Here is a 72,089-nt window from a genome sequence, read left to right as displayed (position 1 = left end):
CTAGAGTCTCCCATTCCCACCCATGCAACTACTAAGCTGTCTTTTCACCTTTCTAGCTGCATTTCTGAAGCTACACCTCTCTTCTGTTCTACAGCCCTGTTTTACACCCGTTTTCAACTTCATCTCACATCCATGCCTCTGATCTGCCTTCTTTTCTGCAGCACCCCTCACACACAGATCACCCCATGGTGATCTCCTAAATCTTCCTCCTTCCCAGACGTTGAAGCTACTAAACATCCAAAGCTGGAACTCACTGGAACTCATTTCTGGCACCTCTAAAGTGGGCACCATTGCCATTGTAAGAGAATAAGGGAGGCATTCGTGGTGAGTTCCAGCACCTCTTTTTCTATAAAAATAAAACTGTAGACACTCCTTTTAGCTGCCCAGCTATGAAGCCATCATAGCCTCCTATTCTGCAGCACCTTTCATACCACCACTTTCATCTTCAGCCATTACTGATTGGAGCCAGCCATGTTCCAACATTATTTGCTTCATTTAAAATACCTTTAGCTTTCAGAAGTGATGTTATTATAATAAACTGTGTGCTTTTGGAAAGGTATTTTAGATTACTGAGTTATCAGAGTGCACAATATAGATTTACTGTATGTACTCTTTAATTTAAGGTATGCAGCAGTGTGTGGGTGGGTTTATCTATATACAATTCTGGCTGCTATCCAAAGCATCCACTGTTTTGATAATTTAGTCCAAAATCCTGAAATTGCTGTATGCAAAACAAAACAAACCATCTATTAGTAACAGAGAAGGAAATTGCTCCTCAAACTTTCAGAACTAGTTTTGTAATAGCTATGGACGGGGATTTTGCACACAGGTCACAACGGAATGGTGCTGGTTTGTGATATTCTAGATGCAGAGGTACCACTGTATGGCCCTGCAGGATTTGACATCTTTCTGCAGGGCCTGCAAGATGGAGCTGTTCCCCCTGGCCTTCGGCTTAGACTCACTGTGACCCCTTTTATGGGATTTGGTATATAAATTTTCCCTTGGCTTTTTTGCTGGCCCATGTAGGACCAGCATTGGATAGCTGGCTTGGGTGATTATCTGATGTTTCCTCCCTTTATGGTCTTGATTTATGGGCTACAGTGGTGCCCTGCAAGACGAATGCCTCGCAAGACGTAAAACCCGCTAGACGAAAGGGTTTTCCGTTTTGGAGGTGCTTCGCGAAACGAATTTCCAATGGGCTTGCTTCGCAAGACGAAAATGTCTTGCGAGTTCCTGTGGGGTTTTTTTTTCCTCCCCCCCTTTTTCCCAAGCTGCTAAGCCGCTTATCAGCTGATCCGCTAAGCCGCTAAGCCGCTTAACAGCTGATCCGCTAAGCCGCTTATCAGCTGATGCGCTAAGCTGCTTATCAGCTGATCCGCTAAGCCGCCAAGCCGCTTATCAGCTGATCCGCTAAGCCGCTTATCAGCTGATCCGCTAAGCCGCTAATGGGCTTGCTTCGCAAGACGAAGAGACTCGCGGAATGGATTCTTTTCGTCTTGCGAGGCACCACTGTACTACTAAAATGAGGCTGTATTTTAAGCTGTATTTTAAGCCGTATTTTAATTAACTGTTTGTTGTTGTTTTATTGTACGTTTTATTGTAATTGATATTTTCTGCTAGCCGCCCTGAGCCCGGCCCTGGTCGGGGAGGGTGGGGTATAAATAAAAAATTATTATTATTATTATTAAATGTTAGATACCACACCATGCTTTTTTTTTTTGGTCTCTATTTCTATTCACTGTCTTGAGCAGTTGTGGGAAACTTTCCACCCTCCTGATGTTGCTAAACTGCAACTCCCATCAGTTCCAGTAAGCATGGCCAATGACCAGGGATGATGGGAGTTGCATTTCAGCAACACCTGGAGAGCCAAAGGTTCTCCACTCCTAGTCTACATCCTGTCTCAGGAACAGGACCTGAGCCCCTCCTTCGTTCAGTGGAGGCTTTAAGTTAGGATTTAGATGGTGACAGCAGTCACAAAATTAAAAGATGCCTGCTTCTTGGGAGAAAAGCAATGACAAACCTAGACAGCATCTTAAAAAGCAGAGACATCACCTTGCCGACAAAGGTCCGTATAGTTAAAGTTATGGTTAACCCAGTAGTGATGTATGGAAGTGAGAGCTGGACCATAAAGAAGGCTGATCGCCAAAGAATTGATGCTTTTGAATTATGGTGCTGGAGGAGACTGTCAAGAGTCCCATGGACTGCAAGAAGATCAAACCTATCCATAAGGAAATCAGCCCTGAGTGTTCACTGGAAGGACAGATCCTGAAGCTGAGGCTCCAATACTTTGGCCACCTCATGAGAAGAGATGACTCCCTGGAAAAGACCCTGATGTTGGGAAAGATAGAGGGCACAAGGAGAAGGGGACGATAAAGGACAAGATGGTTGGACAGTGTTCTTGAAGCTACCAGCATGAGTTTGACCAAACTGCGGGAGGCAGTGGAAGACAGGAGTGCCTGGCGTGCTCTGGTCCACGGGGTCATGAAGAGTTGGACACGACTAAACAACAACAACAACAAGCTACAATAGGATTGTAATAAATTGCCTTCGTTGGATAAACAACTTTTTACTTTCTTTTATGTAACTACCATGTCTTTATTTGTTTACATTTTAACATTGAATGCAATTACCTGAATGAGAAGCCTTGAGTTGATGAATCTGCCTAGCTTGGATTGATTTCACTCAATGCTTGAGCTACTCGACCATGCTGAAAGGAAACACAGGAGGAAAGGTATGGATTGGGTTCTCACCTAAGCATACCAGAGAGCTTGCTAAAAGTACTCTCTCCCCCCCCCCCCCCAGATAAATTATCATAGCTTTTAAGTCCCTTCTGCCTGGGAAGTAATGGAAATCAAAGGAGCAGGTGGTAGCTGCTTTTATTAGGGGGGTGCACTGCATCTCTGCTGGGAGTGCCTCTCAGTTCATTACACTGCTAGATTATCAAAGTAAGCATGCAGAAAGCCTAGATATGGTCCCACTTTGTGAAATTGGCATATCTACAAATATTCTGGCGTACCTTACTATATTGGACAAAGTGGAAGAAAGCCCGCTCCGTGAATGCTGGAATAGCAGAAAGCACTATTGATTTGTATCAAGTTAGTACTATATTCTGAATCTTGACTAATGATAATGCTGAGAGATTTTAGCTTACAGAGAAGGTTTTTATGTTACGAATGAAGGTCTTTAGTATACCTAATTTCTTTCCTTTACAACTCAGTCAAAGATAAGGATGGTGTCATTGTTTGGATGTATTTCATGCCTAGATAGACTTTATCGTTCTTGGTAACATTCAGCAGTTCTTTCTCTCTTTTCCAAAGGTTGTTTTTCCCACTCCCCACCCCATTTTTGCTTGGGAACCAAACTTCTGATGTTTAATTGGCTGCAGTAAAAGGGAAAGATGAATGCTTGCCAAGGAATATATAGACTGTTCGGGCTCCCTCAGATTGCTCACTTTGTTGTTGTCCATTGTGCAGCTTTCTCCGACTACTTCTATATTTGCATGCACATGCAGCATTGCAGGCCTCAGGGACAATAGGGCTGTTCAAGGCTTGATAAAGTTTTTGTTTTCTGTAAAAACAAAACATATACCAAGCCTGTAGTGGTCCCCTCAGATTTGCAGAGTGTGCAACAGGCAGCAGATGCTTTTGTAAAACCAAAACCTAATTAAGCCCAGAGCAGTCCCTCAGGCACGGAAAACACAGATTTCTGGATTGCTGTGATAACCTGTGTTGGATTTTAAGTGGTGGAACATATTTGTTTTGTTTTCCTTCAGTACAGCCCTAAGATGTAAATGTTGACCCTCCTTGACCAGAGGGACACAGACAAAGATCTTTCTGTGTATCAGAGTGTTCCTTAATCGGTACTAACTGAGCATGTAGTATTTCCTTACATCATGGCATTGGCTGTTCTTCATCACTTTCCAGCTGAAAATGTTGGCATTTGTTGCAGGCATGGAATTCTGAGTTGTTTCGTTTAGCAAACATGAAGCATGTAGACTTTAAAGAGCTAGATTTAGCAAATGCCAGAAGAAGATAAACTGGCTTTTGAGGCAGTTTTGTAGAAAATGTATCAGGCTGACTTTTAACAGGGGCTTGATGCACTTGATGCTTTTGTAATAGCATACTATATACTTAGCAACACCATTTTGTTGCACATTCTGGATAGGGTGGGGAATCTGAAATAGAGGTATGACGTGACATTGTCACCCCATTTGTCACTTTTCCCCAGTGTTATCAAAGAACCATTAGTGAGCACTCTTTGGGTTTGGTCAGTCAACCAGCTACAAATCCACTGAATAGTTACCTCATACAGCCCATCTTTTGCTGAGGAACAGAGCTACCATGATTACCTCCAAATCACATCTCAACAAGGTTCCACAGCATAATCCTCTGTCTAGATTCTGGCACAGTTGTCCACAAAGGACTGGAAAGGACCAAATAACTTTGGGCTTCTGCAGTCATAGTGGTCAGGGCATTTTTTCTTCCTGTCTGAAGTAGAGAGAAAGTAAGCATAGTGATAAATTTCACTAGATTTGTTTCCTAGATACAGATTTTTGAGAGCTGCAAGGATCTTCTTGTTGGGGGAAAAACAAATTAATTTACTTGTTTTTCGCTGGTATAGTATAGCTATAACATTTAGCTGCCAGTCCTGTTTTTGAAATGTGTTGCATAGGTTAGCTTTTTAAAGTCATGGATTCAGAAAGAAATCAATGTAGGGGACATGAAGTGTTTACTAATGGCTAGATGTCTTTCATAGAAACTTTGTGTGGCTTTTCAGAGCTCCATCTGAGTGCATAGAAGGCATGATTGTATGCACTCAGCAGAACTGTGATAAATCCATCCATAGTTAACTGAAGCTGTGTAGAATATTCGAGGTCAATCTTTTTGACAGAGTTCAAAAAGCAAAAGTAATTGGTAGTTTGGGGCAGAGCTGAAACTTTTATGTTTCCAAAGGCTCCTGATGTCATTTCAGAAAATTCTTATGATCCGGTCTACAATATTTTCCTAGTCATTATGAAATTGATCTCACACTAATGGTGGTTTATGATACTATACTGTATGAAGATGAATTTACACAGTAACTTGTGTGACTCTGATTTTCTGAACCCAGATTCCACTGGGCGTGTGACAGGTTACCTGGTGTTTTTCATGAATACAAACTATAATTTGGTTAATGATTACAAACCTACTTATGCTTCCTCTCAGCCTGGCTAAGTTTTGGAATTCTTCTTCCCTTCCCATGGCTAAAGAACTGTAAGATGCATTTTCTAATTGTGAGTGCTCCTTTGTTTCAGCCCAGTTGACCTAGTTATAGGGATGGCCAATTTGGCAGGCAGGCTTGGATTCAACTTCCTGGCTGGAGAGGAGGCTACTGTTTCACAAATCAAGGAATTAAATAGATTTTTATATGTTTTGCTGGGCCTTTACTCAGATTCTGCATGCAACCAAATCCAAGTGTTCCAAGATATTTTAAAAGGTTTTAATATTTTGGGACTCAACTCTGGGTATACAGTGAATAAATTGATGTTTCTCAATATAAGACCATGGTGCAGTGAAAATATTTTAAAATCACCTTTTAATTTATAAGTATTGTAGAAGTCCTGGCATTAGAAGGGAATAACTTTTTAGAACTGCAGTTCCACCAAGTAAAAATACAGAAAAACAGCCTCAATTGCTTAGTGTTTTAACCAAAAAGGCATGCCAATTAATGGAAAAGTTAAGGACAACCCATTTAATAAAAAATAAACCCAAGGGGAACCTGTGAAAGATGAAATGTTATACAGGTTCACGTTTCTGCATGTTGTTTTTAATGGAACAATTAATTTTGGTTTAATTCTATCCTCCTGAGAAAAGTAGGTAAGAAATAGGGACTAGCAGGTCAATTTTGTTAATGAACCAATTTATATGTAGCTTTACAAGTGTCAGTTTGTAAGACAAGGTATCACCAAAAGAGAAACAAGAATTATTTTGTTGGAACATATAAAGAAGAGGAAATAATCATATGTGATCCTTGATGCCCCACTCCTGCCAATAGGTCCACCATTCTACATTCCAAGCATGCCAGGTCTATGCATGTAATCTGAAGTGTTCACAAATAATTTATATAGTCTGGCTTTATGTCTTGCAAAAGTGTTATGGTTCCCAGTGTAGAAGTCAGGATTCCATAAGATATTGTAAATGCCAGCCTCAGAAAGCCTGCCCCAGCATTTACTTTATTGTACTTCAAGGTATTCACAAGCTTTGCCTGTGTAGTTTCATTTAAACCATCTCTTCTTAGCTGTAAATGTGATTTGAGATGGCCAGTACCTTCAGCAGGGCTCAGTTATCTGTTAGCTCTGAGCAGTAATCTACAATACACACATTAATCTTAAATGGCAGCATGCACAGAGGCAGGAATAAACAGCTATTGATACCTGTGAGGTGATGCTTGTGCTACAGTCATTATTCATTATTAAGAAGAAAGATGTCATGCTCTGTAAGTAACACATATGGCCTTGCACTGTAGGGAGTTGAGACTCCACTGGTAAATGAAGATTACATTCTGAAAGCATAGACACATATTCCTGGGAGCATCCTCTCCTCCCAAATCCAGCCCTGAAGGGGCAGCAACTTTCTATACGCATTTCACTTGCCCAGAGTAGGAATATTGGCCCTGTTATGAGCTAAACAATATCCATAGTTTTAACAGTAAAGTGTAACGTGCAATTTTCAGACTTTTCAGGTAATCAGTGCTAAATGTCAGTTTCCTAAGTGATCTGGAAGTAACTCAACCACTTGGGAATATACTATCCGTCCCTGTTTCTATTCCTTTGTCTCTGAGACTCCTGGCTTCCTCTGTAGATGAGATGGATGAGTCTGTCAATGTTAGTTTCTCTGTTTTCCAATCTCAAGTTCAGCTTTCCATATTTTTGCATTTAAAACAAATTCTCATGAAAATTCAGCAGCATTTTAGAGCGAATTTCTCCTACTACACAATGTTTGGTATGTAATTTTGCCTAATATCCACATTCCTGAAAGCATGTTGCCTTAATACAGTGCATTATAAAATTTTATTTTCACTAATACAAGCATTTTTATGCACACTTTTGCCTTATATGCACTTTTTGGGTACACTATTTTGTTGGTGATCATGCGAAAGGCATGAAATTATTATTATTATTTTATAAATATTTTATTAAGATTTTTGAATAAAAATGCAAAGATAAAAAACAGTATAACATATATCATAACATACTTTCTTAACATCTTTGGACTCCCTCACACCTCCCGCTCCCATTTGCATCATTGTCAATTCTTGCCCGCAATTTATCATCTTGTTTACACTCTTGTGTCAGGTTCATTTAAATATAATCTGTTAGTTCTCCAATAGGTTTATAATTTTTCCTCAAACTTACTTATCATCTTAATTCCATCTAGTTTAGTGGTGCACAATTATTTATGATCTAGCATCCTTTCTTAACATTCAACCAAATTACAGTATTTTTTAAAATAAGTCTTGAATTTCTTCCAATTTTCTTCGACCCTCTCCTCTCCCAGGTCTCGGATTCTGCCAGTCATCTCGGCTAGTTCCATATAGTCCATCAGTTGCATCTGCCACTCTTCCAGCGTGGGTAAATCTTGAGTTTTCCAATTCTTAGCGATGAGTATCCTTGCTGCCGTTGTTGCGTACATGAAAAATGTTCGGTCCTTCTTTAACACCTTCTGACCGACAATGCCCAAAAGGAAGGCCTCTGGTTTCTTAGTGAAGGTATACTTAAATACCTTTTTCAGCTTTAAATTAAACAAACAGAAAACCAAGGTGTTGGGAAAAAATTTGACAGATACAGAGTCAGAACGGTTTCAGAGAGAGACAGAACTAACTGTGGTTAAAAAAGTAAAGTACCTAGGGGTAAACATAACAGCAAAAAATCTGAGTCTATTTAAGGATAGACTCATTTATATTTAAGGATAACTATGAAAAATGTTGGTCTGAAATTAAGAGAGACTTGGACAGTTGCTATTAAGATGAATGTATTGCCAAAAATGTTGTTTTTGTTTCAAACACTACAGATTGTGGCCAAGACGGAGTGCTTCCGGAAGTGGCAGAGAGATATCTCTAAATTTGTCTGGCAGGGCAAAAAGCCCAGAATTAAGTTTAAGATATTAACTGATGCGAAAGAAAGAGGGGGCTTTGCCCTGCCAGACCTAAAGTTGTACTATGAAGCCGCAGCTTTCTGCTGGCTAAAAGACTGGCTACTTCTCGAAGACACTGATGTACTGGACCTGGAAGGTTTTAACAATGCTTTTGGTTGGCATGCATACTTATGGTATGATAAGGTTAAGATCAATAAGGCCTTTAAGAACCATATTGTCAGGAAAGCAGTGTTTAATGTCTGGACAAAATACAAAGACTTATTGGAAAACAAAACTCCAAGATGGCTTTCACCTCTGGAAGCTAAGGCCCGAAAAAGACCCAATATGGAGGCCAAATGGCCAAAATATTGGGAAATATTAGAAAAAGATGGAGACAATTGGAAATTGCAGAGTTTGGAGAAAATGAAGGACAAAGTGCGAGACTGGTTACATTATGCTCAGATTAAAGAAGTCTTTAAAAACGACAAAAAGTTAGGGTTCCAGGTGGAGAAATCGAAGTTGGAAACAGAATTGTTAGAACCAAAGACTAAGGTACTCTCAAGAATGTATAACTTGCTGTTAAAATGGAACAAACAAGATGAAATGGTTAAATCAGCTATGATAAAGTGGGCACAGGACATTGGGTATAATATCATGTTTGAGGACTGGGAAAGGTTGTGGACCACTGGGTTGAACTTCACTGCATGTAACGCTTTGAAGGAAAATGTAATGAAAATGATATATAGATGGTACATGACCCCAGTTAAACTTGCCAAGATATACCATTTGTCTGATAATAAATGTTGGAAATGTAAAGAAAATGAAGGAACATTCTTTCACCTCTGGTGGACCTGCCCTAGGGTGAAGGCCTTCTGGGAAATGATATATAATGAGCCGAAAGGCATGAAATTAAAAGATGCCTGCTTCTTGGGGGAAGAGCGATGACAAAATGGACAGCATCTTAGAAAGCAGAGACCTCACCTTGCCGACGAAGGTCCGTATAGTTAAAGCTATGGTTTCCCCAGTAGTGATGTATGGAAGTGAGAGCTGAACCATAAAGAAGGCTGATCGCCAAAGAATTGATGCTTTTGAATTATGGTGCTGGAGGAGACTCTCGAGAGTCCCATGGACTATTCCTTTGTCATTTATACAGTGGTGCCTCGCAAGACGAAATTAATTCGTTCCGCAAGTCTTTTCGTCTTGCGAGTTTTTCGTCTTGCGAAGCACGGTTTCCCATAGGAATGCATTAAAAATCAATTAATGCGTTCCTATGGAAACCGCCTTCAGACCAGGTCCGGGGACAGTCTGTCCCCCGACCTCTTCTGAAGGCCGGTGGGGGGCGAAAGTCTTTGCTCCCCCCCCGCCTGCCTTCCCGGGACAGCGGAGACTTCTCCGCTGTCCCGGGGCGGTCTTAAAATGCTGGCGGGCGGCAGCGAACGCTTCGCTGCCGTCCCCCAGCATTTTAAAAGCCCCTGGGACAGCGGAGACTTCCCGGGGCGATTTTAAAATGCTGGCGGGCAGCAGCGCTGCCGCCCGCCAGCATTTTAAGATCACCCCAGACAGCGGAGAAGTCCTCCGCTGTCCCGGGGTTTTTAAAATGCTGGTGGGCGGCAGCGAAGGCTTCGCGGGCAGCAGCGCTGCCGCCCGCCAGCATTTTAAGATCACCCCAGACAGCGGAGACTTCTCCGCTCCCGGGGCGATTTTAAAATGCTGGTGGGCGGCAGCGAAGGCTTCAGCATTTTAAAATCGCCCCGGGACAGTGGAGGAATTATCCGCTGTCCCGGGGCGATTTAAAAGCCCCTGGGAAGGCAGGCAGGGGGGACAAAGACTTTCGCCCCCCACCGGCCTTCAGAAGAGGTCCTGGACCTCTTCTGAAGGCGGGCGGGGGGCAAAAGTCTCTGTCCCCCCTGCCTGCCTTCCCGGGAGAGCGGAGAAACGCAGCGCTGCATTTCTCCGCTCTCCCGGAAGGCAGGCAGGGGGGAGCAAAGACTTTCGCCCCCCGCCCGCCTTCAGAAGAGGTCCAGGACCTCTTCTGAAGGCCGGTGGGGGGCGAAAGTCTTTGCTCCCCCCCCCCGCCGCCTGCCTTCAAAAGCCATCCGGGATAGCGGGAAGCGCTTCCCTACTATCCCGGACTGCTTTTAAAATGCTGGCGGTGGGGAGCAAAGCCTTTCGGCCCCCGCCGGCCTTCCTGGACCTCTTCTGAAGGCCGGAGGGGGGGGGGAAAGGCTTTGCTCCCCACCGCTAGCATTTAAAAAAGGTCCCCGGAGATTTCCCTATGGGCTTTCTTCTTGCGAAGCAAGCCCATAGGGAAATTCGTTTTGCGAAGCGCCTCCAAAACGGAAAACCCTTTCGTCTAGCGGGTTTTTCGTCTTGCGAGGCCTTCGTCTTGCGGGGCACCACTGTACATGGCTCTTCATTCAAGCCCATTTCCTAGCTTCCCTGCCTTGCTGGTGAGCAGGCCTTTATTCACAAAGTAACCTTGCTTCAGTTCAACAGAACTGTTTGGGCTATCATAGCGTCAGTGCTTTACTCCTCCCTTCCTGTACTTTCTGATAATGTACTTTCTGATAATGCTTCCCCTACGAGTCCCCTCTCTCTCAAATAACCTGCTCTTACATCTAAGAACAGTGTAAAGGTAGGGGTGTCCCCTTCTCCCCCACAAATAGCTCTGTAGCTGCACTGGAAACAAAATTGTTATGATAATATCAAATCCCTTCCATGGTGGCTGTGCTCATGTGGAAAGAAATTGCTATGGACCTTCAAAGCTTCTCTCCCTCTCCCCCCTTTATATACAGCCACATTTCTTATTGAATATTTGAGGGAAGGACTGTGCCTGCTTTTGAATGCTACATCTTCTGTGCATCTCCTACAATACCCTTTTAACATTGTGGGTAGACCAGCATTTCTCTTCAGTGCTGATAATTCCCAGCATTAACATCAAAATATCTGCAAATGCAGTCTTGAAATGTTTGCTGTGTTTGAAGAATTTATGTGTAGCGGATGTCTATTCATAATTTTCTAATTTCTACTCAGGCTGATTCCAAAGCTTTTCAGCTGCTGCTGGCAAGTTGATTTCTATTTTGTATTTGGTTAGTTAAAGCATTTTGGGTGTTCCAGGGTGACCTGTAAACAGATGTAATGCTTTGTGACTCCAAGATGATGCTACTTTTTTACCTAATCTTGTAAAGGACTGTTTTGCGGCGTGAACTAGGAATTCAGATTCTGCTCATGTGACTGTGAATTTTATTTACTTGGATTTGTTTTTAAAAGCTGTGTTCTCTTGGCAGGAACACAAACTATTAAAACATAACAATGCTAAAAATCAATATCATTGTACTTAAATGTATGCATCCTCCTTAAACAAAACCACTCTTGTTTCCCCTCAATAAACCTACTATCATAAACTAATAAGTGAAATAATATGATTTCATCTTCTATAGGCAGATGTGTTAGATGGACTAGATGTTTCCTCTGCTACAGTATCTTTTCTACAGGGGGCTTCATAGAAATCTCTGGCTATTTGTTTATGGGATCAAGATTAATGTGATGTGCATGAGAAAGTGTGTTTATTTATAGGACTGTGGCTAATGTAGTGTGCACATTCTACATGAATAAACATTGATGAATATTCCTCTATGAGATTTAGTTTAAGTGAGTGGACTGGTGCATTAGTTCCATGAGGGAAACTGAAGATGCAGCAATGAGGTAGGTTAATTTTGTCATCCTAGAATCACCCAGCATTTAGTCTGATCCAGCATAAACTCAGAATAATTATAATAATAATTATTTTATTATTTATACACCATCCATCTGGCTGGGTTTCCACAGCCACTCTGGGTGGCTTCCAGCAGAATAGAAAAACATAACAAAACATCAAATGTTAAAGACTTCCAGATACAGGGCTGCCTTCAGATGTCTTCTAAAATTTATGTAGTTATTTATCACCTTGACATCTGATGGGAGGGCGTTCCACAGGGAGGTAGTGACCACCTCTGCCTCGTTCCCTGTAACTTTACTTCTTGCAGTGCGGGAACCTCCAGAAAACCCTTGGAGGTGAACCTCAGTGTCCAGGCTAAATGATGGGGGTGGAGACACTCCTTCAGGTATACTGGACCGAGGCCACAATTAAAGGCCAGTGAATAGCAGTTGTAGGCAAACCATATGCTTTTTGTGTGTTTCTTTTTTAAAAAAAAAACACACTTCCTGTTTCTACTTAATGAGACAATTGAAGACTGTTTATGCTGGAAAATATAGCACTATAAAATATGTACGTTGACATTAATAAAGCCAATTTCAGCAACAACATGAACAAAGTCAATCAGCTCTGTCCATAATATTGGCAGAACAAAATACTTTGTAGTCTCAAGGAACTGACCTGGATCAGGGTGGGGAGGGGGACAGTGTCCCTAACTCAGAAATGATTTTATAATCAAGGTACTGAAAAGGTCCTGTCCAGTGAAATAACCATCCTTAATTCGGACAGTGGAAGCTCAGGAAGTAAGGTCTCATTATTCTCAATAGACAAGGTGGTATGTGCATGCATGCTCATTGAGGAGAATGTGCACTAATACATTAATTCATCTCATTCAGTATTTTATTCATGTAGTAGCTTCAGAGCCTGGAGAGCAGGGAAGCTCCTGTTGCTTGAGGTCAGAAGAGAGATAAAGGAGATTTTATCTCTCTCCTTGCTTAAAATCCTTTGCTATTTAGCAGGGTTAAGGAACAAAACACATTTAAGTTTCAAAATCTGAAGTGGATTTTGAATTGAATGTTGAAGACCACAGCTTTCCTTCAGAAAGGAACAAAGTGGACAAGCCCATCTGTAGAGCTCTGTATGAAATATTTTGCTTTCTTTCCATTTGGCACCTGCCTACCCCCACCCCACTTGCCCTAGTGATAGACTGATATCTAAATGCTTGTGTGTGTTTGAAACCTACAATCTTTATAGCCCAGAGGCAAGAATGCTACCCTCTGAACTGATCTGATGTGTTCTTTGGCCTGACAATTCCCCACATGCCTTTCATCTGCAGAAGCATTTGGAATTCTGCAGGTAGTTTTTGAACAGGTACTGTAACTTCATTTAAACGCTGGAACAACTCAGTGAATGGCTGTTCTGTTCCATCAGTCATATTTAGGATCTGCTACATTTCAAAGGAGGATGGGGATTATATGTGCACATGTAAGTGTCTGGCTCACTTGAGATGCAGCGTACGTTCACAGGCTTCGTTGTTCCAGGCAAAACTATTCAAAATGGAATAGGCATGTGGGGAGTGAGGTTTGCTCGTGTAATAGGAGTTTCGACCCTCTCCTGTCCTATGCACCCCTAAACTTGTTCTGGGGGTTCCCCAACCCCCCAAAGCAGATTTAGGGGTGCAAGTGAGGGGGGCACAAAATCTCACTGTGCAAACAGACCTTGTTCTGCACGCGCAACAACTTAGTTGAATCACACCCATCGTCTGGCCACTTGGGAAAACAACTTGATAATATCACCACACCTTTCCTAAGGCACACACTACACTGCAGAGCATTGTGTGGTGCTGTGTTGCAATTGCAGAGGCGGAGGGTGCAGGTTATTTTTATATTTCATTTTATTAACAAATGAACAAACGAAAAACAACCCAGGAATTCATAACATACACAAAGGTGCACAAACAATTCAGAAAATGAGCAATTGTCCATAAAATACCTGCAACAAAAGAACAACCTCTCTCTATACTTTGTAAGCAGAAGGCTCAGAACAGTTTAATATAAGCCTGACCTTCTTCCAGAGGTTTACCAAATAATAGTCTGCCCTTAATAAGAGAAACAACACTTTACTCAGCTGCACTTTGCTGCTCCTAGTTAGGGCTGTATGAATTGTTCTCCTGGTCACAGCAGTGTTTTTTCGAAAGAACAGGGCAGTGCAGTCACATGAATTTTTGCATGCCTCAGGCTTGCCAAAGCTGTAATGTCTGTGGATATCAGTGCTACACCTTATAATGTTATGTGAGTCAGAGGGCACTAGTGGGGGATCTATGGCCCTGTAGACTGGTGGACTCAAGTTCCCAGCAGCCACAGCCAACATGACCAATGGTTAGGAATGCTGGGTGTTGTAGTTCAGCAATGTCTGGAGGATCAAAGGCGGTCTGTCCCCCCTCCGCAATAGTAGATCCTGTGCTTTCCCTTCTATTAGTGGATAATGAAAAGGATGGACAGATATGTAATCTTCACGCTGCTTCCACTGTTTTGCAAGAGGGTGATATGGAGGAAACATATTACATTATGTTACATTACATAAATTTTTTTGTAGTTGAAACCATGCTCAAAGTGGCTTACGCCATGAAAAGAATTACATAATTAGAAATATATCAAAAGTATTCCTAAACAAACAATAATACACATCAAAAAGTACACAATGAAAGTGAACAATTTCCACATAAATATATGCTTTCTACCAGGGGTATTTCCTCTTGTTAATCCTTCATAATATATTTAAACGAGACGAACATTTAGAAAGAATATGCAAAGGTTTGGACTAGTTACATCTTATATAATTATAAAAAGGGATAAGGTTTACAATCTATTGTAATTTTGTTTATTTTTAATAATAATACCAATAATTTAAGAAATACAACATATAAGGCTATTAAAAAAAAATCAGTATTACGTGGAGCTATTGGCTCATAGAGCAAGATGTTTATAATGCAATTTGAAAGCATAGTGATGATTGTGGGTGATGATCATGTGGGGGTGGAAATAGCACATTGTGCTTAGTGAAGACTTTGAGGTGCAATGTGACCTTCCTGTGCCTCTCTCTGAGGGTCCTGACACTTTTCTCAGCAGAGGTGCTACTGGTGTTCTTAAGACATGTTTCTTACACTACAGGCAAGGAACATTTGGGGACTAACTCATGTCACTGTCCTATTTTCGCATTCCTTCTTTCCGTCTCCAAGGCTCAGAGATAAAAGCCTTGAATGTCTTAATATTTTATTCTTTTAAAAATAACTTGACCATCAGTCACATAGGGGAAAAAATACCATTGGCCTTCAGCAGTGACTATTTAGATGGCTACAGTTCCATCTATATTCCGAAGCCTACAATACTGTGTACCTTTCACTCTTGCGACTGAAAATGATCAGATCTTACTGGAGTAATTGCTTCCTCTTAATATTTGTGAGAATAATGTCCTCAAAGCTCTTTGAAATATTTCCAGGTGCCTGATGGAGCTTATGCTTCTATCTACATGGCTTGCAAAGCACACCTTCATTGCTTTCATTTGCACAATCCTCTTTCAGGTAGCTCATAGTACTAGATCAATCAGTCTCTATAAGACAGGATATAGATGGGATAAACAATTTGTTGCAAAGCACACACACACACACACACACACACACGTGCATATATGGGGTAGGGAAATGTAGAATGTCCCATCATTGCACCAGGTAATGGTCTATTTGATATTAATGGAAGGGGAGAATGGAGCCAGACAACTACTTTGAACAGCATCCTGTAATGCTGTTCTTTTCATCAGGACAGACATGTACATAAGAACAGGTGACGGGTATGTACAGCCTTCAAAAATCAAGAGATAACAGGAAACAATGCAGTAAATGTGACAGGCATATTTATGTGCAGTGAGTGAGTAAATAGTTTTGCTAAAGCTAAGGCCTTTAAAAGGGCTATAATTAAAGGTCTAAAGGAATGCCCTCAGATGTGAGTAATATACAACAAGAACAATAAGCCATTGAAGATTTTTTTAAAAAATTGTATGGTTGAAGACTCTGTGCTGTTTGATGTTAGTTTCGTCCTGGGCACTATCCAGAATGTGTGTTTGATATTTATGCAGGCACCATTCACATAGCACCTGTTATTGAAACAGAAACCCTAGTACTGAGTACTGAGGAAAATAACATTTTCCAAGCAGCATTATGTAGTTTATTGCTGGGAAAATGCAATTTCACCACAACAGAATACCTTGGAGGAATGTTATCTCGATTCCATGCTTCTTTATAGATCGTTACAGAAGAAAATGAGAAAATTCAAAGTAGACCACACAGGTGTGCAAACTTGTAATTCACAGAGACAGAAGTTGCGTCATTAAAGAAAGTGTGTGTATTGCACTAAAGCCAAAAAATGAATTACTTATACTTGCTTTCTAGAGCAGTAGTTGCTGTATTGGCTGATTATACTAAATAATCATAATTTTAAAAATCCTTTGTTATACCTCTTTGAGAGAAGTCCCATGAAGCCCAGTGAAGCCTATTTCTGAATTTGACCTACATAGGATTTGGAGTTTCAATCTGGGTTCGCCATGGTAGCCTTTATTCTAACTAGATAATATATTTAAATTGATACCTCGCCCCTCCTCCCAGAGGAGCCCAGGGGGCATCCACTTTTGTGCAGCCCCCCCCAATCTGAGAGATTGCAAAACCCTTGAAAGAGAACAGGTATCCAGCCTCTAATTTCGCAGGAAGAAGTGTTACAGTTTTATTTGTGTGTTTACAACCAGGTTCACTGTAAAAGCAACTTTTTCATGGCATAGGTAGGTGACAGCAGAAAGATTAAAAAGATATGTCATCAGGCTGAGTTCAAAGCGGCTTTTCCGCTTTTCCATCCTCCCAAATTATTTGAGCAGCATTCACTCATTCTCCTAGCTTTTCCCTGTACATTTCACAAGTGCCCTGCAGTGCAAAAAACACATAAACATCAAAGCATGGAAAATAATTTGACTTTCTTAGTTCTGTATCATTTTTATATAATTCCCTCAGTAGTCTGTGAAGGCACATTAGAGTTCAGGCCTTTGAAATAAGGTGGCAGAAGTTTATTTTTTTGGAGGAACTGACTGCTTTTATGTTTGCACAGTTCCATTCCAGACTTCCTTATTCAACAGTCAGCTGCTGCCTCCTGTTGAAACATAATGGTTATGGGAAAAGAATAGCTTTTGAGATCTTCCAGGCTCTGCCTAGAGTGGGTGGGAGATTTTATATATAGATAGATATAGATATAGTTTGCATTAGCAATGCCATTCTTACTTGAAAATAGCATTGAAACTGAACTAACCTAAACCATTCAGGAGAAGAAGAAATAAAAACATTGGTTACTGAGACCCTAATACTTTGTTGTTGACGTCTGTCTGTCTCAAGAGACCATGGAGTGTGCCTCCAGGGGTAAAGTCAAACCACTGGAGAATCACAGTGCCTGCTGTGACCTCGGAGACCGATAACTTGCAACTGCTGCCTCCTGCATTGTTTTTGGTGCATTAGCAGCAGCAAAGTGGCCACTCTGGGGCACAAGCCTGGGTAGTGTGGCATGCATTCCATACAAAACACTGAATCATCACAGTACGCATGAGACCTTACTCGCTAACACCAGATATTATTTGTGATTTGTTAAGAGTAGCTTCACAGTAATCCTGTAGGACTACACAATAGTTTGGTTACTTCAGCATTGCTTAAAAAGAGAAAATATATCACCAAAAAGGGACATTGATTTGTTTAAAATGTGCTCACGCAAATTTATATGTATACTGTAGAAGCAAATTTAGAAACTGGAAATACAGTATATGTCACCATATTGGGGAAGACAGACCAAGGAATTTGTAAACCTGCAGAGTATGGTGTCCACATACTAGCAGTTGATGGGCAACTTCAAGAGATCCCTGCTTTTTTTAAATGGTAGCCCTTCAAATAGAGGACACTCTGTAACATAGGACACATGGCCACTCTTCTGCACAACTTGGGACTCACAAAGCTGAATAAAGCTATTTTTTTTTATTTTCCCCTAAAGGTACTTGACAACCCCTCTGTTTTTCAGAGTTCTAGGCAAGCAGCTAAAAATAGATCTATCAAACCTCCAGTGGATTTGACTTTGTGAATCACAACTGGGCTCATAAGTTGTTTATGTCTGCTCTAGAATGCTCATGGAGCATCATTAAATCTGATTTTATCTTACTACATGCACTAAGTTTTTAATTGATTTTTAAAAAGATAGCATTTAACATCTTACACCCCCCCCTTTCCTATCTTACGTTTGCTGCCTCTCTAAAAGAATCTGCATCTGTGTCTCTTTAGCTGTTGTGGTCACAGCTGCATTCTTCAGCTTAAGCAGAGAAAAAGGACAAGGGAAGATTCTGACAATAATTGTGTGTATCTTCAACTACTCCTTCATCCTGTGTAGCTCCATGCTGCTTCTGTAAGGCATAAATTCTTTTAAGGAAATCATTCTCACCAAAGGCCATTTCACACTTCAGGTGGCAATTGTGCTTGCTTCCTATAGACTGGTGTTTGCAGAAGACACCAAATTCTTAAGAATACATGCAGCTCCATAATGTGTTCAGTACAAGGTTAGATACATGAACCTTCCCTTCACAAGGGAGACAAGCCACAGCTGTCGCTTAAGGTGTGAATCTACCCTGGCAGGCAATTGTTGGTTGCTTGGGAGTGATCAGGAGAGAGGAGCAGGTGAGTCATAGTCATAACTGAGATCTGCACTAAACCTAGGATCATCAGGAGCCAAAACCAAAAACATAAGGAAATATGAGTTTTATATTGGGGAAAGCAAAGAGATTTTGCCTTTAAAAAAAGTTTAGTATTGCAAAGGAACCGGTAGTGATCTGCAACTCTTCTAGACCAGGTGGTTGTTGGCATCTGACTGTCTTGGGAGACAATGGAAGAGTATGTGTTTGGGGATAAAGTCAAACCACTGGAGAGTTACAGTGTCTGCTGCGGCTGTAGAGACCAATATGGGAGAGACATGTTTTATTATAGGTGGGGCAGGTGAAGGTTCCTGGTTTTGCTGCTACAGGTGCACTGTGGCATTTCTTTTTTCCTGTGCTCCTCCCAGCAGTCATTCCTCCTCTGGTCCCACATAGAGGATAAAGTCATTATAGGTGGCACCTTTAGATGGGTTTGCAAGGACCAAGAAGGAGTAGCAGAAAAAAGGAAAGAGAGCAAAGCCATGAGCAAGCCTTGCCACAGTGACTTAGGACACAGCCTGGGAGGAAGGAAAAGGCAGCAGCTCTGGGGCTAGCCACCCCAGTGGCAAGTCAAGGAGGGAAAGGGTTAACTGATGAAAGGGAGAGGCTACCTACACAACTGATGATAGAGGATTAATGGGAAGCAAGACCTCAGAAGGTTTCTGAAGGTGAGAAGGGTATTAAACTCATCTGAGTGAAGAGCTCACCAAGTGTTTCCTGAAGGCAAGAAAACTCTTGGGTATCCAAAGATCCTTGTGATTCACAGTGGGAAACACTCATGATTGTATTTAGACTTCAAGTACAGTGGTACCTTGGGTTAAGAACTTAATTCGTTCCGGAGGTTCGTTCTTAACCTGAAACTGTTCTTAACCTGAAGCACCACTTTAGCTAATGGGGCCTCCTGCTGCTGCCACGCCGCCGGAGCACAATTTCTATTCTCATCCTGAAGCAAAGTTTTTAACCCGAGGTACTATTTCTGGGTTAGTAGAGTCTGTAACCTGAAGCGTATGTAACCTGAAGTGTATGTAACCCGAGGTACGACTGTATTATAGGAATTGTTATAGCTAGAGTTGCATGTGTGCAGTAGAGTTCTCCCTAAAATAGCAGGGGAAATGGGATCTCACCTTGGTAACATTCCACACATTTCAATAATTTAGCCATATTTTGGGGAAAAATACAAACAATAGGGAACTGTATGAGTGCTGCATCAAAACCAATTACACACATATCCCAGATATCAGGATAATCAAGTCAGCAATGCAGACCATAACCAACAACAATCTTATTTGTTCTTGCCATCCCTTCATCTCAGGAAATGTCTGGTGCTCATTATACTTCACATGGTGATGGTTATGGGTGCTGCTAGGCCACCATCAACAGAACTGAGAGCTGTCAGGAGCTTGTCCTACACTCGAGTAGGACCTTGGCAATTGTTCGGGAGCTTCATTAGCTTTCTTCAGCGCAAACACCACAGCGACCTATGCCAACAGACATCGGCACACTTAGGGATCTGCAGAGTCTTCTCAGATTGCGTGACAGACCTCAGCAACTCAGCATTTTGGCTAATCTACTTTATTTACATATAAACACATACGGAGCAGTGCACCATGGCTCCATCTCTCTCTAGCATCAGACAGCAAAGAGCAAAAAGACAAAGGACAATAGTCCCACTTCACGGAACACAGTAACACAAACATCCTGTCTTCGTCACTTCCTACTCTGTGGAGTCAAAACATACGCCGTCACGTGATAGACAATAATCCTATGACTGCAATCATGGAGCAGGAATTCTAACAAGAGCCACACCACACTACCAGCAACCTCTCCTGTTGTTGTGCTGCACTGTTGTACAATGCAGGTGGAATGCCCTACTTGCAGTCTGAGGCATACAGTGCAGCTGCAAATCTACCCGCTGAAAATATGTTTCAGCTTCAAATCAGATAGGTAGAGGAGGCTTTTCCAGAACTAGCCAGGGTAACCCTGTTTTAAGCAAATTTCTTTGCATCCATTATCATCGTTCAAATCTAGTGGCCTCATGGATGGTTTACCCTCATGTTTCTATTCAGTGGTTGGGCATCACCCGAGTGAAGCAAAGATGAAAATGAATTCATTTTCTTATTAAGCTGTGAAATGTCTCTGACACTTACTGTATTTGTTTTATATTTCTCTCTCTTTCACAGCCCCGCCACCCCACTCTTACTTACTACTTAAATGACCTAATTACATTCCCATGGGACCTCTTCCATCTGTCTACATTTTCTTTGTGGGGAAGGAATTTGACCCATGGGATCCTCATTTGCCTCTCAGGAGACACTGCTAAAATGAACAAGACTTAGGAGAAAATGCACATGCAAGGGGAAGTAACAATGCGGTCCAAGCAAAACTAAAGCCGCTGGGCTAACTTCTTAGGATGTTAGTCTTAAAGTTGTGCTTTCTGCGATTCATGGCTGCTTCTTGATCATGTGCATCTTTGTGTGTAACAGAAGAACACTATGTAATATGCCTGGGTATGCCTGATTTCATTAACATGCCAAATTCATGCTGAGCAATATGTTTCCTGTGGCATCCCCACAATAATAAAAGCATATCTGAGATCTAACATCGACTTTTTATCCAGAGGGCACCACTGCTATTGATACAACAAATGGAGATAGGTGTGATGCTTCACTGGATAGGGTACTAAAGCGAAAATGTAGTGTGTATTGTTTCTGAATCAAATCATTGCTGCTGACCAGGAACAAGTACAGCCAAAATGACTTCAGATTTGTTAGCAAGATGAACCTACTTCTACAAAGGGCTTCATTTTGTGACCATAGAGATGGTGTGCCCTACTGAAATAACTGCTGCAGTTCTTACCATGATTCATGGCACCTATGTGACGTTTAAAACTGATTAGGACGGGAGAAATAGCTAAGTAGCTCTACTACAGATTTCAAACCTCCCAATTTCCCGAACTGTCTCCCCAATATATAAATAAATCCAATTAGTTATGGATTCCTGCAAAAGCACCAACTGTGTGTACTTAGAACTGGTGAGGGATCTGTGAATTGGCCTTGAGAACTTTTTCAGATGAGCTGCTTTGCATGAGACGCTCTGTATTTAATTTAATTTCCAATATCATTAACTAGCAAACATTTCTGAGACACCTGAACCACCCCTCTTTTTCTTTCCCCTCCGTGCAGTTGTGTGAATTGATGGAAACTCTTTTAACACTGGATGTTTTCGAGCACTGTTACAATATGAATCATGATGAAAAGTAGACTGTCAGTAGAATTCAATTAGGAAAGCCATTTAAACCGCAAAGAGCAGCTCAGATTAAAGTGAACAAGTGGTAGAAGTATCACATCTCTTTGTAAACAGCAGTACTGCAGGTTATTTATAGCAACATGTTTGAGAATCTAGATTAAATATGCTTTACTTGTTAGAGTCAAGCTTTATCAGAAAATAAAATGATCTTGGTAATCTAAGGTATCTCTGGGAAAGAGGGAGCTTTGTCTGTGTGATAATGTGTCCCTGTAGAGATAACACTGAGTGCCAAAATGGAATGTGTACAGGGAAGCGTGTGTACGTGTTTCTTTTTAGTGTCTTCTCTAGAAAAGCAATTCAGATTTCAATTGGCTTTTCAGTTGTTTTCAAATAACTTTTCCCATCATTGTTTGCTGTTCAGATACTAAGATATGTTCTTTCTGATCATGGAGTCCTGGGGTGGAGTAAAGTGAATTGTTCCAAAATACATTCAAAATAATGTGTGCAAAGAAAATTGTGCAAAGTCTGAGAGAAATTCACTGTTGTGCTAAGCCTAAGGCCATCATTCCATTGGGGTGAGCATTCTAGCTTGTAAGACAGAATGATTTCCCCTCTCTTCCTCCCATTTGCTGTTCCCAGGGTTCTCTTGGCTTCCCCACAGGTGGATAGGGCAAGTGTGCAAGTGAGCTTGAGGTGCCTGACTGTTGGTTCAACTAACATAGTGTGGTGTTATGTCTGAATCACCCTACAGTTTTGACGAAGTTAATTTCTATGTAGAAATTAAATGTCCAGAGGCAGAACTTAAATCATGTTAATTCAGAAAAAATATATACTGCTGGAGCTTATTTCAAAATATTATGTGCCTTCCTTTCTCTCTCTTGCTTTCTGACTTGAGCCAATTCTGAAAAATTATAAGGAAAAAAGATAAAGAGTTGATTTAGTGCTGAGCAAATACTGAGGGGGAATTGTGACTGCGATTAGAATTTATGTGTTCTGTTCTTACATAGCACAAGATGATTTTATGTAATGGCTGAGAGAGTATGTATGAATAGTATTTCCGAAGGAACACTTATTAATGCTGATAGAATATGAACTTGAGATAGGTAGCTTAATACCAAATTTCAAGATGGGAAGAGTCCTACTGGATCAGACAAAGGCCTTGTTTCCCACAGTGCCTCTAGAAAGCAGGCATGAAGGCACTAACCCTTGGTTCTCACTAGTATTCAGAGGTAAACCGAATCCTCCATTTTGTTGTCATGGATAACAACCATTGATAAACCTATTATCCCATGCATTAATCTCCATCTCAGCAAGGCACCATCACCAGATCCTTGTTGGAATGAATTCCACAAATTAATTGGGCAATATGTGAATAAGTGCTTTCTTTCATCTGTCAAGCTTCTGCTGCTAGTTACTTTTATTGGTTATACTATTCCTCTACTCTAAGCTTGTGGTGGCTGGAGCTTAGGAATCCCCCCCCCCCCGAGCCCCAACTTTATCTCTTACTGCAGAAAAGATTTGTTTCCAATTTAGGAAGGTTGGGAGCTCAGTTCATCATTAGACATTCCTTTTCATTTTAACTTTCACACCCTACTTCTCTTCATACTTCTCCCTTAGTTATCTCTCCTATCTAGTCTCAGCCCTGTAGCCAGGGTGGGGCAAATGGGTGTACTGCCTTCCCTGGGCTGTGCTCTCCATCCACCAGGATTTTATTTTTAAAATTGTCTTTTTAATTTGTGACACGAGAGACAACAGAAAGCTCCATTTAAAGAATAACAGCTTGTTTTAAGAACAGGAATGATTTAAGAATAGGACCCTCTGAAAAATTCAGTGAATTTGGAAGGGTGAGTGCACAACAAAAGGCTCATCTGGCAGAGCCCCCTGAAGTCTGTTTGCTGAAGACTTTCTCTGTCTGAAGGTGGTTTTTCATGAAAGAAATCACCTTATAATTACTGTAGTGATCCTGTGGGTAGACAGCCTGTTTTTCCCTTGAAAAACAAACAAACCTTGAAGAGTTAAACTTTGTGTTATGGGTTTCTGGGCAGAAAAATCAACCCACCAACCAGCAATAAATAAATAAAAATATAATAAAATTTCTTTCCACAATTAGTTTCCAATCACTTAGTCATTTATATAACAACCAGTTAAAATGTTTTCTCTTGAGTGCCCAACAGCAAGGGAAATCTAAAGGTCAGGAACAAGAGTAGAATGGAGTTAAACACACCCCAAAGTATTTATTTTCTCTTTGCCCTTTCCTAAAGTTGTAATGTGGACATTTTTTTGCAGGCTGTGTGTGTGTGTGTGTTAAATCTAAAACATAGATATCTAGTCCAAACTCGGGAGCTCACTGTCTTTCCCAAAATAGCTCATTTTATGAAGAGTAAGAACACAGGGACGGACTACAGGTGAAATATGACTTTAACTATAGGCAAAGTGAAACTTTTAAGTCTGATATGACTGAGGATCTCTCGCTCCACACTAGTTTTTAACTTATTGGTTACAGCATAAACTGTTTTGTTTGTTTTACATCTTTTGGTATCCCTTCATTCACTGTATCCTTAAAATCCTTTTTTCTTTTGAAGCAGAAAATATGCCACTGATTTACTTCCCAGTATTCATACTACATTTTCTGTTATGCAAGCCCATTATGCAAGTTAATACTCTCTGCATAGAGGAGGAGTAGGGTGGGGAGAGGTTCCTGCATTTCCCTTCCCCATTGTATGGCCCTCACATCCTTTCCTGTAGCAAAGTGGGGGCCGGGGGGGATGTCTGGTGCTATGCACCTCCCCAATTAAAATTTACTCAGAGTAGACCTATTGAAATTAATTGATACAAGTTATTTATGTCCATTAACTTTAATGGGCTTACTCTGAGTAGAACTAACTTTGACTATAACCCTTTGAGAAAATTTTCATCTTATGCTTATCTCTAAGTACACAATCTGTTGTATGTATGTTTAAAGGACTCATGAGGGGAAAAGGCTATAAAGGTGTAGGAAAGTGAAAGCTAAGTTGAAAACCACGGACACATCCCAACAAAAAAATATTTATAACTATTATTGAATTCAGTGGAACACAACACAAGTCAATTACTACTGAATTCCATTCCATTGTTTTTAATTTGTTTCAATTTGACTTGGTTGCAACTTAGTTTTGTTGCATTGTTCCCCACAGTCCAACAAGTGTACAAAGGTATTACAATAATGCTAATTAGTTAATGTATAGCTTTATATTTATGTTCACAAAATTTCTCTTTGCAGTCTGGAATATTTTTTAAATAAATTAATGCATGCAAAGAGTTACAGCCACTACTGAGATCTGACCCCTTCTTTTTGAAGCAAACATGATTGAATTTGCCCTTGTAATGAAAGCCTGTTTAAAATAGAGAGGAAAAGTGGGGGGGGGGGTGTGTGTGGAAGGGAGGGGATTTGGCACTAAAATTGGAAATACATTTTTTCCCCTTTAGCACAATTTATGCAAGATAGAAAGGGTTTATAACAAATCAGGCTGCAAATCAGGCATTGTCAGGCTGCAACAAGGTCATCATTCTCAAAGGAACTAGAAAAAGTCAATATTAAGCAATTGACATAAGATGAATTGTTAAAAATGAAAAATAAAGTTCTGCCTGTCAGAGAATGGCCTTGCAGTAATCAACATGTAAGGTTCCCCCCCTTCCTTGGTAGATTTGTTTTGGGGTTATTAGCAAGGTGGCTCTTTAAAATAAATATTTGAAAGAAAAAAGATTAAATCACAGCCTTGAAAACTTTCAGATAAGTAAGGAAATCAGTAAGTAGGCCGTGTTAAGTTAATATATGAAAAAATAACTTCTGGTAATGCATTTAAACATCTTATGTGGGAAGTGAATGACTCATGCGTAAACACTACAAAAGCCTACCATCAGTTATAGATTAAAATTCAGAACTGTATAAATACTAGTTGGTAGAATCCATGCAGATTCTGTAAACACATTTATAATAACCTACCAATTCTCCTTTCACATTAGCCCAAGTGAAAGTAACATGCATAGAAGGCGGGGTACAAATAAATTATTATTATTATTATTATTATTATTATTAGGCTATCATATGTCCTCTCAGTCTCCTCTTTACCAGGCAAAACATACCCAACTCATTCAACCATTCCTCATAAGGCTTGTTTTCCAGACTCTGGATCACCTTGTCTCCTATGCACACATTCCAGCTTGTCCATATCCTTCTTAAATTGTAGGAGAATAGAGCAGTTCTATGCCCTTCCTTTGACCTGGACACTATACTTCTGTTGATGCAGCCTAGAATAGCAATAGATTTTTATGCACTGCTGCATCTGTCTTTTGACTTGCATTAGGTTTGTGGTCTACTAAGAGCTCTAGATCTTTTTCACGTGTACTACTGGTAAACCCAGTGTTGTTGTTGTTAATTGAATTTATGTGTTCCCCATCTTATATTTGTGCAGCAGGTTCTTCCTGCCTAAGTGTAGAACCTTATGCTTGTCCCTAATGAAAATCATTTTGTTAGTTTGGGCCCAGTTCTCCAATCTGTTTAGGTCAACTTGAAAACTGAGTCTATCTTTGCAACATTGGCTACCCCTTCCATTTTTGTGTCATCTGCAAATTTGATGAGCACCTCCTCAACAGCTTCATCTAAGTCATTTATAAAGATGTTGAACAACAATGGGCCCAGGACAGAACCCTTTGCCACCCCATTTGTCACTTTTCCCCATGATGACAAGAAATCATTAGTGTGCACTCTTTGGGTATGATCAGTCCACCAGCTACAAATCCATTAACAGTTACATTGTCCAGTCCACATTTCACCAGCTTCTCTGCATCATGGGGGACTTTGTCAAAAGCCTTACTGAAATCAATATACACTACATCCACTATGGTTTCTGATCACAAGCATTATTCAAATAAAATTATAAGAAAAAAATGTATTTTTCACATGCTTTAAAAATGAGATGAGAACGCTATAGGATTTCCACCAGCCTCCTGGTATTTTGCATAGCAACACCAGGCAGGAACACCCCCCAGTTAACCAACTGAGATAGAACTGAGTTGCAATCAAATATAATTCCCAATTATATATTTTTAAATACTGCCTTCTCTTTTTCAAGTAATGAAATGACAATAGATCTGCTTCCAACAGGCATAATTTGAAAGTATATTTGATGAACAAATTTTAATTTTTAATCACGGTGCTGGGCTTGGGGACTGTCATTCAGAAAGCTAGGCAGTGGATTTCATGATCAAACTAAAAATGAACTTGTGTTATTTGACTTTTGAAAGGGGAGGGGTTTTTTGTTTTTGTTTTTTGCAGAATTTTTGGGTTGTAATCCACTGGGAGCAATCAAATACAACATTCCATGTTTTGCTAGAGTGGACATGCAAGGGAATGTTTGGTCCAGCCAGTCGAAACTTCCTGTTCCTCCTGGCCTGGAGCATCTTTCCTTGCATGTGACTAGTGGGTGGGCATGACCTTTCCAGACCTAGTAAAAGGCCAAGGCATGCTGCCACTCCCTCCCTCTTTTTCATCTTCTTTTCGTCCTGTGAACTTTCTGGACTGCTAACTGCAGTCATTCAGTCAACCCACATACGGGGTAAACCTGTTTGTATATGTTTGTAACTTAAGCCTGCCTTCGCTCTGCCTGATTGTGAGTAAACTTTCTTTTTATTGCTTATGAATAAGACTGTGGTGTCTTTAACCTTTTAGGTGGGATTCAAGGGGTCTTACCAGGAAAATATTAGAACACATTTCAATCCAGACAAGCCAGATTGAATTGTGTATTGTCTTAAGAAACTCACACGAGTTTGCAACTAGTTTTCTGCTGTGAAAAGGGGAATGCACTCTGCTAAGTAAAGGAACTTGCTAGTGCAAGTTAGGAAGGATATTAATAAACAATATATCCTCTCCTGAACATTCCCACAAAATTGAGGAAATTAGGATAAAATGTGGTGAACTGCTACCCTGTCTTATTTTCAATGTATTCAGTGCTGCTATGGCAAATATTCTCAGTTGTTCCTTTTCAGTTTGATGTGCAATAGAGGCATCTGAGAAACCTCTGACAGAGGCATGGCAAGGACAAGAAGGGAATGACTACCCCAAGAATCGTTGCAACAGTTTTAGTGATTTAGTTTTAGATTTAGGTTGATACATGAGACCATAATACTCTTCTACTCGTGGAAGAACTGGGCTGAGAGAAAAGAGACTCCAATCTGGAGGAATTCCTCCAGCTGCACAAAAAAACAAGCTATTGTGTAAGACTTTGCACAAACTAATCCTCAACATCTTTGGTCCATTAGCATTCACACACTAGAGCCGGCATTGACACTGTGTACTGTAATGCAGCCCTTGATTAGATTATGGTATTGTATCATGAGAAGTCTTTCACTAGATCTTCCCCAAGAATTCATGGAACAGTGCTAATGCTCCCTACTTCCCTTTCTTTGCCAGTTTTGGATCCAAGCCAATGTGCCTTTTTTATTTTTTAGGGGAGGAAATAGTGTAATGGCAAATGAGATATAACTGCATTGCTCTGACCCTTTCTTGTCGAGTATAGTAGACCACTTTAATTGCAACAGAACAAAGCAAGGCTATAACTAAAGTAGACTGCTATGATTGGGCCACACTTGTGATTAATGCAGCCTCAGGAGCTTTAACAAGATGGAATTTTACTTGCACTACACCATATTTTGGAGCTGAAAATTAAAGTATATTAGTAGGGTTTAAGCATGGAATTATGATTGAGCTATCCATCACCGCAAAGCGTTATCAATCAGCTAAGGCCCATATAAGATGAGGCTGAAAAGAAGAGAACTGACAGGCTTACCCAAAAGTGGAGGGAACTATATGATAAAACAAAATGTGCACAGCAATGTGACAATTACAGATTCATGGTCTGTCTGGGCAGATGAAATAGAAGTTGATTGAGTGGCAAGATTCAAAATTAGGAGGAAACGCGTGGATATGGGCTAGAGAAGAAGATGTGTGCAAGATTGAGAGGGGTTTGATTAAAGTTTGAAGAATAGGAGAAAGAAAATTGTAGCACCAAAGGAAAATGTTGAAAATGAGTTTTCTGAAAGACAGCAATTTGTCAGTACAAGCAGAAAAGGGATGAAAAATTCTAATAATCAGCAGGAATAGGTGAGCGCTCAAGGAAAGAAGATAAGTTTTCATGTAGTGGCAATGGGGGTGAAGTTTCTGGAAACACATAAGTGGCTTAGGATTTTAACTCTCCAAATCCTTAGGATTCTAAACCATATGACAGTTTTCAAAAGAAAGTGAGAGAGTGGCAAAGGAGAAAGTGAGGAGGAAGGCATTAAAGAGCAGATGGAAGAGTAGGAAGGGAAATCAATTTGTTGCTTGGCAGTGGGCTCCAACCTGAGATCAAGCATTTATTGGTTTTTAACTTGTCCCATGTATGTTTATGTTTCAGAAACATTACGAAACATGTCACAGAAGCCATTCCATGCCATGCCACCCTAATGGAACACATTGCTCATTTTATTGGTTTCTGGCTGTGATAATAATTCTCCTACTATGGGAAAAGGAGGGATGTGGTGTGGGAAAATGTGGCAAAAGGGGCTAGCAAACAATGCCTGGATTGTAGACAATAAAGCAGGGATAGGTGCTGAAGAGAACTACCCAGTGCTTGGGTATACAAAGAGGAAGTGATAGGGTGAATCTGCCAATTTTGGATTCTTCCAGTTTCTCCTTTTCTTCTTTCAGTTTCTCTTTTTTCCAGTCTTAAGTTCAGTTCTTCTCAATTCCCCACCAGTGTGCAATTTATTTTAAAAGTCTTTATGAAAATTCATCAGCTGTTTAATGTAAATTTCTTACAATATGCACATCTGTGTAGGCAATGTTGTCCAATAGACACATTTTTGCAAAACAATGTTCCCTAAAATAATGTATCTGGCTATGTTATTTACACCAATATATGGGTACTTTACTTCAGTACATGAATTTTGTTTACATGCTACTTGTCTAGAGAACTTCACTGCAAAATCTGGAGAAGTGCAAATTTCAAAATATTACTGTATTTCCCTTCTCATATTGTTTTGGAAATTGTGAATTAAATAGCTGCACCTCTAAATGCAGACTGGATTTAATTTCTCCCCCATCCCTGATTAGAAGAAGCCCATAATGATGAGTGGAGTCATCCTCCTAAGTTACTGTGACATGCTCTGGCACTAGATTGTCATTTACATTTCCCATGTCTTACCCTTACACGTAATCTGTATACAGAGGCGTACTTAGGCTTCCTTGTGCCCAAGGTAACAGTCAATCCACACCTTCAGCTGCCAATCATCAAGTATAAGATGGAGTTAAGTGATGTAACAGGCATGTGTGCACTATGGTTGCTTTATGTGAGATTAGAATACTGTGCATCTGTACTGTGTGCATACTACTAGAAAGTTCAAGTTATAATAAAAGCACTCTGCTAACATTTGAACAAGGCCTCTGCTTTCTCTTGGGGATTAGAGTGTGCAGCAAGCTCTTATATTGCCCCTCTCTTTCAGTAATAAAGAGCAGGGTTCCTCTCTGCTTTTTATCCCGCTCTCTACTTAGCAGCATATTTTTAATCTCTACATCTTTCTATTCATGCTCTACAAAGGACCGACCCTCTGATCTAACAGAGGACAGGCTCTTGAAAGTGCCATGCAAAATTTTGCTGTGCAGATTTCTAAATCAAACGTTATGTTGAGCAAAAAGAATTGGGCTGAGGAAAATTATATTTTGAAGTCTAGACTGAATCAATGGCTTTAGAGGGTAAAATGTAATTAAAAGCCTGGAGCCAGACTGAACTACCATGGGTAAACCAAAATTAAACATGATTACAGAGCCATCTGATATAATGAGATAAGTTACATAAAAATTAGGCATAGGGTATATGACAGAAGCAAATCAACAGAAGGTCCTTAGGCACCCATCAGTCCTTGTACGTTTTTATGTCCTTAGCCAAAAAAAACCCCATCCAACATTTCTGATAGTGTAGGAGAAGGGAGCCAGTACTCATGATTAACAAAGCCTTGCAGCAAAAGTCTAATTGATAGGCAGTGGGGACAGGAATTTGTAGTGTCTCGGCACGTGATGACATTTATTATCTAACGATTATAAATTGCTACAATGGCTACATTGTTACAGGAGCTGTTTTCTAGTACTACAAATGATTGCAAGTTTTAGGTGAAGAGAATCTGCATGTAGGATTTTGCTTCTTGTCCAGAAATGAAGATTTAGAATGGATAATAGTTATGCCTTAACATCTGCCAAAGAAGTATTGGCTTCAATCCAGTACTGAGTTAGGCATGCTTAAGCCCTTTGAAATCAACAGGTTGCATTGGATTGTGGCCATTGTAGATACTGAAGTCAGTGTGAAAATCCATTAGGAGCTGCTGCCTTCTTCTGAAAGGCATTTTATGACTGGGAGGCAAAAAAGTATTGCTGCACAAAGTTTGGATCACTGATGAAAGAGACTTCAAATGTAAGTGCCTGGAGGGTAGCAGAAAACAAAGGCTGCCCTTTGGATATTGCCTAAATGCAACCAATAAATAAATCAAAACAAAGTTGTGTCCTTGCCAAGTCATGAAAGCCAATACCATAGGGCAGGCCTTCTTTCGTGACAAAACTGATAGTGTTATTTTTAATGTTTGGGTTTATAGAGGAGCCAAAAGTGTTGGTAATCTGTGTAAATCACACACAGAGGGAAGGTGGGAACTCCTGGATCTGAGATGAAAACTGCATGATCATAGAAAGTTCGTATTAATCTTTCAGTTAATTATTCATCACCTAGCAATAAAAATAATAATTAGTTGTTAAATTTCTATACTGCCATTCATCTGGGGATCACAGGGCAGTTCACAATATAAAAACACTATCACTATAATATTTTGCCTCTTAAATTATAACACTCTGGACAGCTTCTTCTTGCACTTGTGTTGAGTTGCAGAGGCCATCACTCTGAAGTTAGCTTTGTATAGCAGGAACCACCACAACAATGAATTTTACAAGTACACCAAAGTTTGCTGAAATGGTGGACTAATTTGGTGGAGTGAGAAAGATTCTTGCTTTTTGAACATTATAACAAAAACAAAGAAACAATGCTGGCTAAATGACCCATTTCTATGATAGCACTGTAGGACAGTGGACATCGTCTAAGGAGGGAAGTTGACAGTCACTTGGGGCAGGGTTCAACTAAGTTTTTGTATGCACTGAATGACATCCACTCGTGCAACAGAACTCCCCCCACCCCGCTTTCTAAATCTGCTCTGAAGGGTCGGGGGAACCTCCATAACAGGTTTTAGGGTGTATGTGTGCGGGGGGGGGGGGGGAGAGAAGTGAAAAGTCTTGTTGCATGAGCACACATGCCCTGCTTGGTGCTATGTTGCATTCCAACCTGAGGAACATAAAGCACTTTGTTGAACACTTACTTGGCAGTAAGCGCCATTGAACACAGGAGGACTTACTTTGTAGTGGCCAGATGAAAAACAGGGCAGGGCTCCTGCATCTTTAATTGTGTAGGTGTACCTAGCAGTTTGAAAGCACGTCAAAGTGCAAGTAGGTAAATAGGTACCGCTCCAGCGGGAAGGTAAACAGCGATTTCGTGCACTGCTATGGTTCACCAGAAGCGGCTTAGTCATGCTGGCCACATGACCTGGAAAAACTGTCTGTGGACAAACGCCAGCTCCCTCGGCCAGTAAAGTGAGATGAGCGCTACAAACCCAGAGTCGTTTGGGACTGGACTTAACTTTACCTTTTTTTAGCTTGTATGACAATCATAACTTGCCTTTCAAGCTGACATACAGAAGGTTGCTCTTGAAATGATTCAGGTGGGGTGATACCAGTAGCCAATGGCAAATATGTGCCTATGTTAACTTATACAATCTCATTTCACAGAGTATGGATTTCACAGCTTGGAGGAAAAGTGCATTTCCTCAAGGTACACCATATAATGCAACCAGTGTGGAAAAATGCATGTCTCTACTAGAGGAGTAAAGGTAAAGGTAAAGGATCTCTAGACAGTTAAGTCCATTCAAAGGCGACTATGGGGTGCAGCGCTCATCTCGCTTCAGGGCGAGGGAGCCGGCGTTTGTCCATAGACAGCTTTCCGGGTCATGTGGCCAGCATGACTAAACTACTTCTGGCACAACAAAATGTCATAACGGAAGCCAGAGAGCACAGAAACATTTACCGTATCTTCCCGCTGCAGTGGTACCTATTTATCTACTTTCACTGGTGTGCTTTTGAACTGCTAGGTTGGCAGAATATGGGCAGAGCAATGGGAGCTCACTCAGTTCGTGTAGATTCAAACTACCAACCTTCTGATCAGCAAGCCCAAGAGGCTCATTGGTTTAGACCACAGCATCACCCACTCCCTGGACTAGAGGAGTATTACCAGGCTGGAGGGGGCGGGGAGGTTTCTAGACTCTGCATAACAAATAAGTAACAACTGCACCATTATTGTTTCTGAAACTTGAACATCTTGAAAAAAAGTATAGTTCATGTATTTTTCCTGTTTGTGTTGAATTAAACAACACTGTGTTATGTTATTTTATGTATTCTCGCCCTTCACCTTTCTGTGGATTCTGATAATTAGGCTTCATTCTTGGACACAGTCTTATGAGCAAGTGGCACTCTCAGCAAAACAGAGAACACTGTAAGGCCTTTGAGATATCTGAGGTGCATGCAAACATCTTTATAAGTTTATTTTATATGGATAGCACTTCTGTGCAGAAATAATACATATTCATTGTTATTTATGGATCAGGCATGCATCCATTTCACTGTGTGTACAGACAGAACAATAGACATATGGGAACATTGAATGTGACCATTCCTTTTTCTATACACAGGTGTTTGCCATGTAGGAAATTAATGTTGTTTGAAATTGTTCTCACTTGGAACCCAACAATGCAACTGGGATCTGGACCCGGTTTTTGGCTTGAGTAAGCTGGCTGCTCTCTATTTCAACTGGTTTGATGTTGAAGCAGCTGGGAGCCTTTCTCTGATAGTGATTATAATGAAAGCTTCCTATATGGCTAAGCCCCAAACTAATTCTCTTCAATGGTATTGGCTTTCTTTCTCATTTTACTAATAGGAGTAATGAATTTATCTATCTTTAATTCAAAGTGCCCTTTGCACAGCTGAGGAAAAACAGGATGAGTAATTGCTACTTCTTGGTTTGATTTTGCAAACAGGAATTTGCTTCGTCAGCTCCATCTATTTGGGCTGCTTGGCTCATGGATCCCCTAATTAGTTTATTTGATGGCTTTACCCTATTCTGTAATTATACTGTAGTTTCATTAAAGAGCACAGACCAGTTAGATGATCCAATTAGTCTCAACTCTGAGCTATGAGTGTAAGAACTTTTTGCTCCAAGGATAAAAACCTTTTCAATTCACTTGCTGATGGTAACTTGGAAAGGTAACTGGTAGAGAGATGCTTAACAACTTTGAAGGCCACACAATTCAAATGACTTAGTGGCAGTAGTGGAGATGCTAGGGTGGTTGGAATGCTGGGTCTGAAATCAAATTCAATTTTTTTTAAGTGCAATAATTCCTAACCACTCAAGACTGAGACAAAATATAAAAGCCAGCTTAAAAGCAAGATAAACATCCTAAAGACCCTTCCCCTCACCCATGGGAAGGAATATCAATGAAAATTAATCTCGCCTTTAATTCTTTTCTAATGCACTTTCATCATTATTTGATGGAGAATTGTAAAAAAAGATTTTTGGGCAAAGCACTAGCTGTAACTGACGTTTTCCCTTAGTTTTTAACACTGTATTTACCTTTGTGGCTTCCTGTGAATGGGAATTCCAGCGAAAAGCAAGTCTTTCAGATTCAACAAATGTTAAAGTGTGCTTGAGATGGCAAGCCTACATGACCCTTTTAGGGAGTAAGTCCCATTAAACTCATTGGAATCTCTCAATAACTAGAGTTTAATCAGTCAATCATATTGTTATAAGTTTTTGAGGTGGCTGGACTCCCGTTCTAATTCTGGATCCCCCTTTAATTCCTGGGTGTCAGACATTGAATTTATTATGTTAAAATAGAAACCATGCTAAAAAATAAGCCAGACTGGCTTCTGGCGGTTCCCTCATTGCGAGAAGCGAAGTTACAGGGCAGAGGGCCTTCTAGGTAGTGGCGCCCGCCCTGTGGAACACCCTCCCACCAGATGTCAAGGAAATAAACAACTACCTGACGTTTAGAAGACATCTGAGGGCAGCCCTGTTTAGGGAAGTTTTCAATAACTGATGTTTTAATGTATTTTTAATCTTTTGTTGGAAGCTGCCCAAAGTGGCTGGGGAAACACAGCCAGATGGGCAGGGTATGAACAATAAATTATCATCACCATCATCATCATTATCTTGATGCCTGGACTGCCCAGCTTTGTGCCCTTAGGAGGTCACTTCTGTGCTGCTAATGCAGCTGTTTGACTTCACCTGGGAGGTTCACTCCATTGTCTCTCAAGACAGACAGATGCCAACAACAACAGAGACTCTCTGGGCTGGACAGCAATTGGGGAAAGCCCCTCCTTGAGATGTGAAACAATTAGCAGAGTGCCAGGAGAGAGTGGCAGAATTGCAGTAGGCAATAAGGTAGGCAGAAGAAAAAACAGTAGGTTTGTGTAAAGTAGCAAAGCAAAGTAGGTATGTGTGTTGGCAGCTTTTGGATCCAGTGTGGCAGCCATTCACCTATGAGAGAAGAAAGTGACCTGTAATTCTGGGAACCTCCCCACAACAGGCTCAAGTTGTATATATGTGTAAATAAACCATATATCATAAAGACACCAGTCTTTGCTGTGCTTGGTGTCCAGAAGGAAACACAGACCCTGGCTAAACATGCCTGGTACTCTGGAATCTTCCAGCACTTGGATATTGGAGTGGAGTGTAACAGTATCTTAATCTTTAATTGATCTGCCAAGGAGCTTAATTATAGACTGCGCTGCACACTTTGATCTCAAGCTAGTCCCATCAGCCATGTTGTAGCCAGTGTGGGTTAAGCAGAGGCCATTGATCCTATATACATCAAAACCATTTGGCTACAGTAAATCTGAATTCCCTGCAAAACAAAGGCAATTTAATGGCTAGGCTTACGTAAGCAGTTTAAGTAAATCTGGTCATTAAATAAACTCAATTTATCCAAAAAACCATGAATGTATATGCTACTGTGACAATAATTTACAACGGGATATTCCATGTTAAAAGCAAGTGAACTGTTAGGATGAATTCAGCCTTCAGTTGGGAGCTAGAGTGCCACAGGTTATCCTTTAAAAATGAATAAGTTGGAGAAGCAAGTTCTAGACATGTTGACAGGTTTGAGAGTAGACATGCTAATTGGGATTAAAAGAATTAAGTTAACATTTCCCACAGGGGAACTGATGTCTTGTTATCATGATTACCTAGAGATAGGATGCACTTATCCATATTGAACTTTAGCCTGGCTGCAACTAATTTTAGCTTACTTCCTATCACAAAGCAAACTGCTAACAGTTATCCTAAACGATGATACATGAAAAGGAGCTGTATATGAGCAATAATATGACCGCCTCAGCAGGAGAGGTGAGAAGTAGGGCTTATTTCATCAGCTCTGCTGAAAGGCCAGCACTGTCAGACAGCTCCTGCCCCTGAACTCTTTCCAGCTGATCAATATTTAACTTTAAGAACTGGTGCCTTAGTTGTCTCCACACTCCCCTCTTTTCTTCCTGTTCGCTTTCTCTCTTTATGCCATGTTTAGTTTCTAAGCTTGTGGACAGGGAGCCACCTTGTTTTAAATTGGTTGTATGTGAACTACTCTTGGAGTGGACTCAAATGCAGCAAATAAATAAATAAATAAATAATAAAAGAACGGATTATCAGAACAGAAGCCAATACAATAACAACAGAAAAAAATAAACCACACAAGGCATTAATAACCTGACAAAGGAATAAGTACGTCTTCAGCTGACAACAAAGATTTGATGCTAAGCCTAACTCAGAAGTGAGGGTAACTACATAACAGATTTCAGCTGGTTGCGGCAAAACCAAAAGGGCCTTCTCCAACTTTCTCAACACATTGGTAGGTAGATACGAGGGGATGCACACCTTAAGGTGCATAGGTCCTAAGTTGTACAGGGCTTTGTAGGTCATTACCAGCAGTTTTTATATTAGCATACTGGCAGCCAGTGCAGCTCTTTCAGAATTGGTGTTACATGATCCCAGTAGGCTGCACCACTCTACAGCCTAACAGGTGCACTTTGTGCTAGTCTATCTACAAGGGCAACCCCACATGGAGTGCATTACAGTAATACAACCAGGAATGATCACAGCTAATGGACCAGCTGTAGCTGGGGGCCAGTTGCTCCTTGGCAATGAGGCCAATTACACCCTCAAGTAACAGTGTTGGATCCGAGAGTATCCCCAGATATACATACCACCTGTTTCAGGGGGAGAGCACCCCAAACTCATCTACAACAGGTTGTGTATCTAATATGAGCATAGGGCTATACAGTGGTACCTCGGGTTACAGACGCTTCAGGTTACAGACTCTGCTAACCCAGAAATAGTACCTCGGGTTAAGAACTTTGCTTCAGGATGAGAACAGAAATCACGCAGCGGCTGCGCGGCGGCAGTGGGAGGCTCCATTAGCTAAAGTGGTACCTCAGGTTAAGGTACCTCAGTTTCAGGTTAAGAACAGACCTCCAGAATGAATTAAGTTCTTAACCCTAGGTACCACTGTATTACAAACCATTGTTACACAAAGCTCTGAAGATTAACTTCCAAGGATGAAGGAGAGATAAACACTTAGGACAGGGCGGTCCAACTTTTCATACTAAGTAGGCCGCAAGAGTACTTTCATACAGAACCTGTAGGCTGCGCACTGAATTAAACTTCCATATCGTAAAGATTATCATACTTACATTTTTTTCTAATTGTTGTCGTTGGTATTTCCCCCCATAAACAAACATGTACGTATAAAGCAAGATCAATGCTTCAAATAAAATTTTATGTAAAATGTTACTAATAAGCAGGCTTAGATTTTTAAGACTTTAAAGATTTTGTTGTTGTTGAATGTTTCTAAGGGCCGCAGAAAAAGCCCTGCGGGCTGAAGGTTGGACCACCCTGACTTAGGAGTTTGCTATATTGGGCAGAATTAGATGGAACTCTGTACCATAAGGCTTTATATATGCCAGTCTTTGCAGCATAAGTGTAAAGCCAGTGTTCTGAACTCAGTGTCTCTTGCTAACATCAGTACTTCAATTCACAATGTGTGCAGTCACGTCTACCAGTCTAAGACTAGTTGGAGATAGAAGCCATAAGAACTAAAGACTCAAGATTACAATGGCTGCACAGCCACCTGGCATAGCAACAGGGACTGACAGGGGGAGAATAAGAAAATTACTATTTCCCCTTCATTAGAGAGGGGCTGGCAGCTGCATTAAAGCACATATAGCAGATGCTTCTTGGTATGGAAGCAGGATGTAAAAGGCAATGCGCCCACAAGCCTTCACAGTATGAGTTTCAAACACTGGTAGTTGGTGTAGCTTTGGACTTAATTTCCATTTTATCTATATTGGTGTAAATTAGCTGCCCGTCATTCATTGCATTAGTTATGCCTATGTCTGCATTCTTCTATCTCTAGTTAGCCTTGGTCTAAAATGCTGAACATGGATGCTGCAATACCAAAGTAAACTTACATTTCGAAATAAAGAATTGCTGCCTCAGAGTGCATTAAAATGTACATTACAGGAATGCAATAACTACTTGTGTACCTGTCAGATCTGAAAGTTAACTTGGACATTTCTTCAAGCTTGATTCCCCCCGCCCCCATTCTTCTGTGTCATATTGTACACAGTTGTACTATTAAGCAAATCAAGGTTTATTGAGAGTTCCACTTAATGTTACATAAGCAGGCACATTTTTGAATGTGCAACAGGTGTGATAAAGCACCAAGTACAGATGTTTCAACCTGTCTTTTCAAAAGACTTGCAGTTCTTCTTTTCTGCTACAGTGGACTTTGAATTAAATTTCCAATGTGTTGATAAAGTCCTATCATGTCTGCAAATTTTATGAAACAAAAGAGATCACTTCTGCCTTTTCCTAGGATCCCGCATCCATCCTTAGGAGGTCTATGAAATTGAGGCAACTTCCATTTTATCATTACTTGCATTGCTGTCAACACTTTCTGGAATTGGCCACATGCAGGGAAAGACTAGGTAAACATGGATTTTTGTATGCTGTTTTCACTTTATATATTTTTATTACTATGAATATAGAGATTTTTGTACACATTTGATTGGAGAGCTGTATTACTAAGTGTGGAGAAGGCAGATTTCAAAGGATAGCTGGATTTCAGTTCCCGCATTGTTTCAGGAAATGCAAATTATGTAGAGTTGAATACAAATCTGAACTGAATTGTATTCCCTTCCCTCATCTTTGGTTGATAGCATGGCAATATGCAACAGCCCCCCGTTTAGGAATATGCCCAGCTTGGCCTATTCATTGTAATGCCTGTCAAATACAGCAAACCTATTCCCTTTGGCTTTCACAGAGAGAACTTGCTGCTAGACGTCTGCAAAAAAGGGAAAGAAGAGGTTTAAATCTTCTCTGGGGTGAGTAGGAATGCTTAAAAGTTTTAAAGAAGCAGTGCTACTCTGGCTAAGAGCAAAATATTTTCATTTGTTCAGCCGTTTCTCATTCTCAGCTTCTCATCTGTGGTACTGACCCCACATTTCAGAGTTGTTGTACGTTTTACTAAGAAAGCATATGTGAAGCATTTTGATGCAAAGTATGCGCTGATGCAAATGATGGTTTGTCTATAAAGTTTATCTAGGCTTTGACACACCATCATGTAGTTTCTTTGTGGAAACAGGTTTTTGTTCTTGGAAGTCAAATCTCTCCTTTGTCCTCTTCCTGTATTCCTTCCATAGGGTAGAAGAGCAGATGTGAATGGAAAACACCCTCCGAGTTTAGAGCAACATTATGATTTCCATTAGCAAAGTGCTTTATTGCATTCACTTTCACAATAGCTATATGAGATAGCCAACTATTAAACCCATTTTACAAGGTCTTGCACATTGCTAGCACCTATTTTATTTATTCACCTCTCTTTCTGTGAGTGCGTCGTGACTTCTGCAGTGTCCTCTTTTAAAGTAGTTTGAGGGAAGAAAACATTGCAAAATAGCTTCTTTTGATTATCATACTGTATTTTTAGCTACACATTGTTGCTAGAATCTTCCCAGAAGCAAGGATCTTTCCTGACCTATCTATGCCCCTTACTATCTGTCAGACATTGATTTTCTTGTGTTTCCAACAGAGCTTGAAATTAACACAGCTGTGCTTATTATTAAAATACAACTGAGCTTAACCACTGCCTTTCCAATGTCATTAGCAGACTCTTAGCCATTTGTATTGCATGTGTATGCATGTGCTTGCACACACAATTTTATTTAAAAATAGATGATTATTTATTGTGACTCAACTTGTGGATCTTGGGCACAAAAGAAGCTTGGTTTTTTTTTGTCATTTGGAGGTCTAATTCCAGCCCCATTGTAAGGACAATATTTGGCAAGTATGCTGGTGCCTCCCCCCTGTTCTGGCATAAATGTGCTCAGCATTGGTAGAAGGCAGAAAAGCTAGGCTACACTGGCTCTGTAGTAGAGGAGCTGTGGATGGGAACAGGGGAAGTGTGGTGCAACCATTTCACAGCTTTAAGATAAAAAGGAGTATTGAATTCACAGATGCCATGCATGGAATTCTACTTTCCCCATGGTGACACAAGCCACTGTTTATTAGGGCGGTTCATAATTTTTTTTTTAAAGAAAATGCCTGCTCCAAAGGTCTTATCTTACCACACTAGGGATTATATATTATATAAGTTTTTTATGAACTGCCCTACTGTTTATGCCACCGACCACATAATACTTGGTTCGAACCACTCCTCTAAGTGCCAGGAATCCAGGTCATTGTGATCAAGTGAGGGTTAACATGATTATTATTTTGCCTCTCTATATCTGGTGACACAGAATGGTCATTTTGTAAGCAGCATGAAAATCTGTGGCATACCCTGATTTGAGTAAAATGACGGTTTCACATCAGGCTGCTTTGCTGCAAGACATAAGTGTTCTCCCTCTTTACCCATCCAATCACTTTCATCTCTCAAATGATAATGTTTTTCTCCTTCTTGACATGGTGCAATGCATGAAATGCCACCCCAGACAATCAAAGTCTTGTCCATTGGTTTCCATGGCAACTGTTTTAGATACATTCATTTGAACCAATTTTGGGAGGCAGAAGGAAACCAAATAAGAAAATTGAAGTCCTTTTTTGATTTTCACAATTTGGAAAGCACAGACCTATGTTGGATTCTCTCTTCTCCTGCCCTCCATGACTATGTTGATATGAGAGGGAGACGAAGAAGATGAAAAAACTTCACGTGAAGAATATAAATGCAAAACCGAAGGGCTGTACCAGGTGCAAAATGGTGACAGAGCAAAAAGGAGACACTGAAATACTATGTGTTGTTCTGAAAGGCAATATGCAGAACTAGGATAATTTTTTGTCGAAGCTGTCCAGAAACCTCAATGCCTCCCCCCCCCCCCCCGAGAAACTAAACCAAGCTGCTTTGGGAAACACCCAGAACTTCAGAGGAGAAGGGGTGGCAGAGGAGATCTATTGCTTTGGTGGAAAGATCTAGATTTTAATCACATTGAATTATTTTCCCATGGCACTCCACTCACAGTGTTTTGTGGGAGGGATTAAGAACTGAGATTCCCTATACTAGACAGTGGGGAGATCTACAATGCACCCCCAAAAATCAGTGGGTTGGGTGCCAAAGTCCACCCACTACTAGTAACCATTGGGATAGCATGACACTTGAGGGTTGAGGGCAGATGTTATTTTTCTACCACTCCTTTCTTCTGTGCAAGACAATAGATCACAATTGTATCCTAAAATATCCGTGGGGAGGAGCAGAACACCCCCCAACTCTTGGTCTAATAGGGTACTTTTGGGGGAGTGATAGTTTCCCCATCCCAATCTTTGATGGGAATCCATGGTCTCTGCTACCCACTTTGATTCCCATTATACCAACCCCAAAATAGTAAAACCTGCCTTGTGGGAGAACCACGGCATCAAATTCTGGCAAAAAATAGAAAAGCTATCAACTTTTCATTTATCTTTATTTTATTTTATTTTAAACCACACCCTAAATGTGTCCTGCATGGAAACCTAGTACATATCTGCCTACAATTTGGCAGACTTAATTCACTCTTTGGGGGCTGCTATGCTTCCAGATTTCATCCGCTTTGAAAAGGCAAAAAGTTATTGCCGTTATTGCATTCCCTATTGAAGTGAAAGGGGGAAAGACAGAGATTCACTTTTAATAGATCTAAGTCAGTCCCAAATAATGTGTCAAATTGGAAAGATGCAGAGTGACTCTAAAACAGATTGATCTGCTTTCCAGATCAAGAGATACAAGTCAAATTCAGCACACTGGATCTGGTTGACTTCAAATGTTCGATCTACTTAGCCCTGTCCACTAGTAGTGTTCTTACTTTTCTTTATAGTGGTGGTGGTTCCACACATTCAAAAGCAAAAGCTTTCTGCAAACATTAGAAATCACATATGACTGTGCCAGGTAATTCATGTGCCAATGTTTCCCCTGCCTTTCTGTGACATTGATGACACAACTGCTTTGATGCGAGAGCCAGGCCTATTGCCAACTTTTCTTTCCTGACTGCCTTGAGTTCCACACATAGCTTTTCATTGCCCCAAATTTGCCCTTCGTTTGTGACATGAGTCCACATATATTTTTCATAATATGATCACAAGAAATTTATATGTATAGATGCAATTTTACACATTCTATAATTTAAGAAGAAATAAAATCTCACCATAATGGGGAATACCAGAACCTGTGTACTTGCTCAGTTTTCATCCAGGCACTAAGAGTTCATGGGCAATTCAAGCCCCTGCTTCCCCTTTTTATTTAAACTTGGGTTGCCATATATCATAAAGTAAAATTACTGACACCTGCAAAGTTGTTGAGGAGACCCCAAAAATGTTGAGCTTTGGGAACAAACCCAAATTGTTGTGCTTTTTCCATCACGTTGGCATACATCCAGGACATGTCAGACTTGGACTAGGTCACAATAAGACACATGGTTAGTTTATGGTTGCCATCAATTTTGATTTTAATTAATTTTTATAATGTTTTTATAATGTTGCACTATTTTAGTGTTGTTAGCCGCCCTGAGCCTGGCTTCGGCTGGGGAGGGCGGGATATAAATAAAATTTATTATTATTATTATTATTATTATTATTATTATTATTATTATTATTATTGTCACTCTATATATTAAAAACAATGGCTATACTAGATTTAGTATCTTAGGGAGTGTTTTGTTTTGCTTTGTTTCATGGGGGAGCACTGAATAATGAAACACTCTATTTCCAGGAAGCACCAGGCAACTTTCCTCTGGCCTGAAGGAGCAGGTAGCATATGTGCAGCTGCCCAGTGGTGGAGCCTGGTAGTGCATGCTTGTTGTAAGGAATCCCAGGGGCATCTTTGAAAGGGTTGCCATATTCTGAAGAGCAAAAAAGAGGACACATCTGCCAACTTCTACTTTTAACTATGGATCGCTATGACGGCTCTACCCATGAAAAGGAGGATGTGTCCTGGAAAAAGAGGACATATGGCAACCTGATTTGGATGTTGAGTGGTGCTGCAGTATGTATATGTTAACCAACCAACACTGGTAGGGGGCTCCTCCACAACCACCCTCACAAAGTAAGAAGAGTCAGACTGGTTCACCTTGAGCCCAATGTCACTAGGAATACAGGTGTATAGCTGTGGTCAGGGAAGTATCTCTGAGAGGACAGAAGCAAATTAAAATTGGGAACAGTGGTGGACTTTGGGCTCTCAGATTTCAGCAGCACCCTGTGTGAGGCTTAAATTCATGCCCCTCACCTCTCAGTGCAGCTGAACCAGTCATGCTACCCTAAAACCACCTCTGTTGGGAACTACTCTTTTCCATGGTAGAGTAAAAGCTGAAGAGCTAGTTGATTGCTGTTAGATCTTGTTATAACCAGGTGTGTAAGAGCTGAGCTATTGCAATGGTGGATGCTAAAAGCAGGGATTTGTTAACCCACCTGGAGCTTATGCTGCAGTTTCTATTGGCTGAAGTCACTAGTAAATGGACTCATCCTTTTTGACCAAAATCACTACTGGACGGAGAGGTTTGTAATCCACACTAGTATCTGGGGTCTTGCTTGCACTTCCTAAAGGCTGAAGTGGCAAAGAACATAAGGAGCTGCAGGAGCCTCTCTGTAGCCACCTGCCTTTGATTGGATGAAGTAATTGCAGCACACTCAAACTCATTGTTGTCACCTGTTGGAGAACCTGTATTGCAACACTCAAGTTTTTGCATTTTTATGGAACATGCAAGGAGCCTTCCTTCACTAGCTGTGTTCTTGAATCAACTGTAAGGCCAGAGGTCATAAAGTTTCATTGCAACACTTGGACACTGGAAGGAGGTGAGTTTTGTCCTTTATGGTTTTGTCCTAGTTACCAGTCTCCTGTTGATGCTGCTGCTGTTTATTGACTTGAATAAACAATGTTGATTAGCCATAACAGCAGTGTGTGAGAGTCTGCTACCCAGACCTCGAAATTGAGGTCTGAGAGTTTCTGAGTGGGAGCTCCAGCCAGAATTAAATGCAGTACAAAATGAAGGAAGATAACCCTTTGGCATTGAACCTGGCCAATGCATGCTGAACCAAGGCTGAGCTGACAGATAGTCTGAAGGTGGTAAAGACTTGCTATATAGTGGGAGAGAATCCTATTGGTGGCAAATGGGAGGATGCTATTAAAAGCATAATAGTGGCAATAAGTTTGCATGATATATAAAAACTGCAAAATAAAACAAAGGTCTCTCGTTAGCTGGCAAAACAGTTGCCATTTCCTATTGAGGGCATTAACCTATGAATCTATGGCTACAGTTTGTGTCTTTTGAATTCTAGTAACAATTTAAATCTGCTCTTTGTTCAAGTGTGTACATTCTGCCCTGGACTCCTGACCTAACATCTAACAAGACAACGTTTTGCCAAAGGGGGACTGTGTACTATATTGCTCAGCCAGAGGGAAAATCCAGTGACATTACAAGGCATAAGCTTTAATTAGGCAGCAAGGTAAAAGATAGTTTGCACAGTGTGCTGACTACTGAGCATGTTCCTAGTGAAGGTCACTGCGGCCCAAATAGTCCATTGATTATAAGACTGCACCTGAGAGGGGTTAAAAGTTTTGAACTCTATGAAGTTAATATTGATTTTTTTTCTTGAAAGCAAATGTTGCTAACAGTATCTCTCATTCAGTAGGTGGTGATTCCCCCCTCCTTCGAGGAGCTCCATAGAGGTTTTTTTAAAAAAAGTGGTTGGATTTTTCGTAGTCAGTTAGCGGGGTGGGTGAGGGGAGGAGGCTGTTGCCATGAGACAACTGATGTCTATGGATGCTATTGGTAGCATATGCTGTTGGTAGCATAGCTGTTAATTTGTAATTTTTCACCTGTGTTTCTTTTCTATTGTCTGCAGATTTCCTGGTTCATAGTAAAGCTTTTATTTTAAATTTATCATAAAATTTATTCACTTCTTGATTGTACAGAAAAATCAAAGCAGTTTTTCTTAGTGTGTGTGCTTCTAATCAATCACTGTTTTGACTTCACTCATTGGCTAAAACACTGAAAGGTAGAAGCAGATTCATTTTTCACAATGCAATGGGTTATAATTGTGCCTGCACATTTTGCTTCTTAATTATTGTTCTACAATGGCTACAGATGTTGTGGTGGTTGTGGTTGTTGTTAAAGTGAAAGCTCAGAGTCTGTCCTGCCCCACAGCTGACTTTTTGACCTGATATAGCAGTAATTCTGCTTTGACCTGATACAACAGTAATTCCTGTATCCCCTTTTGGTGGGAATCTCTTGCCTTGAAGTGCAACACCATTTTTGAAGACTGGGCATTCTACGTCTAAGGCTTTGCAAAGGACAGATGTTAAGTTGCAGATGAGAGCTAGTGTTGTTGTACATGAATTGGCTAAGAGCTAAGCAAGACTTGCCATTAAATTGGGTGAAGGTGATTAACTTTTTCATTATGCAGATAGTAGCATTGGGAACCAGGTAACAAGGAGATTAAGTTTAACCCTTTTTCTCCTGACATGATCTTAGTGAAAATGGCATCCATAGTTGCTGTATACATCAGAAGCCTCCCCTTCTCCCAACAATTGTTTGCATCTATTGGCACCAACGAAGGCTTCTCTCCTTATGTAAACAACCACGGCATGGGGGAGATTTTTAGTCAGCATCATATGGGGGGGGAGGGGTAAACTCTCCCGCCCTCTTTAGGCCACTGCTGCTTGGCTTCCCATTACTGCTATTTTCACAACAAAACCTGTGCATGTTAATGGCATGAATTCAATTAATGTGAAATGCAATTGGTCCCGAGAGTGTGAGGTATAAGCCCCAGGTCCCTGGTTTAAATGTTGCCTCTATAAAGAACTCACTAGGTTCTTTTAGATAAGGCACTCTCTCAGGTCTTAGGGGGTTCTCAGTAACTTTTTGGTGCCCCTCTTCCATAGCTTTATTTCATGGCAATGGTGGATGACTTCAAGCTCTGGAGTATTGTGGAATATTTAAATTTGTGGTTCATAATTGCCCAAGGCACTTGTCAGGCACTGGGGCTGCAACATGTGCCTGGAGGTAGCAGGTGGTGACACTGGGCTTGCACCTCTCTCAGCCTTGCCTCATCTGTATTATGGGGATAATACTAGTGTACTCCATAGAGTTGGAAGGAGATGCCACACCCAGAAAGGCACATCTAGCTCTTCATTGCTTGCTTTAAAGCATGTGTTGAAGTTATGGGCTTTTTTATACAGTGTGGGTTTTGTTTTTCTGCACTCTACTCTTTGTTTTTTTGATTTTTAATTTGTTTTGTGGTTGTTGTTTTTTAATGGTGGTTGTTATTCGGAAATTGTTGTAACTTACATTGAGCTGGTATTTGCTTAGAAAGATGAGGTATACATCATATTTTTAAATGAATAAGTAAATGTATGTTCAGCACTTAGAACACTTTGATATGGTATATGAATAGTAAACATTCATTTGAAACATGATCTTTGGCCATATTTTCATCCTCCCAATATGTGGTTATGCTTTATTATGAAGAAGATTGGTATTTTGTGTAGATAATTTTTAATTTTTTTCTTTAAAATGTCAGATGGAGGAAACATAATTTTGAAGCTCTTACGCAAACAGTTTCTAGTTCGGTTTTAAAAATGAACTTCTGTGTAACAGTAAGCAGTTACTCTTTACAGAGTAGGCAAAAGAATGTTTAGAATTTGTCCACTGGGAAATAACAGCTTTACCAATATTCCACATGCTGATGAGCATGACCAATAGCTTTGCTCCATCATAATTATATATTTTCTCCATATGGTTTTCCCCCAATTAAATTCAAGTGCATGGGCATTTAACTAGGCTTCAGTGTTTTTCTCATTAACTAGTGAACCATTTCAGAAAACCAGTACAGCAACCTGCTGTAAAGCTTACATTTCTCATGTGTCTGACTTACAATGCCCATAGCTTTTTTCCACTGACTCTTTGGAATATCTGTGACAATGCCAGTAACTTTTGCCGCTGCTTTAGCAAATGAAACAGGAGAATGGAGGTAGCTTGATTGAATGCACAGTGACCTTTAGTGGGAGACAGAAATGTGCTAATATTGAAAGACAATTATCTGAAGTGCCAGTGGGTACCAGCTTCCTGTTGATAACCTGCAATTCTAATTACCTACAAGAATCCAGGGCAGATGTTTGTGACTTGAATTAATTGGCACTCAGGAAGGAGTATTTATCGTGGTCACCAGCAGAAAAGAATACAAGAAACAGGTTTGTCAGCTAAGAGTGCAGACCTCTTACAGTTCTCATTTTCTCCAGTTATCATTAGGTCACAATCATGATTTTTATTTAGCTTTATTAAAATCATTCTTGCATTACTGTTTGCCGCATCACCTTTAGATTAATGAATTTATTGTGCTCGTCTAACATTGCTGGTGATCAAAGTCAAACTGGATCCTACCTCCTTATCTTCCTCTATTTGAAAGCTTTATAGATCTATAAAGGAATGAGGGGGATCGATGCCTTTTGAATCGAGATTGGTATGCATGAGGTGAGAAGGAGAAATTGAATTGGGTGCCACTTGTATACTAATGACACCTCACTCCATCAGCAGATTCATATGAATGTTAAACAACATGGAAACAAAATAGAACTCTGAACGTTGCAGCATAAATATCATAGTACAAAGCAACCCCTCCTCTGCCCCAGTTTCTAAAAGTGACCTGTTAGATAAGAGCAAAACCATTGGAGCATGGTGCCTCCTCCTACCATTCCTGACTGGTAGTCTAGAAGGATTCCATGATGGATAGTATCAAATGCTGCTAAAATGTCTAGGAGAATCTAGGGCTGCCATACGTCTGGGTTTCCTTGGACATGTCTGGGAATCAGATTGTCAAAATGGCATCTGGGTGAACATATAGCAACTAGGGTGATTTTGGTAATAAAAATGCTTTAAAAATCCCCCCAAATCCCAAAGACTTTTTTTTTTTGGGGGGGGAGGGAGATGTTCCCAAAAAATCTCAACAACTTCACCCCCTCCCCAAAAGTCAACAGCTTTGTCTGGATTTTCACTTTTGGGATATGGCAACCCTAGGAGAATCAGCAGGTATGCATTCACCTATTTCTTACAAAGGTTATCAGCCAGGGCAACCAAGGCAGATTTAATTCCGAAACCAGGTTAAAGATCAGGTTAAAGATTGAAATGGGTTAAGGTAATCTGTGTTATTTGGGAATTCCTGGATTTGGGCCACCACCAGAAGAATAGAGCACCTTTTGTCAATCATTAATATAGTAACCTCCATACACCTGGTATTAGAGAAAGTATCATCTGGGTGGAAGGCTGTCCACTTGAAAGGCTGTCTGTTTAAAAGCTGCTATTTAGTCCTTTGTCCTGCAGCCCTTTGTTTCAGAAATTAAGCAGAATAGAAAAGCATCAACATTCTGTGCTGTTCTTGTGGGAAGGAGTGTAACGTATCTAGAGAAAAGAGCAGAAAAGTCAATTGAGACTCTTGACACATATTTTAATTAGGATGAGTAACGGAGCAAGGCTAACTAGCTTTCTTCGTTGCTCACATTTGGGAAGATGCACTGAGTTTTCTGTCTACTGTTGCCCTATTTAGAATACGCAATTGCCTTGACACACAAATGAAATCGGAGACATATTCTGATCCAATGGAACAAAATGGAAACTCTTACTGGCTCCAAAAGTGTGTCATTGTTTCCTTTTGACTTGCAGAAAGCCAAAAAGTATAAAATGCACAAAGAATTGATCAGGCATTAAGAATGTTAAAACACATTAATAATGCTAAGGACCAACAACCCAATTATAGCAAAAGAATAAGAGAAACATTAAAAAAATCTCCAGCCTTCAGATTTGAAATTCCTAGTTACTTTGTTCTAGTAGAATTTAAGAACTTCACCTGCCTTTCAAAAGCAAGGAAATAACTAAATGTTCAGGGTTCATGTGTGGAGGAAGTTTTGCACTATGTATGAAAGTGTCATGAGCAAAACAGCCCTGCTGCTAGCAGAAATGTATCCAACCTAAGATGAGGTATCCAAAGCAGGGCACCCCCACTTTAGATGAATTTTAGATTGCTTATGTAAGTAGTTATTTACAGGTGTTATCTGCACCCTTTCAAAGGGGTTGTTTTCTGCCTTAATAGGAAGTGTGTAGTTCCTTGGACCTTTGTCGTGCTTTGATTCTAACCATGACCTATTATATGAACGCAAACTTGGGGTTTGCCCCCAACTGTGCATTAATTAGGGACCTGCAGCCAGTCATAACCCCCTGACTAGTGTATGATACCTGTTGCAATTGCACTTTATATTTTTAAGTGTAAAAATATCTTAAGCTTACACCTACAAATGTAGTATTTTAAGTGGCCTAGACACCTATTCATGCACACTTGAACTTAGTGGGACTTGCAAGTAAAAGCATGCATGAGATCAAGCTTTGCTGTACAACTGAGATTTATTGGGAGTGTGACATTTTTCAGAACTGGTCTTCAGAGTAAGTTGTTCATGACCACTAAGGAAATAATAGACAGAAATTTGGGGTTATGACATTAAAGGTAAATTTCGACATGCAAAATATACCACAAACAGTTTTTCCCAAATTCATTGTGTTTTCCTTAGGCACCATATGCCAGTGTTGCCTTACAAAAGTAGCTGCCCCACGTACCTGAGCTATTAGTTATCTGAATGACTTGAATGTCCCTCAGGGAAGGGGAATAAATGAGGTTGTACCATAATTAAAATTTGACTGGATCAGTCATGCTTGCAGGCTACATACGTGGCATATGTCAAAGTTAAACCATAATTGGAAAGGATTTACCGTCCTTAGATTATGCAGTCCCCAAATGCAGACAAAACCATCTGTAACTATTTCCCATGCAGATAATCATGCACAATGTTATGAATATTGAGTTGATGGTTCCTGATTCTATTGTATTTCCTCCCTAAATTTTAAAGATTGTTTTAATGATTTATAAGATCTAGTTCAAGTAGAGTATCCACTTGGATGTATAAGAATATTCAAAAGTTTGTTGTTCATCCTGCTCTCCTGCTAAGCATATATTGACCTCATCACTAGATATATATGAATTTGCGTTACTCCTGGCTAGAAACATCATTGTACATCTAATTGTGCATCTTTCACGCTCAGCGTATGAATCAAATCTTGTCGTTCATTTTGGCTGCTCTACTGCAGATGAATTTAGCTCCCGTGTGTAGTATATACATAGCAGTTTAGGGTGGTTTTGTTCCAGCTGTTATTTATGGTGAAGTTATAGCTTTAAGACATGTCTTTTCCAATGTCATGGAGGGGGGGTATCTGTGGTTTGCTAGGGTAAACCTAAGGGCTATAGTTAACTTACTGTTTTTAGTACAGTCATTTTCAAATTGCTTTGGAACAAAAAAACAAAAACTAAGAAGCAAACCAACCTTGAAAAAAATTGGATAGTTCTGGACAGACAGCTTTTATTTGTGGTTGCTAATTGATTGTTAGGTGTGCAGAGCACATAGCAGATACCCAGGGAAGAAGGGAAGCATTAGAATGAGTTAAAGAAAATCTTTGGGACTTGGCAACCCTTTATAACAGCACAAAACTATGGGTATTCTCTGCAATGACTACAGTCATTGGATCTGGTGTGCAAGCTGAATTCCACGCCTTGCTCCTATGCTATTTCAACCCCTCTCCCCCTTTCCTGAAGCCGTTAGCACAGTCGTGGCCAGCCTGGTGCATCCCAGATACTTAAGTATACAACTCCCATCTGCTGCAGCTGTGTTGGCTGGTGCTGATGGGAACTTTAGCCCAAAATACATAGAGTGCACCGGACTGGCAAAGGCTGCCTCACCCTCTGTTGCTGGTAATGTTGGCCGAAACAAAATGACATTAGCATATTGGCTTCATGCAGACCTGATCTCTAAAATATTCTGCGGCAGAGTGTGTAGCGGCAGAGGAAGAATACTATTTCATGAAGAAGCTTAGGGTCCTACAGGTAATATGAAGCAACCAACACAGTGTGTCAAATGGGAACCCAAAGTAATAAAAACCACATAGGGGCCCCACCTTGAATGCCACCCCTGGGTGTGGGGAACTCTTCTGTGTGCCAGTATTGTGGCTAGAGTTCTCAGGCTGCTGCTTTGGTAAGGGACCTGTATCTTTGAAAAGGTACTTTAATAAGCCCACAATGCACTGCACTCCTGCCACTCCTGAGCAGAGATTGAGAGAGGGGAGCCAGCAATGATTAGTTTGCCCCACACAGGTCTTATACATCTATTAAATACCAGCCTGGAAGGCCTAATTGTGTTTCTGGAAAACTAAACCAGGAAGAACTTGGGATCTCTCCTCAGTGCACCAAATGCCCCGAGTTAATGCTTATATGATCAGATTTGTACTTTTATGTAACACTGTTCCTTTCATTTTTACGATATTTGCAGGAACAAAGAAATGTGGAGCTCAAAGTTAACAATAAGTACTTGCACATAATAAAAGTTAAGCAGCACTGGTGTTAGACTAATTCCATTTGAACTTCCAAGGATTGCTTTTGGATGAGATTGGAATATATTTGTATAATCTCTAAGGATGCTTTCAGAGTGTATGGGCAATGGTGGTTCTATCTCCAAGGCCAGCCATGCCATGATGCACTGTGAAGCACTTCCTTCAAGTGGCAAATTTCATAGACGGGGCCATTTCCCTACCTTCCACCCCCATTGTTCAGCCTGGACACCGAGGTCCAGCTGTGAGGGCCTTCTGGCGGTTCCCTCACTGTGAAAAGTGAAGTTACAGGGAACCAGGCAGAGGGCCTTCTCGGTAGTGGCACCCGCCCTGTGGAATGCCCTCCCATCATTATCAAGGAAATAAACAACTTTGTTCCCATCATGTCAAGGAAATAACTAATTATCTGACTTTTAGAAAACATCTGAAGACAGCCCTGTTTAGGGAAAGTTTTTAATGTCTGATGTTTTATTGTATTTTTAATATTTTGTTGGAAGCCACCCAGAGTGACTGGGGAAACCCAGCCAGATGGGTGGGGTATAAATAATAATAATAATAATAATTTATTATTATTATTATTATTATTATTATTATTATTATTATTATTATTCCAACTGCAATCTTGAATATTATTTTTAAAATAATAAATATTCCAGTTTACTTACATTTTTGCAGGAAGCAGACTATACAATATCTACATAATATTGACAGCAGTCTATGAAAGCACTTGCACCATTAAAAATAATAATTAAAAAACTGAAAAAGTTTACCAGTACTATACAAAATGGAGTGCATGAGCATGACTAAACAGGAAAACTGAATAGCCTCATCCTCTACCACAGCACTAGATGATAAAATCTGCTCACTAGTTGATGTGATATTTATGAAAGCCATCCTGATTGCATGAACTACATGCAGTAAATATTATTGTTGTCATGTTAGTGTTGTCATGGAAGTGTATCTAGCCCCTGTGGTTTGAACAGTGTATCCGATTTGAAATTTGATCATTATCATGTTCATTTCTTTGTTCTGTTTTCAGTGAACGTTCATGGGAATATCTTTCAGTCTCACCAGTGCTTTGAGCACAGGGCTTTTATTCCTGTGAATTTGAGCAGCTGTACGTGAACTAGGAAAATAATAAATAATGGCATGACAGAGACTCAAGGAAAAGAATGAGCCTTCAGTGATAATAGGCCCCATTCTGCTTTATTATTTTAAATACATTACCTGCATGTGCCGTTAGTGCACTAGAACCCATTCTTTAGGAAGATAGATTCCTGGGTAAGTTGTTGAATTTTGACATTTGCTGTGAGATCCATCAAATAAATTCATTATTTCATTTATGTTCCCATAAAATTGAGCTAGCTCATGGCAAACTAAAATATTACCCCTTCAACATGCTACACTTTAAAATAATGATTCCCCAAAGGTGGTAGATCATATTGCACCAGTGGGTTGTGGAAGGTGTGTGTGATGTGAGGAAGGGAGGGAGTGAACTAATCACAGTGAAGGGAGAAAGTATAGGGGAAAAAATTCAGCTAGAATTACCAAGTTTGACTTCAGAAAATAAGGAAAATTTGGAACCCTTATATCCAGTGCAGAAATGCAGGCCACAGTCTACAGAAATAGAAAACGAGTATTAAGTCAATTTCTAGTATCTTGTTACTCAGTAGCTTCAAGTTGACCTTGCAGGGAAGTGAGATGCAAATAGTCATTTCTTTTAGCATACTTATTTCACAAATGACTGTAACTCTGATGAGTTGGTTTGCTCTACCTCTGCTGAGGTCAAGAGCACATTGCAAGTATCCTCCAATAATGCCAGTTTTCTCTCCTTCAAAATGAACTGTTACTTTTTGACATAAACAGATGGTTCCAACTGGTTAGCATCTGCAGAACTTAGTAACAGACTGACAAAATTGATAATGACCAGTTTCAGCAACAGATGGCTTATAGTCAGATTTCTGTGTAAACTGACAACGTACATTTAAAACGAAGGCTCCAGTGAACCTGTACGTTATAGCTATGATTACAGCACCACTTATACCCTGAAAAATTAAGCCAAGCTTTAACATAAGCGTTATGTAATGTCTGAGACAAAAGGTTAAGAATGATTGATTTGGCAATTACCATTGCTTTACAACATCTGCAGCATTCTTGTATAAATATTCCCTGCACGAACCGTTACAATGCTTATTTTAATATTTATCATGCAGACCGACAAGAGATGAATTTGCTTTGTGAGGTGTATTTGTTTCAGATTCAAAAACCTCATTTAGTAGAAAATTATCTGCAGTAAAAGACTGAAGTGCCAAGATACAAGAATCTGACCAAATTAGGATGGAAAAATAAAACCCTGAAACCACCTGTGGAGTAATTTTCATTTTTATATGAAATATGAGGAAGTTGTCTTTGTTACTGAAGCTCATTGACTTGGAGGTCCAATTTTCTATCCTCAGCCGCCATCTTATGTTGGTACTTTCCCCAAGAAGCTCTCTGTCTCAGTATCGCCCAGCAGCAGCTCATGCATTGCATGTCCTAAAGATAACCTATTACGGTTGCCTAGAATATGTCTCAGATAATCCCTCTCTGTTGCTTTCTAGAATGTCACCACCATACTTCCCTAAGCTTCCAGCTACAATGCAGGTTCAATGTCTACATGAACAAAACAACAGGGAGTTTATTTTTCTTGAGATCCATAGTTGTAGGCCTGTGACCAAATAGGGAAAAGAGAGAGCATGCCTCTCTTCCCTTGACATGCTCTGTTGGAGATGTTGAAAGAAACCCTTCATTGCTGACCTACATATAAGAGAAAGAAGAAAGTAGAGAAGACCATTAGCAGAGGGAGCAGAGTAGAAAGGCAATTGAAGTAAGCAAACAAACACAGGAAGCTACTTTATCAGGCTATGCCCCCCCCGGCTAACCCAATTGGTCAGTCGGGGGACGTGACGCAGCTGGGAGTCCCGATGACATGGGTGGAATCACTCTGCCCTCTGCCGGGTCACAGTGAGGTCCCGGATGCCCGCCCACAACTCCACCCTCCAGGGAAGGGGAGTGGTCTAAACAGACAAACATAGGAAGCTACCTTATACTTAGGCCATAGGATCATCTAGCTCAATATTGGCTACACTGACTGGTAGCAGCTCTCTAGGGTTGCAGGCAGAAGTCTTTTTCCAGCTATACCTGGCAGAGGGCAAATGGGGGACTTTCTGAATCAAAGCAGATGCTTTATCATGGAACTATGGCCCTTCCCCAAAGAATTGAGGGACAATGGTTTACAGCACAGCTGGAGTTTGAAGGAAGATCCATGTGAAGGTTTGTCTTCTTTGAGAGGATTGTGTAAAATGTTTCAGTGCATGACAAGTCAGGGATTCTGAATGGCCAACTAAGGTGGAGTCTGGTACTTATGAGATTCAGAGGGTATGCTATGGTCAAGGTATGCAGGGTTCAGGCATGTGAATGAAATATTTTTCAAAAATGCACTCTATCTGATTTTACCAAGTAATTGGTGAATATGATATGAAGGAAAGCTGATCTGAATATTGCCAGGGATCCCACAGTTGGATCTTGTGTGCTTGGCAATGGGGGATTCCCAGGATGGGTGTTCGCAATATAGGTAAAAAAGGTAAAGATAGAGGACCCCTGGATGGTTAAGTCTGGTCAAAGGCGACTATGGGGTTGCGGCACTCATCTTACTTTTCAGGCTGAGGGAGCAGGCATTTGTCCGCAGACAGCTGTCTGGCTCATGTGGCTAGCATGACTAAACCGCACAATAGTATACCATGATGGAAGCCAGAGCGCATAGAAATGGTGTTTACCTTCCCGCCACAGCCTTACCTATTTATCTACGTGCACTGGTGTGCTTTTGAACTGCTAGGTTGGCAAGTTGGGACAGAGCCACCAGTGTCTCTGTTGGCAATATAATAGTTCCTTGCAGCAGGAGATGGCTTCTCTGCACCATCCAGTGGAAATATATTTTCTGACCATTGGGTGGGTACTGAGGATGGCTCTGTGCAAATAGAGCATGCCTTGCCCATATCACCTTCAACACCTTGACGGAACAAATTGACAGATCCTCAAGATCAAAGGGAGAGATGAGAATCATTTCTCTCCTCTGATAAAGACCCTTTACTTTAAGTGGCACCTTTAAAAAGATTTTGGGTGAGGTGTTTGAATCATAGAATTGTAGAGTTGGAAAGCAGGGATGTTCTCTACACAATAGGCAAATCGGCTTCTGATGGTATCAGAAAGGTAACCAGAGAGTCAAAATCTGAGCTTTTTGTTTTGCTTTTTGTTTTAAAGGAATTCTTAAAACAGAGTATTACCTTCATTTTAGATGATTCCATCACTTTCTGGCTTAGTCCAGGTTATGCAGGACATAGTTAGTGCTGGGTAGAATTTTCTGTTAAAATCCTGGGAGGTGAGGGGGGGGGGAGAGAGAGAGGAGGGATTCACACTGTAATGGAGAGGAGGAGTGTTTTTATCTTGTGAATTGCCCTGTGATCTCCATATGATGGACAGTATACAACTTAAATAAAAAAACAGAATAGAATAGAATAATGTTGGGAGGACTGGGCTGAAGATTGGAGGAAGCATTTTATAGATGAATGTCAGAAACCTTTGGACACAGTCTGCACCATAGATTGTAATTAACGTTCTCCCCTCCTACCATTTTGTATTACTTTGCACACATCACCAGTGACAATTTTTCTCTCTCAATTGCCTTCACGATTCACTACTGTTAGGAGAATATATTTTCAAGCTTTTTCTTAAACTCTTTGTTACTTTTCATTGAATTGCAATGATTTATGTGCAGTTTCCAAGGGATTAGTACATCTGATACCAACTTGAAATTGAAGCTGTAAAAATACAAAAGTGAGCTCCACTGTGGCTTGTTCTGTCTTTCATCAACCTTCGCAAAATAATTGCCCACTTCAAGAAAGAGAAACATTTAAATTCCCAAGTTCCCTTAACCCATAAACTCATATAAATAGTATTTTTTAATGGGAGGTTCTGTGCACTTTGGCTTCAATGGTCTGTTTTGCAGGTAGGCAATGACTGCTGCTCCGTTGCATGTCATAACTCTTGAAAATCATTCTTTTCGGTTGTCATTTTTGCTAAACTATCATTTACAGTACATGAGATTCCAGCACAGGGGGGAAATTGCATAGTCAAAATGTATCAAAATTCTAAGCCTAGTTAATTTCCATAAAATATTCAATTCAGTTTACTCTGGATTACTTTCCAACACAAATCACTTTTTCATGAATGTGCAGTGCTTTTATAATGACACAAAGGCTATTATGGTTTCAGCTTCTGAGAGTGATCAACTTGTAGAATAAAAAAGTGTTGTGTCCTAATCCTCATGGCAAAGGCAGGTGGCTTATTCCTTTGCTAGCTTCCAGAAAAATGAATACCTCTCCTCGTTTTTTATTCATCTAGATTCTCCTTTTATAAGGATGCTGGTGTACTAGGATTAGATTTTGCTCCCCAAATGTCAGGCCTACAGATTTACTATTTGCAATGGGAAAAGCCAATTATTTACTATCCTCTAATCAAGAGAGGAAACCAAGGTGACAGAATTGGGTTCTTGAGCTTCTGCATTGTGCATAGCTGTTTTTAATAGATGGTCTCTTTTGCAACAGAGTTTAATCAGTCTTAAATTAGTGCAACAGGATATGTAGGGTTATGAACAGAAGTTCCTTCACTCACCAGATTTTTCCACAGCTCTCCTTTTGAAAGCTACTCTTTCCAGAATTCCTGGAGTGCTTTTTACCCCTGGTTAAAAACAAAAACTAAAGCTCCCAAACAATTTCAAGAAAAGAAAAGAAAAGAAAAGAAAAGAAAAGAAAGGAAAAAAACCTAGTTTATTAGGCCAGCTTTTTTTAAAAAAAAGGAAGTGTGGAATGGGGGGGGAACACCTTTGGTTGTGAATGTGAAAGTTGTGTGGATGAATATCCTTCTGTATTTCAGCATATAATACTAATTTAAAGCTTAACAGTTTCTGAGCCGCATAGTTGGATTTATTCAAAGGTCATGGTAGTAAAATTCAGTGCTTGTCAGAAGTGGGAATAGATGGTACCAGAATTGAGATTGCTGCCTGCCTGGTTGTATGCTATCAAAATAGTTTTCAGTTTCTCCTCTCAGTGACTCTTTCTTGGCAAACCTAGGTTCAATGTTATTGGGACATTGGAATATTCACTTACATGTAAATTTATTAGCAAATGAGTAGTGAGGAAGCAAGCCTTGAAATAGTCATAATAGTGGTTGCCTGTTAATATGTGTGATATATATGTTAAATAACATATACTTCAATTGTATATGATGTCAGGGGTGGAGGAAGGGGTGTGTGGTGGGTGTGGGCTGCCCCGGGTGTTACCACTGAGGAGTGTGTGTGTGTGTGTGTGTGTGTGTGACAAAATTCTGGGTGGCACTCACTGCTGGGCCTGCAGTGCGCCCGAGCCACACATCTCTCTTGGTAGAGTTGCGGTGGCTTGGGCCCCTGTAGGCTCTGGGCTGCCCCAACAGTCCATCTGCTACCCCCCACAGCTGTAGGGTGACTGAGTGGGAGGAGGCAGGCAGACTCTGGAGGCCCCGTGATGCGCCCTGCCCCTATGGGTGGCTCACCCCGCCCTCACCCTGCCCCTGGGCGTGCTGCCCCAGGCGCCCAAGCGACTTCCTCCACTGCTGTATGATGTCATTTTTAGTTATGGTAGTCTGGTTTAAGGAGGTCATTACAGCAGATAGACCAAGACATTGGTAGAGTCTGGAGAACCTTTCAGTGACATTACATAATGTAGCCAAAAGGTGTAACCATAATGTAGCACACACAATCTAATGAATATGTCACAAACACTGCTGTGATTGCAGTTAAACCTTGATTGCAGTGGAGACAATAATTAGAGCCTCAAGTGTTCAGGCAAGATGCACCAACTTCTGTTTTTACCACCTAACAGACGGACTAAATATTGAGATTTCATTGGGAGCTATAAAAGAGTCTGTTTAGGCTACTGCTACCCAACAACCATCAAGGACTATTTTATGACTATGATCATAAACAGCAGCATGAGATTTTTCCTCTAACAATGGAGCAAATCCCCAGAGCACCATAAAATCAAAGCTAGTCTCTGATAGATATTGATAGCAAAGAAACAAAAAAGAAATCTGCAGTGCTTAATTAATGGTGCAAAGGCAAACTGCAAGACTGATTGATTGATTGATTGATGTTCAATGAAACCTGGTTTCCTGTATCATTAATACTTCTCATAAATCCATTACAGCCTCATGAAACTGTCTTTTTGTTCTAAGTGTGAAGCCCTGTACAACTTGTGACCTCCTAAGCTTAACACAACCCAGCTTAGGTTCTTAGCAGTAAATTTAACCAAATTCAGCAGGATTGAGTAAACATTCATAGGATTGTGCTGCTAGCCATATATGAAAGGACAGCAATGCTCAGTAATTGCCCAAGCTTTGCTGCCATCTGATATGGCAAAAAATAGTTGGTTTTTTGGCCTCAATATATTGATAATGATGGCATTGCTCACTAGGATACACATGCACCTAAAACAATTTTGCTTCACTAACTATTATTTTTTATTCATATACCTATTTAGGCAATTATGATCACTTAATTGACCAATCAAGCAAGTCTCATAAAGTGTGACTTCTTCAATTGTGCAACAGCCCTAATAGTGATTGTATTTGACCTTTTCATCCTCTAGAATCTTCCATGGAATCTGAATATTGCCTTGTTTTGCTTCATTTACTTGGCATCTGTTGTCTCCCTTGAAAGTTCCAGGGTCATGATCACCAGCTGGTACTGTTTTCCTTTTTTCTAATTGGTACAGACAAGTTTTCAAACCAGATACTTCATCTGAAGCCTAACCAGACAGTCTTATGGTTTACAGTAGCTTCTATTTATATATTCCATTGCATTGGAAATAATAAGCTAAAGTTCAGCACAGGTAACAGAAAAGGTTAGGTAAAAACTAACAGACCGTCTGCTTAAATTATAACCACAGCACTGTCTTTTTTTTTTTTTTTGAGGGCAAATCGTTTTTAAATTAGAACTCCTAATTTTATATGTAATGTAGAACATATAAAAGCTTATGTGTAATAGAGAACAGGCAGGGCTAAATTGTGTAAACTGCTGATGGGTGTGAATTTGATCTGTAATTTTGGAGGAGAACGTCTCTACTATGCCTACTTCTAGATTGATGGTTTGTAGGCAGAGTGTGCATTGGCTTTGTGTGTACTCAGAATTATGAGATAATTAGACCAGGGATCACCAAGCTTTTTGGACCAGTTGGCACATTTTGAATTAGGACAGAGTGTTGTGGGCACCAGTCAAAAAATGGCTGCTATGGGGTGCTGCATAGTACAAAATTAGAGAGAGTACAGTTATTGCTGCTTCTCCAACCCCCCAACTCAGACAACTTCATGTTAGTATAGTTGTAAGTGTCACGTGGGAGACCCGATTTCAGCCTTCGGAAAGAAGGGTGATGAATGATTAAAGCAGGATTTGATGTGATAAAAAACAATATAAGCCACAATTGGAGCAAATGAAGCTTTTTTTTTTTTTTAGTGCTATGCAAGAGAAACATTTACTCTGGTTCTAGTTTCTTCACAACAGCTGCAAAGAATAGTAATAATACTGTACAACCAAACTCAATTCAATGCTAGCCAAACAGGGATGTTTGGATACTAAGGGATGGAGACAGGGATGTTTGCGTACTAAACTCAGATATTTAAAGCACAGTTAATTAATAAAAAGTATTGTCTGCACTTTAAATTAAGTGTCTCCAATAAAGATTTAATTTAGATGTATTTGATCAATGGTTAGTTAAATAGCAATTGATTATTAGCAATGTTTAGTGAGGTGGAACAACTTTTAACAAGCTATACATATCATTCAGAAGAGGATAACATTCTGTAAGCCCCATCACAATCTTTGCATCAGCATTTCTTAAGGTGTAGATGGGAAAAGTTTATTTCTTAATGAAAAGGGGGTGGGGAAGAGAAAGTGGTTATGGCATGAAACAGGGAGGCAGTGTAGGAACAATGAATTTCAGTTCCTATATTCAAATACGTATTTGTCTGAATTTCATATGGTCACAATAATCTCATGAGTAAGGTTCACTTTTGCAGTGCAGCAGAAACATGAAGAAAAAGATGAAATAGACCACCCTTATTTTTCAACAAGTGTGCCATTAACTTGGTAATAAAATAGAAGCAGGTTTCCAGACACTTGTACAGTTTCTGCCCCATCCACCATGGTCATATAACAGAAGTCAAAATCCGGACTACGGTCCAAATACAAATAACAGTAGCATGTCATTGGGAAGTCAGAATCCATCTGGGGTTGCTGGGAGCAGCTTTTCCTGTCTTAAACCTTAGCACCAAGAGACCATGGTGGCAGATAGTCACACTAGCTCAGAAATCTGAGTACAGTATATGGAGACCATAGAGAAGTACTGTAATGCCTTTGCCCTCTACTCCGTAGTCAGGAACTCTGGCCAGTCGTTTTATTTCTTCTCACTGTTCTTTTTAGCTTTGGGTAAGATGGAGAAAGCATACAGGCAGAGGGTCTGGAGAAATGTCCCTATATTCATGTTTATGTTCTACTTTTGTCACTTGTTCTGGCTTTGCCAACTTTGCTGCAATGTGGACAACCAGCAGGTTCTGATCAAAGTAGTGCAGACCTCAGCCGGAAAAAGGTTCCCTCTTTCTGGTGTAAGGGATACATTTTAAAATGTCATCAAAATTTGTATATCTTTTATTGACCTCTTGTTACATTTAACAAACAGTTAAAAGGTCATAACTAAGTTTTCTTATTAGCCAAACCTGATATACTGGAGAGAGGAAGTTTCTGAAATAGTGTCTTACTGAGTGACCTTCTAATATAGGAAGGAGGTACCTTCAGCGGTGTGATTATATAAATACTAAAATATAGTCTGGTACATGGAGAGCCTCTTTAATGGATTTTGAGAAACTGGCAATTAAAAGATTTCTAAAGGTAAATTATAAAATGTGTCATCAGATGCTCAGCTGGATGTAAACGTCAAACAGAAATAGGGGGCAATTACTTGGGACAACTATATTAAAACTATTTTTGTACAAAATGTTACCGAAGAGTTTATTATTTCACTTATATAGAACATTTAAAGGTAAAGGTACACCTGACCGTTAGGTCCAGTTGCGGACAACTCTGGGGTTGCGCGCTCATCTCGCTCTATAGACCGAGGGAGCCAGCATTTGTCTGCAGACAGCTTCCAGGTCATGTTTTATTAAACACGTTTCAGACAAAGAGCACAACTGACTTCCTTGATTCCTTCTTATTCTGGAGCAACCATTTATATGACAGCTTCAAACATTGTTGTAGGAAATGTTGCTGGGGCTGGAATTGTCCATATCATAGCCATGTCAGAGCCTGAGAACAGCAACTCACAGGTTGGTCCCAATTATATCTGTGTAGATGGTTCTGATGAGTTTCTCAATGCTGGTGAAGTATAGTGGATTGAATGCTAGATTTTGAATAGGGTTCAAAATTCAGGTTTGCCTTGCTGCATGAACTTCCTTAGATGAGTACTTTCAGAGAGTGGTTGAGGGTACTGTGGATAACCCCCGTATATAGTTCCCTGAGGAATGGGGAGAAAGAGTAGAACACAAATCTGATAAATAGGTACAGAAATGCATCTTATTGGCTAAGGCTAAGAACAGGGAAGTGCAGATTATGCTCCCTTGTGTTGGAAACAACAAAAAATGCCATGTTGAAGGTAGCCTTGGGCACAAGGGTTGGAGATTGGGTTTAATAAGATGAGTAGAAGAAGTGTCTCCTTCCTCCTTTAGAAGTCGCTGTTTCTCCTCAGTTTTAATGGATATATAAAACTATTGCTGTCGAAACTAGACATTTCTTCTCTCTTCACCTTCAGGACTTCAGCAATTTAATTGGATTCTAAGAGTCAGGAAAACAGCATTCATCAGTATTAATCATCCTCCTCTTCTACTGCCCTGCACATTGAGTGGGCTTTGCTTTGTAACAGTGTCATCCAGTCACATTTATGTGTGATATTAACATCAAGTGCAAAAACATGTTTAAGCTCTTGATGCAAATGAAATTTTCATCAGAGAAATCACACCCCACTAGCAACTTTTACAGCATCAAGATTTCGATAAGCCTCTTGCTACACTTCACTTTTCCATGATTAATTTCACCTTTCCAGGCCTCCTTTGATACTCCAGTGAACCTACCAGCTAAATATGTTTTGTTAAGGCAGATGAAATAGGCTATATATTTTATTTGGTACAGCATATTTTCATTTATTAGCTACCCTGTCCAATCCCAGCTATTTAGTTTAAAGGATTTCACTGTATAAATAGGATTCCAACACTGTAAATTTATCCCTGTAGCCTTCAGAGATAGTAATTTGATTAGGTTGAATGTATTTGGATTAAGCTGTTATCGAGCATGGTGATAAGTACAAAATCCGGGTTCATTTTTCTCTAAACAAGGTTGAGCATCTCTATAAAGTTTGGCTTTATCTTTAGATGCTGATTTTAACTTCTTAGCATTTGGGAGGAAGTATATCTTAGGAAAACAGCTTAGAGAAGCATTTTGCACCATAAAAGTAGTAGCTTGCCTTGGGGCTTTTCTCTTCCAGGTTTTTGTGGGCTGTTCATCAAGCAGGCTGTACGTCAGCCCTCAAGTGCCATCATGCTGCCTCCTTCACTCATGCCCATTTGGCCACACCTCTCCCCTCCTGTGCCCATCCCCTCCCTCCTTTTCCCATGGGTATTTAACAATGCCCTTCCCATTCTTCCCCAGTTAATTAACAAAGGAGTGAAATGAATGAATGCCAGAAAAAATGGTTAATGCTGTTTACAGGTCATAAAGTTTGATTCACATGGCAGTATGTATCAAGGATTTAGCAGGTGCATAGCAAGTGGGTGTAACATGGCAAAAGAGTCAAAAGCAACCAGTGGCCTAAGCCATAGAAGCAGTTCCAGGTTGTTGTTTAGAAAGATGATTTGACCAAGGCATACCATTTATCTGTTCATTTTTCTGCATTTATGTTGGTGCCCCATAATAAGAGTTCACTGGGCAGCTCACAAAACAAAATGGCAAGACAGAATTCTTAAACACTATCCACTCCTTGTTCACTCTCATCTTACAAATGAGAGTCAGAGGCCGGGAGATCAGCTGTTGCCCATGGCTTTACTACTTACAACTTTTAAACTTTTCTTTTTTATTGTTTGTTTTATTGTTTAAGTTATTGTAACTTCAATTAGAAATATTAGTTTCAACATAGCCTGCCTACATTTAAAAAATGCATTATTAACTTTAACACCTAAACTAAAAATCAGAGCCTGGCTCCCTTCTCCCAGCTCAGCTGGCTAGAAGGTGTTTTATTTATTTATACAGCTGATAGTCTACCTTATAACTGAAGTTCGCTTCAGTATTTTATTTAAATAGACAAAAGTTGCAAACAGTAAAACAACTCTATCATCTACTTAACTTGTGGTACTGTAAATTCATTGGTTCTCACCAATAACTAAACGTCAGCTACTTTTGTACAGAAAAATTAAAGTGAGTTATCCAACTTCCTTTCCTTCTATAATAACAATCTCAAGTCATAAGAACAAAAGAACCCTGCTGGATCAGTCCAAAGGCTCATCTAAGCCCAGCATCTAGTTCTCACAGCTGCCAACCAGATGCCTATGGGAAGCCCACAAGCAGCAGTCCTCTCTCCTCCTAGCCAGTTTCAAAAATACATCTGTGTGACGTGTGTGTGTGTCCCATATTCACAGATAGAACTACACACTGAAAGGGAGGGAAACATCCACCTTTTCACTTGCCAATAACCATCCCATTTAAGTCAGGATCGCTAAGGTGAAAGAAGCCTTCTTTTAATGCTCGAGTGTGTCCCCATAGACTTCCTATAAGTTACCTGACAACCCTTTTCTGTTCTGCTCCTTTATGTCTCTCAAATGGCTTGAAAATGATAATCATCCTCCTGCTGCAAAGCATGGCTAAGGCTCTTCTCTGGCTTCCACTTGACATTGCACGGAGACCATTCATTAAGGTCAGTGCTGTGAAAGTTGTCAGGCTGTCATCAAACACAGGGCAACTGCCAATACAATAACTTACTATTGATTGCAAGTTGGATGATTCTAAACCCTGGCTAGCCATAATAATTGTCATTCCCCAGTGGGCAAATTGAGAAAAAGGAAGAGGCCTAAATGTGCCTGATTTGTAGCGTGCTGGCACCGTGCCACAGCTATACTGATGTCACTCCTGATCAGCTTGTTGTTGCCAATATGCTGCAAATCTCCTAGCAGTTGTCTCCGTTCTCATTTATCACCGAGAGCCAGCAGCTGCAACAATCCTGTTGCTCCTGAGCCCCCTGGCAACTCTGATGTCTGCTGAGATGCAATTCTCACCTATTAACACAGCTTTCCTTTGGGATGATCAAATAAAAGGTCGAAATTGACATTAGCTATAATTATTCCTTTGCAAACATTCTGCTGGGCTACTTGCAGCCCTGGCAAGGATGCAAGCAGCTTGGTTTTGCTCTTTAGGAACTTGGAACTGTAGCCTAAGGAGCGAGTATTTAGCTGTGCAGTCAGGAGCTGTACTGGCAGGTGACTCTTTGCAGATGGTCACCATCAATTGGATTAAAATAGGCCACAACTCTATTTAACTCTCAAACATAGTAGTGATCAATGTTCATGGGAATTGCTTAATATTGAAACAATGTTTTAAAGTGTTTTTAGATTAAAAAATGAAAACATTTTTATTGAATTTTACTTTTGCATACAAAAATGTGTAGACGTAGGAGAAAACAGGCAAGAAAATGAAAAAAGGGTTGCAGAATGAAATCAAAACAGCAAACCTGTATACCAGACTACAATCACACGTCACTAAATATCAGGTGGTATTTAAATACCCCAACCATTATGAAGACTGAGAAGCTGGAGGGGAGAAGATCCCTCCCTGTTAAATATATTCAAATAAGATGTTTTTAACCATAATTTGCTTTTAGATAAAGTAATAATCCCACCCTAGTGGAACTGTCCTCCCATAAGAGTCTCCTGGAACTCCTAGCTCAGTCCTGAACCAGAGGTCTACCCTGTGGACACAAAGCACTGCTTTGCACCTGGCGGGTGGGACTCCCAGTGGCAACAGTGGGAGCATTCCCCCACTCACCTACCAAAGATTAATAACAGCACAGCGGGAGGGGATTTTAGTCAGGATCATTGCTAGCTGTTGTGCTGTGTGCTGAGGCAAGGCAAAACTCAGGCTGGGTGCAGGCTGAGGTTCAAGTTGGGTACAGGGCAGACTGAGACAGGAGTAGGTTAGGTATGGAAAGGTTCAAGTTGAATGAAGGTACTTAGACTGTAGTCTATGAAAACAAAACTCGTATGTTGCTTCAGCAGCGAACAACTGCACCTCCTCAGTCATGTCATATATTATATATATATATGAATATATATTTTATATATATATGAATGAAAGGTAAAGGACTTCTGACAGTTAAGTCCAGTTGCGAATGACTCTGGGGTTGCGGCACTCATCTCGCTTTACTGGTCGAGGGAGCCAACGTTTGTCCACAGCCCCCCTCCCCGGGTCATGTGGCCAGCATGACAGCCGCTTCTGGCGAACCAGAGTAGCGCATGGAAACGTTGTTTACCTTCCCGCCAGAGCGGTACCTATTTATCTACTTGCACTTTGACGCTCTTTTGAACTGCTAGGTCGGCACGAGCTGGGACCAAGCAACGGGAGCTCACCCCATTGCGGGGATTCAAACCGCTGACCTTCTTATCGGCAAGCCCTAGGCTCAGTGGTTTAGACCACAGTGCCACTATATATATATATATGCAGCACAACTGCCACTTATAATGCGTCCCGCTCATTCTTGAAGAGAGTGCCTTGCTTAAAAGGGGCCCAGCATCCTCAATTCGTTTTTTTTCTGTGATGTAACAGAGGAGTCTCTGGTCACCATGAGTCCTCCATGGAGTCCTTTGAGTCCAAGGAAGGCAGTGCCACATCCTCTGGCCAGGGGAAACACTGGCCCCTCAGGCTAACTGGGTGGTGACACTTCTGGGGTTTGCCCTGGAAGCCCTTCCCTAATGTTGTTGGACTTTTCAGTCTACCATCCCATCAATTTTAATTGAGCTAAAGGAGTGAAGTGATGGGATATGAAGAGTTTAAGATAACAGGGTCTTCCTTTACCCTCAGTGCTTTCAATGACACCTTTCAATGGCACCACTATGTGTGAACTTGTTTTCTATTTAGCTCCTCTGATTTTTCCCCAAGGCTGCTGTTTGTCTGTGAATCATTTTTGCATAGTTAGAGGATACTGCTTTCAGTACTGATTTTCAAGCAGGTGAGAAGTTAAACACTGTCCTCCCGGGACAGACTGTTTGTTTTGGGAGTACGTCACTGGAAAGAAACAGAAATGGTGTGTGTGTGTGGGGGGGGGAATGAATGTGAAAATAGCAATTAGGTTTCTCAATTCCCTGTGTGGCTATATCCACAAAACTGATCTTTATCTGCGCTTTCTTCACTTATTAAGAGATGCATGAAGCAAATTATTTTATACCCAAAGTTTGTATCATAGTCTTAAGGGACTGCCAATTAGTGAGCTGATATGCACTTTCCCAATGTCTAGGTAAACACTTTTCCGTTGTTTATAGTAACTTCCTTGCCATTTATTCAGCTAATTACAAAAAAGTGCCCCTTTAAGTAACCATTTAGGATTTTTCTTTTAGTTAGTTTTGATAAATCAGCAAGTGGTCTTTGCCTATTTTTCATAAGACAGAAGAAATATATTCTATTCATTAGGACATTCGGTGGATGACTTGAAAGATACCACAAGTATGGTTGGGTGAAAATACCTTAGGATGCTGTGCAAATATTGCTTGTAATATCCAAGTATATCCTTGGATTGCAGTACTTCTGAACAGATATTCTGTAAAATATATTCATTTAAATTCATTGTTTGGGTTGTAACCTATCTATAAAGACATGTAAAAAAATATTACATGGGATAAGAAATGATTTTCCTGGCCTCTCTTCCCCAACATGCTTACTACGAAGCAAACACAGTGAGACTTTTTTTTGAGTGAACATGTATAGGATCACATTGTTGGGGTACAATCTTATGATACTTTTTGACAGGCAGAAAGGGAAATCCACCCATGGAGGTTTGATTGCTGCTGCTGTGGCTCTCCTTTCACCACCATCAGTGCTCCAATAGTGTGGAGGGCAAAAACCAGGTGTTCCAGGATGTATGTTTGACATGTACCCTGAATGAACTGGGGGAATATAGCTGATACACTGATTTTTTTTCTCCTGTTGGAACCACTGAGAAGGATTTTTTTTTTGGGGGGGGGAGGGGAATTCAACTTCCCTAGAGCAGATTTTGGGATTTGGCACCTCTGCCTTGTTTGATTCTTCACCTTCCTTCCCTTTGGATCAGTGGTGGCCAAACTCGGCCGGCCAGATGTTTTAGGACTACAACTCCCATCATCCCTAGCTAACAGAACCAGCGGTCAGTGATGATGGGGATTGTAGTTCCAAAACATCTGGAGGGCCAAGTTTGGCTACCACTGCTTTGGATTATTCTTTCTTTGTGCTAGGAGCCTCCTGCCCATTCTTCAAACATTTGCCTACTAGTTCTTGGCACAAGTCCTGGTGTCTTTCAGTAGGGTTACGTAATCCTCACAGAAAAGATCAAAATGTAGAATATCAGATGATAATTGTTTCACTGATGCTTAATACTGTGAGATGATTGACATGCTTGATGCAGAAGTGCAGCCTAACACTTGAGTGTTTGCATTACAGCATGTAATGGCTTAGCATTATGAGGCTGACTTATGGTAAGCTTCAAGCTCATGCACTCTCTTCCTCTATGCCTCCCACCTCTAGGATGGCAGGGAGATGGAGTTTAAAAGATTTTGCTGGATCAATTTTATATTCTATATTAGGTTTGTCTGATAGCCATAGGCCTCATTTTCTGACTTCCTTCATGTAAATATGTCAGACACTGTAGTAAATCTCAGGTGCCTCATTATCGCCTCATTTTCTTGCCTGAGTAAGGAGCATCAACTGCTCTAATGCTGTACAGGTAGTCACTGCTCCTGAGTAGGGAAAAATAAAACCATGAAACTGCTTTCCTCTTCTTCATAAACACATTTAGGAAGCAGATTTTGTGTTCACTAACCATAGTTAAGATTAACCACAGTTTAGTGGACATAGTGCTAAACAGGGGTTAAGCTAAAAAGGAAGTAGGAATCTTCTATCTATTTCTTGCAGAAACAGGGGAGAAGGATAAGGGATAGAGGATTATGCAAGCTCAAGACTTGCCTAGGATCACCCTCATAACACTGAATAATGGTTTAGGATTATGTGCAAACTGGACATCCATGTAGTTTGTGCAGCTTTGATTTGCAGTAGCTTAACAATCAAGTATTTGGGGAACACACACACACACACACACACACACACACAAAATATGCTTAGGAATTCATGAACCAGACTAGTTTTTACAGGGTACCTCCAAGTATATGATACACTATAATGTTTTATATCATATTGTCAGGGAACTGCCATCGGAAAGACAGGAGGTGGAGAGGCTCTCAGAAGGCAGGAGAGAGTCAGCAGCGGAGGAAGGCACCAGTAGGGGGAAATCGGGAAGTCTTAAGGAGAGAGAGATGGAGGCATGGCTCAGGGACTCTTCCAGCAGTAACAGCGGAGGAGTTTCAGATCCTCCCATAAGCACCCCCACTCCTCGCAGGAAACTGTCGCGCCGAGAATCCAGACGACGCGTTTCCGTCAAGGAACTTTTATGTTGGAATAGATTCCGTAGACGCCCACTGTCGGATTCTACCAGCGACTGACAGAGCCATGCTTTGGGGGCTCCGTTAGAGACAGAGGTTGGTTGGCTAGCCAAAACCCGGAGGGATCAAGCTTTACGCACAAGCAGCTCATTATCCCATCACACATATATTCAACTTTTATTTTCTAAAACTGCATTTTTAGTTGGAAAAAATGTCCATTTTGCAAGATTTGCTTATATTGGGATATATAATAAATCCATTCCAAATGGTACCCACCTCTCAATTTTCTACCTTTGAACAAAAAGTCAGAGTGGCATAAAGTTCCTTTACTGTTTCCATAGTAAAATGTTCTTAGTGTTGCCTGAAAATTCTTTCAGAAATGTGTTTGCCTCTATTATTCATTCCCATATGTCTTTTAAAACATATTTTGACACTGTCCTCAGCCACAAGAAATGGATTGTTGTATAAAATGAACTTTTCATACCATGAATGCAGAATGGATCACAAAAGAAAATTGTTTCTTCTTCCTCTGAAATATTGCCTTCCTTAGAAGAATTTTCATAGGTAGGAGTGAATGTACTCAACATAATAAAAGTAAAATAAATCTCAGGGTTGAGTTTTATGACTCCCCCATTGCTTGTTACCATCATAAAATATTGTTTTGAGAACATGGTTGGTTGGTAGTTGTGGAAAATGCAGCTGCGTGTTATGGGTCTTGCTGTAAGCACCAGTTCCATGTTTTCCCTGTAATATAGGAAGCGGCAAATGGTGTGATGTGACCTCACACTCCAACTTTGTCTGCCCTTGTTCCAATTCATTGGCTGCTGCTTGCAGAGAAAGGGAAACTCGCTGCAGTAATGTCACATTGGGTCTTCTAAGTGCTATGAACTAAACATTACGGTGGAGAGATGACAGGGCTGATGCTTTTGGTGACTACAATGCGCTGATTGAACAATGTATTTTCAACTACAGACTCTGCAGATGAAACTTAAATTGACCAAATCAAATATCAATAGCTGGCAGCGAATTTTTTTTAATGCGTACATGTGCTGAGCAGTCAGAAGCAGGCTCTGTTTTAGATGCGTTGAGAACAGGATTTGAATGTTCAGTGTGCGTTTTGGGGTTTTTTTTTTTGCCAAGAAACAATGTAACAAATGCTAAATCCCAATCAAACACTGAGTTTTACCTCTTAAAATGTTAACAAAATCAATAGCAGCAGCTACTCGGGTTGTATATGGTTGTGCCTGTCACGGAATTGGGAAAGAACCGTATATTTCTATCTTTCCTTTTGAATTTCCCAAGTCGTTCGAGACGGGCGAATGCAAAGAGCAGCTGATCACCTGTTTTCTCATTTTTTAAACATTTCCCCCCAATTTCCCTTTGAATAGCCAAGCAGTGTGATCTTCAAAGCCTTGCATTGGCTCAGGCTCTGTGGACATAAAAGGGGCTTGCACACAGAGAGGTTTTGAAGCATTCTTCAGCAATACCTAGAGGAGAAGCTTTGAGGCGAGGACAGATTTGAATCAGGAAATAGTGAGGAAAATGCTACTGGCTAGCCCTTTGAAGTGTTCCCCACCCTTTCTCTGAGAATTTCAATGGTTACTTTTTCATTCCCATCTGGAAAGCAATCAAAGTTGGCCATGAGAGACCAGAGCCTTATGTAAAGCTTAACAAATGGCTTCTCTGATGCCATGTACGACAGTCATTTTGAAGATTTTCCCTATTGTGCTTCATCAAGCTCCAGATCAGCTGCAGACACTGCACAGCCTTGGGATGAATGTTGCGGAGAAAGATCTATATAGAGAAATGCACACAATCTAAATAAATGTGTAAAAGCAGAGAACACGTGCCTTGAACCACTTGAAATGTGGAAATGAATGCAGCAGGGAAAGATAAAGTCCTTCACATCCTGATCCTTGCAAATTACCAGGTTCTACACACCCCATGATAGTGGAAAAGGAAATGATAGATTCTAAAAGTCAGATTGTTATTGTTACATACAAGGCTAGGAAGCACTTGTCATCAGCCCACTTGAAACCCAGAGCTATGTAAAAAATGTGTGTATGCAGGAGAAGCTCATCATTTTTGTGTTCCTTTTGTAAAGAAAGCACTTGGTTATGAAACACAAAGATTCTCTTGGGTGTTCCTTATTGAGAATAACTAAACGAAGGAGCACGCTTCATCTTAACTTTATCTGATCTGAAGAAATTCAAAGGCTTGGATAATTTTTCAGCTCTGTAAAAACTTATTGAGCTGTTACTTTGGTAACTTGAAATAAAGCTGAACTATAGAAGTATGGGTTAGT

The 72,089-nt window shown here is 40.4% G+C and overlaps 1 long non-coding RNA gene across 1 annotated transcript; it reads right to left on the bottom strand.

Annotated features, from left to right (window-relative positions):
* Positions 1-48,831: 48,831 nt before the first annotated feature.
* LOC310836152 lies at positions 48,832-56,357 on the bottom strand. The gene is made up of 3 exons (XR_014559892.1): positions 56,269-56,357; positions 53,495-53,563; positions 48,832-48,922 (listed from the first exon to the last, which is right to left on the bottom strand). It is a non-coding gene; the product is annotated as an uncharacterized lncRNA (long non-coding RNA).
* Positions 56,358-72,089: the final 15,732 nt, after the last annotated feature.

The sequence above is a fragment of the Podarcis gaigeae genome (genome assembly GCF_964106915.1).
Source record: "Podarcis gaigeae genome assembly, chromosome: 2".
In the NCBI taxonomy this organism is placed as follows: Eukaryota; Metazoa; Chordata; class Lepidosauria; order Squamata; family Lacertidae; genus Podarcis; species Podarcis gaigeae.
This window is presented reverse-complemented; position numbering and strand designations above follow the sequence as displayed.